This window comes from Cibotium barometz, chromosome 55, assembly GCF_041138505.1.
Source record: "Cibotium barometz isolate CiBa-2024 chromosome 55, ASM4113850v1, whole genome shotgun sequence".
Lineage (NCBI taxonomy): Eukaryota > Viridiplantae > Streptophyta > Polypodiopsida > Cyatheales > Cibotiaceae > Cibotium > Cibotium barometz.
The window spans coordinates 12,497,588-12,569,676 of record NC_141100.1 but is presented as its reverse complement, the minus strand read 5'-3'; the positions used below and the strand labels follow the sequence as shown (position 1 = coordinate 12,569,676).

Below are 72,089 nucleotides of genomic sequence, written 5' to 3'. Positions count from 1 at the left end.
ATACATTATCTATTGCACTTTGGTTTACTATCTATCTTTTTGTTGTGCTATATTTTGATACAATATCAGAGCTTCAATGCTTTTAGCAAAAATAGTGCATAAAGTCTAGTCTCTATTTGCATAGAATAATAGGATCGATGGCTTCTACCTTGGTTGCTCTAGTTCTATGCATTCATCCTCCAGCCTTCACTGAAGGCTTGATGAGACAAACTACACTCTCTAGAAATTTAAAATCAATGATATTCTAGACTCTTACGAGCTTCTAGAAACTATTATGGGAATGGATGTAGAACTAGTGGGAACTCTCGATCCTAACAATAATGTGAACACACTTCTGCCAGATGCTACACTTCTTTCGGGGCATGGAAGATGTGAGATCCCCCCTCTGGGGTTCGGGCGGTTTTGGCGGAAGCGGCGTTGGCCTCCTATGCGCAGGGCGGGGATCCACACTCGGGGCCTCGCCCACAGATGTCTGGACGAGAGACTAGCCCGAGTGGTTCCTCCGAAACCGAGCCTGGAAAAAACTCCCCTCGCCCGGAAGGCACGGGCGATTCCGCCATGGGAAAAAATCTTCTAACGGGGAAATTTCTCTAATGAGTCAAAGTCTTAACTAGTTAAACTGATATGACCGAACGTGAAGTCACATGGTTAGATCAAGAAGAGACTTGCACTTGGTCCATGGAATCATCGCTTTTTTCCTCCTTTAATGAGGCACAGCCGCCGTCACTGATCCCCTCCCACCACAGAACAAGGTCTTCTCAGGACTTAATCTAACTAACGTAACTAATCGCATCTTAATTGTTTCGCACGAATCCTCCGATCCAGCCCAACAACCGGCCCATGGGTTAGCCAACCAATCGACCACTGTATTGGTGGGATTCCTTTATAAAGATTTGGTTGTGTTTTGCTCGGATATCGAGAAAAAGAGTTCCCAGGCCCCCTAGTCGGCGATTCATGCAAAAATTAAGATAGGCATACCACGTACACACCCAATATGAAATTGCCATTTATAACAGATTCGGCTAGCTTTAAAACAATTCTTCAATAAAAATCATAATAAAGTATACTCATCATCATCCTCCAAAATTCTGAGTCCATTGTATTACAAAATGTGTCCTCTGGACTCTCCGTTGAGACCAGCTGGCCAACGACCGAGATCCAGTATCAAAATTTGATTCACAAAAATCTTTCCTTTTAGTCCATCCGAATCTTCCTTGATGCACGCATGGGTGTCCTAGCAACCGCGAGCCCATGCATCGCCTGGTCAGAACCCTCTAGGATTCTCCTTAGGTGTCCTAGCACTTCACTCAGGGACCGCTTTGTCGATCCTCGCCCATCGTACTAGAAGCGCACCATTTTAACTGTACCAAGGTTGGTCAAGACCTTGGCAGGCTTTGCCGTGAGCGACGTCCCTCGATGACTCCCCACCGGCTGTTGCAACGAACCTCCTCTTAGTAAAACACATGCCAAATGCTTCCTCCAACATTCTGGCATAAAACAGTCCTTTAAATGAAAACAGAGGTTCTATGCAAGTAAAATTCCCAGTTTGAGATTGGTTCCACAATTCCCAGTTTCATAATGAGGATCCTTGATCTCTCATCAGGGTAATCTACCCATCATTTGACTGATTGTCCAACTAGATTCTTGGTGATTTCGGTCAAAGGAAAACTAGTTTAGTTCAACAGTAGTCTATTCTTTGTATTTAGGAACTGGAATTGGTCACGAAGTTTTGCTTGATTCAGATCGAGAGATGGACAAGTAGGTTTACTGTCCGTCCCTCTCGTAGTCTAACCAAATTCATTCGGTTTAGTTCTAACAAGCATTCTTTCAGATAAACATCTATTTTTGGGTAAATACCAGTTTAGTGATTTAACCAATTAAAATATCTAAAGATATTCTCTTAAACATTTAATTTCTCAACCAAACTCCAAAAAGATGCTCTTTAGTGAGAGAGAGATTGCTCCTCTTCTCTCCTCTTTCAATCTTCCCTATCCCTCCCTCCCTCCCTCCCTCCCTCTTTCCCTCCAACCTTCCAACCTTCCCCCTCTCCCCACTCTCTCTAACAAGGCATTTTCCCTCCACTCTATCTTCCTCACATCGGTTTCCTCCACTCTCTCTTACTATATTTCTCCCTCTTCTATTCTCTCTCCTCTCCTCTCTGTATCTCCCCTTTCCTTTCTCTCTTTCACTACCCCCCATCCCTCTCTCTCTCTCTTTTCCCCTCTCTCCCTCCCCGCTCCCTTTTTCTCACACCATCTCCCTATCATCTCTCTCTCTCTCTCTCTCTCTCTCTCTCTCTCTCTCTCTCTCTCTCTCTCTCTCTCTCTCTCTCTCTCTCTCTCTATCTATCTATCCCCCTCCCCTATTCTTCGGTATCTCTCTTTATCTATTCCCTCTCTCCCCTCGTTTCCTCCCTCCCTCTCTCTCTCTCTCTCTCTCTCTCTCTCTCTCTCTCCATCTACTCTCACTCTCTCTCCATCTCTCTTTCTACTCCCTTACTCCCCTTACCTATTCCTAGGTGTCCTTTTCTATCTCTTCCCTCTCTCTCTCTCTCTCTCTCTCTCTCTCTCTCTCTCTCTCTCTCTCTCTCCATTTACTCTCCCATCTCTCTTTCTACTCCCTTACTCCCCTTCCCTATTCCTGGGTGTCCTTTTCTATCTCTTCCCTCTCTCTCTCTCTCCTCCATCCCTTCCCCCTCCTCCTATTCCTAGGTATCCTTTTTTTATCTCTCCCTCTCTCTCTCTCTCTCTCTCTATCCCTTCCCCCCTATTCATGGGTATCCTTTCTATCTGTTCTCTCTCTCTCTCTCTCTCTCTCTCTCTCTCTCTCTCTCTCTCTCTCTCTCTCTCTCTCTCTATGTGTGTGTGTGTGTGTGTGTGTGAAGGTGAGAAATGAGAGGTTGATCGATGTTTCTATACAATTCAAAATTACAAAAACATGAAATCTTTAGACAAGTATGATAACGATCAAAAAGTCATTTAATCCTATGGTGCTCTCATAAATGTTCTTTGCTCTCTCTCTCTCTCTCTCTCTCTCTCGCCATCCCTCCCCCCTCTATCTATGTGTGTGTGTGTGTGTGTGTGTGTGTGTGTGTGTGTGTGTGTGTGTGTGTGTGTGTGAAGGTGAGAAATGAGAGGTTGATCGATGTTTCTATACAATTCAAAATTACTAAAAACATGAAGTTTATAGGCAAGTATGATAACGATCAAAAAGTCATTTAATCCTATGGTGATCTCATAAATGTTCTTTGTTCTCTCTCTCTCTCTCTCTCTCTCTCTCTCTCTCTCTCTCTCTCTCTCTCTCTCTCTCTCTCTCTCTCTCGGTGATAAATGAGAGGTTGATAAATGTTTCTACATAATTCAAAATTACTAAAAACATGAAATCTCAATTATGATAATAATCAAAAAGTCATTTAATGAGTGTTTAACTGCACTACGTGATCAATCAAACATTGTTTCATGCCATCATATAACCAAACATTATGTGATGGTGATGAAACTTTGCAAGCATGTGGGGGGTCGTGTGATGGTGATGAAACTTTGCAATACTCGAGGCCTTGAAAAATCTCACTCTTCCCCATGCCATCATACCCAAACGTCATGCGGCAATGATGACGAAACTTTGTAAGCATTGCAAAGTTTCATCACCATTACATGATGGTTGGGTACAATGGCAAGGGGAAGAGCAGGATGATTGGACCCCCCCACATGCTTATAAATTTTCATCACCATCACACGATGCTTGGGCATGCTGGCATGGGGAAGAGCATGATTTTTCAAGGCCTCTCAAGCACTGAGAGAGGAGGGCTATAGGGTTTTAAACCTTATACATAAACATCATCCATTGTGTTGATGAAACTTTGCAAACATGTGGGGCCCACATGCTTGCAAAGTTTCATCAACATTGGGATTGGTCTCTAATGGCATAGTGACCAAACTTTATCTGCTCTTACTTGGAAGTGAAAGTGGATAAGAGCATATGTGATGCATATTCGAGAGGAGTCTTTAGTGGTTATTATATGGATGAGGGAGCTTCAACACGTTCCTCTCTTATAGATGTGGATGTGGATGAGGAATCAGATTTCAATGTCCAAATACCATTAGATTGGTAAGTAAATCCATCCTGGTTAGTATGTGATTGCCTAACAACTTGTCTCATTTGTGTTATAGTGCCTTGCCTTGTTATGCAGAGGAGATGGCATCTTTCATGTGGAGAGTAATATGTGCTTTGATTACCTACTAAAGGAGAAGAGGTGAGGTTGATCGTACTTTATAAATGATTTTATAAAGGAGTTGTAGTGAATTTATGGCTTATCTCACATATTAAATTTTTAGGCCTATTTCATCTTGGCCTACTGACAGTGCATCATTTTGATTATTGGTATTTTATGTTAGAGCACTATGCACCTTGGACTAGATCCAAGCAGTTGGTGTTTGTTATGTCTCTATCCACCTTAATATGAGCTCATTAATTCATTTTCTATGTTAGCACTCATATTAGAGCACTATGCACCTTGGACTAGATCCAGTAGTAGTTGGTGTTTGTTATATGTCTCTATCTAGCTTGATATGAACTCGTTGATTAATTTTCTACGTTAGTGCTCATATTCACACTCTTATGATGTTTATACTTATGCTTTGTATGGATTATTATATCTTGCACAATTGAAAGTTGTGTAAATGCAAAATCTTAAATGACATTTTTGATTGTACAGAAGTTAGATATTATGCACTATTCACTCATGTTTAAACATGAGAGTGAAAATGTTTATACTATATTTTTACTCTCATTTTAAGCTACACAGTACACTATTCTACACTATTCACTCTTATGTATTAATATTACATTTTCACTCTCATGTTTAAATTACATAGCAATTAATGGGAGTTATCACCCTCATCAATTCATTTTATATGTTATTGAACTTGTTCACAAACTTTTGGACTTGTGTATTGTACGGACTATGAACTCTTGCTTACAAAGCTAAAATTTGTGTGAGTGCAAGATTTTAAATGACATGTTTCATACTTATATTCATAGTATATAATGATCATCACCTTGTTTAAATCATATTACGTATTAATGTAGTTATTCAAAATCCTATTATGATTATACTTGTGCTTTGTATGGACCATTATCTCTTAAGAGCCTAGGCATTAGTGCTTCATTGGAAATTGTTAATCCCCTAACAATGTTTGGATGCCATCTACTAACACTATTCCTTGAAGAAATATGTCTACAAAAAAAGAGGACAAAATAAATGTTAGCTCATAAAAATTAGGTCAACAAATGTGATAACCCCCTCCTTCAAATGTTGACTTTCTCTACTACTCATCGACCATTATATTTTTTACTTGCCTTTCCCTAGTGTCCAAGTCATGATGAATTGGCACCTAGGATGACCAAAGATGGAGTCTCAGTTTCTTTGGCTTGAGTTAGTTCAAACATGTTATATGGCTATCTTGCAGCACCAGTGTCGCTAGTTTCTTTGGCTTGAGTTAGTTCAAACATGTTATATGGTTATCTTGCAGCAGAGGCTCAGAGTCCCCAAAGTCAAATCCTAAGTCACTATGTACAAGATGGCAATAGTGTCTACTCTCTGTATTTAGCCGTAGTGTAATCCAAAAGGGGGAGGAACATTAATGCCTTAGGATCTCTATGCCACTACTATAGTGCTACCACTGCAAGGAAACTCATTGGGTAGCAAACACATGTACAAGGCTTATGTATTAAGAGCATCCATTTCAGGTCGAGCCCAAGAGCATGAACCAAGTACAAGACTTAACTCACTAAGCATTATGGATGGGTTGTTACAAACAGTTCCTCTCAATGTCATAACTAGAATGTAAAATAGGAGGAGAGCTATTGCTCACAAAGCCGGATAGGCTTCATATTCTCGTACTCAAAGGGCTCAAAAACCATTTGAGTCCTACCAACCGACAAAGTTTTTGGAACATGCTAAAGTTACCCCTAGGACCCCATTCACTGAGCATGTGCTAGAACAAGTAGGCAAGGAGACCTATAGCTTCCTTAATAGATTGGCATATCTAATGCCCCAAGCACTTTCCAAAGGCTTATGTGCATAGATTGGGAGATCTTAGGATTTTGTGCACTTGCTAAGGCTTTCTTGAGAGTGTCATAGGCTTTTTGATACTCATCTCATCCACTCAAAGATGACAAGTAGTCTGTACAAGGGGCTTACTATGTCGATGTATAGGATTATAAATCTTCTATATTATCCGACATGTCCTATGAAACGATGGACACCCTTGAAGTTAGTGGGTGGTGGAAGCTCAAGAATTAGTTTCACATTACTAGCATTAGTAGAGATGCCATGTTTAGAAACGATGTGGCCTAGTATTACTCCATGGCTCACCCAAAATTGGAACTTAAGTGGGTTAAGGGATATTCTGTACAATCTACATGCACAATATCATTTTTCAAGTACCTTTCTCAAACATCAGATATTATTTTCCTTGTGCACATAGATGCCTCGGCTTTTGCAGTTGGCTATGTTTTGCAACCAAGAGAGCATAACATGGATTTTTCGTGTTAGCTTCACTAGCCACCAACAATTGAATGATGCCAAAAAGTTCTATAAAGAATTATTGTCATTAACTTTTGGCAAACAAACCTTTATTTTTTGTAGACCATCAAATGCTTCTTTACTTGTTCAATAGGCCTTGCACTACTAGAAGGATAACCTGATGGGTCCTAATCTTGCTAGAGTTTGGTTTCACCATGTGACTATATGGAAAGGCTCATAGCATGTGTATGTCGATCACTTGTTGCATATCCCCAATGGAGAACTCCCGGTCAGAGTGGAGGATAAACTACACACTGTCCTACTATTCAAACTTTGTATTGTTCTGGAATGGACCGAAAAGATTGTCCATTTTTTGGCTAACAGTTTTCCCCCACCAAGAGAGACACCTCAATCAAGACAGAGCATGGCACCTTATCAAAAAGGTAGCTCCCTAGTGAATTGTGAGAAATTGTACAAGTTAGGCCAATACGGGATCATGAGGCACTATCCTCAAGAATTCAAATATGTCGATATCCTTAAGTAATCTCACTCGAGTGTATAGCTGCTAGACATTTCTTTATAGACACCACCACAAAAAAAAAGTTTTATTAGCAGACTTGTGGTGGCCTACTTTGTTTGGAGATGTAACTAAATTTGTGAAAGGCAATGATAGATGTCAAAACGATTCGTTGGGGTTCACAACTGTAACAAAATGCTCATGTACTTATAGTCACAATGTCACTACAACCATTTGAGAAATAGGGCATTGACTTTGTTGGACCGATTAGTCCAACGGTTCGAGGAAATCAAGCGCAATTTATCATTGTCGCTCTACACACTATTGTACCAAATGGGTTGAGGATAGTGCTACCACAAAGGCTAATGCTAGGGCAATAGCCAAATTCCTTTACAAAAATATAATTACTAGATTTGGGTGTCCACTCAAACTAGTCAAAAGCGATAGAGAGACTCACTTCATCAGTGTTGTAATCAAGTCCTTACTAAGTGAATTCATGGTAGTACACTATAAATCCTCATCCTACTACCCCTAAGCTAGTGGCCAAGCTGAGAGCACCAATGAGATTATCTATACTATCCTAACAAAGATAGTAGAAGCCTCATACAATCACTAGGAATAGAAGTTACCAACTATTCTCTGGGCTTATAAAACCACCTACAAGGTAGCCATCCATACTACACCTTTTAACTTGACATATGGAACAAATGCCATCATGCGCATAGAATTCTTAGTACCAAGCTTAAGAATTAACCTCAAGGAAAGGTTGATAGGAAATACCATGATTGATTGATTGTTTGAGCTTGAATGCTGGAAGAAGACAGATTGTGCCCCATCTATAGAATGGTAGTCAAAAAAGTTGAGGTGTAAGGAGTGGATCTATAAAAAACTCAAAGACAAAGATATTAAAGTGAGAGATATGGTTCTCATGTATACCACAAAGAACCAAAAGCACAAGCTAAAGTATAAAGGGATGGGACCATTCCTTGTGTGCGAACTTACCCTACAAGAATCCGCACATGCATTGAAACACTTGTTGACGGTGTGGAAATGAAAGGATTCTTCAACGATAAGCAAACTTAGACACTACTATGGCCCTCTAATTGGTGAATGCCTTAAAGGCCACTCATCAAAATAAATAGGAGAAAATAAAAGAAGGAGGATTGGGAGGTGAAGCTCGTGAAGCTCGTGAAGCTCACCAGACTCTAGTTGGGAATAACCATAAAAGTGGTGTAAAACAAAAGCTTATGCTCATTGACATAGGTGCTAACCATAACCTAATGTCCCTGTGCTATAATAATTGTTGTAGCACGAGGTGTTGTTGACACATCTCCACAAAAACGAGGATGGAAGGAGTAAACAAATTCAAAACCTCATGCATAGATTCGTTCACTTCTATGTTTCACATTGGAAATAGTCTATTAGAAGGGAAGATCCATGTTATGCTTGTAGGTACCATGCATGAAGAATAGACTTCTAGGTACATCTCAGGATGGAGGGCCATGGTGGGTGAAAACTTGGTCCATGGTATAGCCCATCGCTGTGATTGCTAGTGATCACAACACCATCAATAAATATACTTCATTAGGAATGACCTAACACCATAACTAAATATACACTGAGGACATAACGTCATGCAAAGTTGCCTATACAAGATTGGCACGCACGTTTCATCTATGCATGCAACATTCACATCTATGTATGTAGGTTCTCTTCTGATGAGCATGCATGTTCTCATCTATGCACGCACATTCACATCTATACATGTAGGTTTTCTTTTGATCATGCACGTTTCATCTCTGCATACACATTTTATATGTGCATACATGCCCACATATGCTCAAACACGTTCTCTTCTAAGCATGCATGCTTCATTGCTTCATTTGCACACGCACATTCACATCTGCACACACATTTCCACGTCTCTTCTACACACACATATTCAAGGCTACAAATGTACATACATCGCCTTACATAAGCACGTTCCCAATAATGGTTTGCAAATGTATATACACACCTGCATGCTTATGTTCCCATGTAAAAGCTATATAAACAAGGTGCCCCCCTCTCATTTTCCATCGTTCACTCTTTAGCTAGCCAAACTTTTATAAATATTTATTCAAAATCCTCCCAACCTCTCAGCTCTTTGTCTTCCCCACCACTTCATCGTGGTAGCTCTACAATAAGGGAATCAAACCTCGAACACAGTGTTGCTCACACCCACCAAGAAGAGGAAGGCCACAAAGGTTGCCAAGCTCTTGTAATACCAAGTAGTAGCCACTAACTTCTCTCCACCAGGAGTGGAGATGCTCTGAGAAGTTGGAGGCTACATGATCCACAACAAAATCTAATTTGAGAAGGTGGAGCACAAGCTCACCTATTACACACAGGAGTGATACCAGGTTGCAAAAGACCAAAAGTCATGGAACATATGGATAGACTCAAACTCGGTGGGCTAGCAAGTCTTCAGACTTGCGGACCAGACCTCAACAGATTCATTTCCTCCAATGACACCACTTCAGTACTGGCACAACTAAAGATTCTACAGGTGCTAACTTAACCTTGGCCTTTATTGTGGATGTAGTCCTCTGTGAAGCCTTGCCCAGAGCTACAGAGACCTCCTAAAAACTGAGTGGAGCAGGTCAAGGACATCATGAGGGGCTGTTGCACCTGGCGGTGCAATGGCAACGGAAGGTTAGTGGCAGTTGGCGTAGCGGTCAACCCCCCACAATGCACGATGTGAGCACCACCTTGGTGTCACACATGTAAAGGCGACGGTTTGTAACCACCATGGAGCAGTTGCCAAGATCAAGAAGGCATAACTTAAAAGAGCAATCAACTACTGCAGAGGAGAGAGATGGATAAGGAGAGAATGCTGGGGTGTATATGTGATAACTCACGGTCTGTGTAGTACTGCTATGTAGTTTTGTAAGCTTACAATGTTAATTGATTGGCATATCATGGAGCTTGTTATTATGTTAGAGTCTGGAAGATGGTAATTGTATGGGGTGTCTCTTCTGTGTCACTTTGTAATGCTTCTAGAATGGAACAAAAGGCACACTTGCTATTACTCTTCCTGTCTGTGTCATCTGTTGCTCTGTAGTGAATGAACATGTTGTGTTCTTGCTCATGTGTATGTTCTAAGTGAGAAGTGAGTGACACGGATTCACTGTGCTTAAGCTTGCCCACAAGAGAGAAATCCCACGACCACTTGAGAGTTGTTTGAACCCAGAACCTCTAGTAGGAGTCATTACTTCTCCCATGGCATTGCCTGACTAGTTTGTCACACTAGACTGTTGGCTTGCCATTCCGCTGATAGGGAAATTAGTGAGAAACACCTGGCGATCCTGTTGGGAAACTACCGGAGAATCTAGGGACTACAACAATCACTCTGGGTGTGGTGGCAATCCACACCAATAGGCAAGGTCAGACACACGGTGAAACTATAGTATGGAAGGAATTTTCTGGGAAAACTCAATAGGAAGAGCTGCTCACCATATAACCCAACCACATTCAAGCATACAACTCTTACATGTAAGAAGCTAGAAGAGATAAAAAGTAATGCCTCTCAAGAGACCCTCTAGGAAGCTCACAGTTGGGAGTACTTCGCATTGTCAAGAAGACAGTATGGAAATATCAGCTAACTCTCATGAGCAAGAGGAAGCTTGAGAACTCAGATACAATCTAGACCAAGAAAAGGAGTGCCAAGATAGAGAAGCAGCGCACAATCTGGGTCTGGAAAATCCAGGAGGTGTGGAGCAACCAAACGAAGAAGGAAAACCACAAGTAAACCCCCGGAAGAAGGTTCAAGGGAGCCATGGCATCACTAGCCAAAAATTTCTCGGTGTTCTCAGGGCGATAAAGGGGAAGATGCATACCTGCATGTAAGGAGGTTTGAGCAATACTGGAAAGTGGCTAGACCTCAGGATTTAGAAGAACCAGAGCTGAGTGATATTCGCCAGAGATGCCTTCATGAATACTTTCAAGGACAAAGCAACGGAGTGGGTATCAAGGTATCAGGACAACCACTTCCAGACCTATGAGGAAGTCACGATTGCCTTTCTGGGAAGATTTTGCAAGATCAAATCTGCAACTTAACTCTGTGATCAAATGAGAGGTGGAAGCTTATACAACAAAGCTATTAAGCTTGAGGCAGAGAGTGGCAGAGCAAACTCGACCCTCGATGCAAATTGTTGCTAATTGGTTTGTCAAGGGCTTAAGCCGGACATCCATGTAGCGGTTAGCACAAAGCAAGCACACTGAAGAAGAGTTTGAGGAATTGGTGGAATTAGCCAAAAGGGCAGAAAAAAGAAGTCGAGAAAGGAGACAAAAGAGGAAGCCCAGGAAGAGTGTCACCACCGAAGAGGACGATTCAAGTGACTCTTTGCAAGACACTCTGGTGTGGTAATAGTAAAAAAGAAATACAAAAAGAAGAAGCCCAGAAAGGTACAAGCAAGTTTCGGAGAATTGATGCAGTTGGTACAAGAAATGAAAAAGGGAAAAGGAGTAGATTTTCATAAAATTGTGTTCTTCTCACAATGCAAACAAGAAGGACACCTCAAAGAGGAATGCACTGTACCTCCAACTTGTTCAATCTATAACATGTATAACCACAATACATGGAACTGTAGGTACAACATGAAAAATAGAGCTCCTATGGTGTACAACATAGAGGGAGTGGAAAGAACACCTAGATTGGCAAGGTTTGGGAATAGAGGTCGTGGAAATTTTTCCACAAGAAGAGGCCAAGGACGTTCCGGAGGAACCACTTACTTCACATGCTATTATTGCCAATAGTCCAGACATACCAAAGCGGAATGTGCCATGAAGAAAAAGCATGATGAAGAGAGGCAAACAGAATTGATGTAGCTCAAGGAGAATTGATGCAGCTCAAGGAGGATTGATGCAGCTCAAGAAGAATTGATGCAGCTCAAGGAGAATCCGCCAAGTGCCAACATGATGCAGGCAAAAGACATGCAAATGGAGGTGCATGACATCCTAGTAGTAACAAGGGATAAGGCAAGCAAATCTAAGGTAGAGATCACCCTGATTGGTGGTCAAGACTCACCCAAAAGCCACAAAAAGGCAGCTATATGGATTAGGAACAGCAGCAGGAAAAGGTGAGAATCCAAACTGCAAAGGAAATAGAAAGAAGGTAAGGCAAGCAAAAGGATGATGACTCAAGAGAAATCCATGTAGATATTCTGGAAGCAAGTGGAAGCAAGCCTACAGAGCACTTCAACAAGGAATGCCTGGAAGAAAACCACAAAGATGTTGACTGGTTGCAAACAAAAGGATGATGACTCAAGAGAAATCCCTGCAGATATTCCGGAAGCAAGTGGAAGCAAGCCTACAGAGCACTTCAACAAGGAATGCCTGGAAGAAAACCACAAAGATGCTGACTGGTTGCAAACAAATGTGATGTCATTGCTATTGGGGATAGACAGGTACGATTGAAACAAGTACTGGATTTATGCCCAAGGTTCAAGGCCAAAATCTTGTTGGCAGGCATTGAAGGACTTAGCAAAGAATTAAAACACATGGTGGAGGAAGAGATCCCAAAATGTAGCAATATGCAAGCAGAAGAACCACCAGCATCCAGAGATGATGAAGTGGCTAAAGTCACGATCCAACTCAACAATGTTCTTATTAATGATGTAGTACTGGATGGAGGATCTGGAGTCAATGTGGTCAGAGAAGAAACCGCATTAGGTTTAGGAATCAAGTAGGAGCCCATTTAATTCGATATAAGAATGGCTGCAGAATAGTGGTGCCAAAGGAAATTATCAAAAATGTGTCAAATGAGAATCAAATAGGTTGAAAGTGGTAATCGCTATAGAAAATCACATCGGGTCCTACCAAGTATTACTAGGAAGACCTTGACTGAGACATGGTAAGGTAAAACAAGACTAGGGTAGAAACATAATTACCATCAGAAAGGGTAAGCGAAAGGTGTACGTGGATCTCACGGATGCTAAAAAACCACTAAAATTTGGTCAGAGGCCAGTCCATGTCGAAACATACAACATGATAGAAGGATTTGATGATGATGAAGAAACCAAAATACTCCGCGAGCATCCATACTTGATACCGTTGTACATGGTAAATGTGAATGAGGCAATAAGGAAACACACAAAAACAAGGGCCAGAAATGCAAAGGTAGTTAATGATCAATCAAATAAATCAGAAGCAAATTTTGGGAAAGCAGAAGGCTCAAAGCTAAGCAAAGCCTTGTAGGAGAAGAAGGCAATTGAAGAAATTAAGTGAGCTCAGAATTTGGAGCAAGAAGAAGAGACCCAAGAGATCTGGGATTGGGTGAAAAAGCAAAAAGAAAACCAGGAAAACAATGCAGCTAAGGTCAGCTGCATGAAGTAGATCTAGGGGATGGAAAAGAAATGTAAAGATCAGCCTAGAATTGGAAGATGAATTCAAACAAGAGTTAGTATCACTGCTAAAAGAATACCAAGATGTCTTCGCTTGGTCATATGAAGACATGGAGGGCATCGACCCTAAGTTCTTCCAACACAGCATCAATTTAAAAGAAGGAGCTATACTTGTCAGGCAACAGAGGTACAGAATGAACCCAAATTATGCCAAACAAGTGAAAGAAGAAATTGACAGATTATTGAGGGAATGTTTCATTGTACCAAAAAAAGCTGCATGGATATCTCCTATTGTAGTATTTCCCAAAAAGAACATGAAGATCAGAATATGTGTGAGTTCTACCAAACTGAATGCAGCAACCAATTCAGATCCTTTTCTGCTCCCTTTCAGATGAGGTAGCCAGAAAAGAGATATATTCTTTCTTAGATGGTTTCAATGGATACAACCAAGTGAAGATGGCTTTGGAAGACCGGGAAAAGACTTCTTGCGTCACCAGATGGGGGGTCTTTGTGGCAAATGTCGTGATGTTTGGCTTGAAGAATGCACCAGCAACTTTCCAGAGAATGGTGGAGGAAATCTTCTATGACTACTTGACAGATTTCATGAGATTTCAGTGTGTCCAGGGATAAGGCTAAACACATCTATAACTCAAGGTTATGTTTGCAGAGATGTAGAGATATAAGGCTAAAGTTGAATCCGACCAAATGTGCATTTGTAGTAAAATCTGGAAAACTGTTAGGGCATATTGTGTCAGACCAAGGATTGGCCGTAGATCCGGCTAAGGCAGAGGCCATATCCAAAATGTCCGCTCCCCATAACATAAAGCAGGTTGAAAGATTTATTGGCAAAGTAAAGTGGCATACAAAGTTTCTGAAATACTTGTCTCATGTAGCATATCCATTATATGTGCTTACAAAAAAGGATGCGAAATATGAATGGAGCCTGGAATGTCAGAAGGCATTCCACTAGCTAAAGTGCATGGTGTCGTCTGCACCGATAATAATCAATCCTGAATGGAATATGATATTTCATGTTTATGTAGATGCTTCAGATAGACCAGTAGGCATTGCACTCATGCAGGAGAAATACAGTCTATACATTACGCCAGCAAGGCTCTCACAAGAATGGAAAGAAACTACAGTACAACATACCGAGAATCCCTCTCCATGATCTTCACCCCGTGAACAAGTTCCAGCACTACCTTTTGGGAAACAATTTCGTTTTGCATGTGGATCATCAAGCTCTCATCTATTTGGTGAACAAAGCCTTCCTGGTAGGGAAAATGGCAAGATGGATGCTTTTATTTCAAGAATTTGAGTTCACCACACACCTGGAAAAGAAAATGCAGTGGCAGACTTTCTCTCTAAACTAGGTTTTTGGAGAACCTACTTTGGAGGGTGTAGAGGATCAGCCTTCCATATATGCCAACTTGTTCACAATTGCATTATTTAGAGTAGAAGAAGACTGGTTTTAGGACATGATGTAGTTTTTGGAAGATGGCTTTTTTTGGAGGGGTATACTGCTAACAAGAAGAAGACAATTGCCATGAGAAGCATAAATTTCACCATGATTGCCAGGCAACTCTACAAAAGAAGCATAGATCAGATTCTTCAAAGGTGTGTTCCGGATCATGAACAGCCAGCGATGCTAAGTGAAGCACATTGCAGCATCACCAGAGGACACATGGGTGGTGAAATAACAGCTCAAATTTTTTTACAAGCAGGCTTATGGTGGCCAACTGTCATGAGAGATGCCAACATGGAGGCAAAAAACTATGATGTCTGTCTCAGCGGGGGGATGGGTCAACCAAAAAATTCTGATAGATTGCCCATCACACCCATACTACCACTAGCACCATTCATGAAGTGGGGATTGGATTTTGTTGGACCTATCAAACTACCCACAAAAGGTAGCAAACGTGAGTACGTTATTATAGCAACATATTACTTCACTAAGTGTCCAGAAGACAAGGCTGTGAAAAGCAACTCCGCAAAAGAGGTGGTGAAGTTCCTTTTCAAAGACATTATTGCAAAGCACGAGTTGCCAGTAGAAATAGCCAGTGATCAAGGGTCACACTTCATGAACAAGGTAATGAAGGGATTAATCGAGAGATCCCTGATCAATCACAAGAAGTCCTCACCTTACTATCCATACTACAACGGCCAGGCGGAGTCTACCCAACAAGGTGCTTACCAAGATTTTGAAGAAAATCATAAATGTAAACAAAAATGTTTGGGACTAGAAGTTAGATGTTGCCCTCTGGGCATTCCAGACATCATTCAAGGTCACGACTGGGTAAACACCATTCAAACTAGTTTATGGTTTGGAAGCAGTCATGCCAATGGAGTATGTGGTACCCAGTCTAAGAATAACCATCCAAGAGAAACTTCCAATGGAAGAATCCCAGGAGCATAGAATATAAGAACTTATAGCCTTAGAAGAAGAAAGATAAATTAGCTTTATGAAAGCAGAAATAGTGCAACAAAGAAGGAAGACTTGGAGATATAGACATCTCAAACACATAATTTTTGAAAAGGTGACCCTGTGTTAGTTTACAATGCCAAATTGGGACCCTATCCAGGGAAATTCAAGATCGGGTGGATAGGACCATTCATAGTGAAAGACATGGTCAGCCAAAATGCTTTTTCCCTAGAGAGTTTGGATGCATGCACACCTAAGGGCAATTGCCCAAGCAGCGAGATCGATAAATTGCCCAAGCAGCGAGAACTTTGGAACCCATACAACGATAAATGGATGGGAGACGTCTCCAACAAGTAGAAGCACAAAGAAGCCGCAAGATCTTCAAAAGCCCCCAAGGTAGCTTTCAGCTCATTCAAGGGCGATGTGGATGATGAGGAGGAGTGGCAAAAGATTAACCAAAAAGTGAGCAAAAAGAGAAAGAACAGAGTTGATGAAGAACTATGACCCGGAAGAGGTCAAGAAACAAAAGGCAGAAGAAGAAGAAAGGAAAAAGGAACAAGAGGAGAAGAAGAAACGGGAAGTTGTTGCTAAAGCCAAAAGAAAGAAAAAAGTTGAAGAAGCAGAGAAAAGAAAGGAGGAAGAAGACAGGAAGGAGGAAGTAAAGAAGAAGAGAAGAGAAGAGGAATAGTAGAAAAAGAGGGAAGAAGCAGCCCAAAAGGAGAAGATGCTTGCCAGGATAGAGCTCATTATACCAACGCAACTGCAACCATGGGTAATAGCACTAGCATAAAAGGTACAAGAAGGGTCGAGTCATCAGGGACAAATTGCCCGAAAATTTGGAGGCAAAACTCCCTAGCCAACAACTTCACATGGACAAAGGGCTACTATCCATGGCCTAGAAGATCCTCTCACACACTCTCTCTACAGTAGAGGAATATGAAACAAAGGCCCGGAGTACAATCCCTTAGCTAAGTGCACTTAATCAGAAGCAACATGGTTGAAGCGTATACTTGTTTAGGTCAACTTCCCAATGCCTAGAGTAGGTCTCATGTGAATCCACGACCTCCATGTAACGAAGCTAATGAAGATCTGTCTCCATGGAGAGAATATACTTCTTCAACTTTTTATGCAATTTTCTCCTTCTTGGCTAGGTAATCATAGGCAATGCAAAAGTTGATCCTTGCAAGATGAATCACTAGCTACTCATGGTTCAAAGGGGCTGTTGGCTCCCAAAATGGATGTTGCACTGAGTATAAATAGGGAGGTTATTTCCATCCCATCCATTCTTACAAACTTGTTCTTTCAAGCTTTGGTGGAAGAGTGTCCATGGTTGCCAAGAGACATGAACCCAATCCTCAGAGTTTCTAGGCTCTAGAAGAGGGTCGTAGTCCTGGTTCCCATCTTCACTATCCAAAAATTATTGTTACAACATTTACACATGTTAACTAAAGGGATTCGACACTTGTATCACACTTAATGGTTAGACTCAAATTTGGCAAGAATTCCTTAACTAATGGGATGAGTCTTCCTTGTCTTTAGGTCTATTTTCAAGGCTTAGTTGCCTTTGCATATATAAATGTGATTGGTCTCCTAATCATGAACCAGCCTTTCTTCCCTCCACCATCATGTATGACTCTCTTTTCTAAAAATCCATCACCATGAATGTGTGGTGGAAACTTAGTCCAAAGGTCTTGATCTTTGCATCTTATAAGATGCCTTAGGGTTTGTCTATGTTCCCATCGGTAAGCTCGATCATGAGCCTTTTCTACCTCTCTCCCTTGTATACATAGTTTCCATGGAAGATCTCACCTACTATTCTCTACGTAGCAATAAGGGGGAGCTTCTCTCTCTCTCTCTCTCTCTCTCTCTCTCTCTCTCTCTCTCTCTTATAACATAACACTTTAACTCAAATTGTACAATAATACAACAGAGACACAATGAGATAGAGAATAATACCCTATTATTGATGTGATACAATATACGGCAAAGCTTCACACTTGTGTGTTGTGAAAAGGGAGGTTTAATGGTTAGGAATGAACTCAAATTGCACAATACTACAAAGATAGCGAGACAGAGAAGAATATCCTATTATTGATGTGATTTATTTTATTAACGTAATATGTTGGAGACAACATATATTCTCCCGCCATTTATTCAACATATATTCTCCCGTAATATGTTGGAGACAACATATATTCTCCCGCCATTTATCGTTGTATGGGTTCCAAAGTTAAAGGGCAAACTTGTAGCCATGACGTAAGAACACTCCTTATGAGTGTAATAGCATATTTGTGTGTGTTTGTGTGTGAAAAACCTTTTAGGATTGGAGTTGATATGTTGCAAGTGTGTAGGAAGTTTCCTTAAGAGACTTAGTCTAGATTTGATTGAGTCAAAAGATAAGGCTAGTTGCCTATAAAAAGTATGGAGGTTCAATATATAATCAATACTCATTGAGTAGTGCATATCTCTTGAGTCTTGAGCATTATCACATCCCTCTCTCTCTCTCTCTCTCTCTCTCTCTCTCTCTCTCGGATTGCTTCCACATAGCACTAATGGCTTTCATCTTTAAGCCTCCATAGGCCTTCAACACAAACCCTAATCACTCGGGCTCTAACCTTCAATTGGTATTAGAGCCTAGAGCCGAATCTGCCTATCAAATCTCAATTCAGCATAGCCCTACCACTAAGCATTTCTCCAACATTTGTGGTGTTAAAGGCGAAAACACACGCTGGTTCCTCTGTTGCTTCAATTCACTCGAGCTCTTGTTTAGCACCCAACGCTGCCTTTGCTCCCGCATATAGCTAAGCCAAGACCTATTGCTATTAAAACATCAAGTTTCCAACACTACGCCTGCTCTCCAATTGCCCAATATAGGCGGTGCCCAACAAAGCCGAGATTGCGCACCATGCTTTCCATAGTAACCAGGCTCATTTGAGTTTCAACTCACGACTCACCGTTCACACAATCGTCGTCTGTCTCTACATCATTGCAGAGTTGCATCATCATAGCCACGAAGACATCAGTGTAATCATCAAGTATATCACTTAGGACTCCATCCTAACTTACTACCACATGCTCTTGAAGTAAAAATCGCCATAAGTATTACATAGGACCATTACGAGCGCCCATCCAAGTTGTAGATTTGGACACCATTGCTTTATATCTTGTATGTATGACCTTTTAGGCACTTATTCACAAGGGCTTGAAAAATTACCTTTGGGGGCTCTTTTATCACATTTGGGAATTCTAGTTTCTATGTCCATCTTTGTGTTGGTTCAAAGGTCGTCATCAACAACCACTACTTCATTGACATACTTATTGGCTCTGCTTAAGGTTGTAATCCCATGGAAATGAGGCCACAAGAGAAGTAGCACGCCAATAGCTTCACCGACCGAGAGTTTCCACCCCTAAAAGTAATCACTTTTGTGTTTGTTTTTTAAGGGGTGTGTGTGTGTGTGTGTGTGTGTGTGTGTGTGTGTGGGGTACTCTACATGTAATAATGTGTGTGTGTGTGTGTGTGTGTGAATCTTTCTTTGTGTGTGCTTTGAATCCCTTTATCTAAGCATAGGGGGGTTCTTATGTTGAGAACCATCATGATTTTTAGGCTACTCTTACTACCAAGGACCTTTTTCAAAGGCAACCTGGGAAAATTTATTTTGATTTCTTGTTTCAGGGAAACATATTTTTGATATTTGTAGAATTTATATATCCAAAAATATCTCAATATTAAATTACCACTCTCTATAAATTTTTATCTCACTAAGAAAAAACAAGGAAAAATAATATTTTCTTGTATTCAGAAATAGGGAATGATTACAGGGGATTGAAGTAAAGGCTTATTCATTATTAAGGCTGAGGAGGAATCTTACATCCTCTTCCACTTGAAAAACGCGAGATGTCCTCATCTCTCAAAGTGAGGGTAATCCTTCGCCAACTCTTCTTCTTTCTCCCAGGTGGCGTCTTCTAGAGGGGGTTGCAGTGCTCCATCATCTTTTTAATACTATTGTCCTTTAAACCATTGAGGAACCATGACCACAAATTATGTTCCATCTTCCTAGCAAATTCTTTGATTTTATTGATATACAATGTCTCCTTATTGCTTCGGTTTATATAGTAAGAAAGTCTACCTAAGAATATCTTAACCAATAGAATATTGTGAAACTCTATATGCATTCTAATCAATAGTACACAATTAATAATACAAGATGGGTAGTTTTCTACTCTTGAGTTTGAATGGTAAGCCACTGTGGGGAATTATCTTCAAGAAACCTTTAGTATGACCGAGGTGAACCTCTACTCAATCTACTTTTACACCCTAGGTGGAGTGTGAAGATTTGAGAGTACATGGTGGTGCAATTGTTAGCGAGGTGAATACTTGCGTAAACATTTTCCCACTTAAGCATTTACATAAAAGACACAAGAAAATGAAGTAAAGAAATTGTATTATATTTCTCAATAAAGTTGTATACAATGTACTCGAGTGATTACAATAAAGAGACTCAATGTATTAAGAAAGTACATCTTCCAATGACTCCTAAGACTTGATGATACATAGATTACAAATGACAAAAAGTCCCAAATGATTTTGGAATGGCTTGTTTATAGGTCCGCTTAGTGACACATGTGCAAAGCGGATTCACATTGTTACTTCCTTCTTAGCCGCCCACTCCCCATCTAGTTTTCGTATGTCTGTAGGATCCTTTGAAGGGTCGATGCAGTGCGTTGAGTATGGCTTTGACTGCTTCCCAACAATATTTGGCCATCTCTATCCACCCTTCCTCCAATCTCTAGTTGGTTCTCCATAGGGGACATGATGCAATAAGAATCTTTGCAAGCTTTCGTTAAAATGCTATAAAGGTGCCATATGAGTTGTTTTCAACCTTAGTAATAAATCCTTATAAGCCTTTTATGCATTAATCAATGCTCACAAGATATTTTTATGGGTGAACATATCTATTACATATTATCCATGGACAACTTTTTGTGACATGGTACAAGGGGAGAGGAGAGAAAAGAGAAATCATGGATTTCTAAAAAATAAGAGAAAAGAGTACCTTTTGGCCTTTCCTGTTCAACTGCTTGATAGCAACGAAATCTGGGCGTTTGACTATTCAACTATTTGAATTTAGATTATATTGTTACTCGTTGGGGCAATATTGTTCTGTCTCCTTGCGGTGGGGGTTTAAAGCCCAGATGCTCAGTGGGGTCGGAGCTCTTCTCTTCTGTTGTTGGGTGCTCTTTCTCTATTGTTAGCGCAACAAACTACTCACACTGACACCAACACCATTGTTTCACTATTCACATGTTAGCTTTCCTTATGCTTGCACCCACCGTATGCAGTGTGGGCCTTGGCTTCTTGCAAGCCTGCAGTTGTATCGCTACTTCTCAGCCATTCTCTGTGTCGAACCCTGTGTGTTGGCTGTGCTTGCCCTAACATTTTTTCCTCCTTTGTCTTGGCCCACTAGCACTGACTAATGGCAAACAAAGTTGGTAGCTTAACTGATAAATAGTCTTGCACAATCTCTTTTTTGCAGACATTATTGTTTTTGTTGCTTGCAAACTAGTGTTCGAAAAAGAGAGAGAGAGATGGCTATAGAGAGAGGGAGCCAGTTCTTTTCTGGAACCTTGGTCGCCGCAGCAACGTGCGGGTCCAATACTAGTATTATATATGCATACAATCTACCAATAAATAAATAAATAAATTTACTCAAACCTATTAATTACTTTTTTTTGGAGGTGTATATTCATGCGAACCTATTAATTAAATTTTTTTTGGAGGTGTATATTCGCTCGAACCTTAGACTTCATAAGGTTACAAACCTTACGAATTCTAAGGTTAGAAACCTTATAAAGGGTTTGTTTACAAACCTTATAAAGTGTAAGATTAAAAACTTGATATTTTTTAACATACTTCCCAAGGATAGAAAAGCAACGTAGACAAAATTTAATGTCACAACTTATACTTGCCAAGGATAGAAAAACGACAGACAAATTATGACAAGATAAATGTATATGCACAAAAGCAACGAACGTGTTGTTTATATAAAGGTTACAACCAGTAGCGAAGTAATTACATATGTGGAAATCCAAATGTAGAAATCAAGACTACACAAAACAAGCTTCTTCCTCAGTGAGGCCAACAAAGCTAAAAACTTCTAGGGAGAGTGGCACAAATTCATCTCCATCCAGGATGGTTTTTTTGAATTTATATGCCCTCTCCCATACAGAAATAGATGTGCTATAGTCATGTGATGATTGTGCTTCTTGATCATCATCAATCACTATGGGATTCCCTTGAGTGCCCGGTTCTGCATTTTCGTTGCCATGCATATTTTGTAGTCCATCACCATCCTCACTTTCATCATCTTCGTCTTCTTTGTTTGGTCTTGCATGCATGGGATTGAAATATCTGGTAGGAAGAGAATCTGCAAAGAAAATCTCTTCTATGTCTATGCAGTGGGTGAGGTGAGGAAGCTTCATAACTTTCCAAACTATTGGAGATCTTTTCTTGCTTATACCCGAACCAGTCTTTGGAATTATCCATGAGGTTGTTGGGGGTAGTATTCTAGTGCGGACCATTTTGAGGAGAGTGTTTTGTAAAGAAGCCCCCCAGCTTATTTGCTATGTAATTATCCATGTATACATATGCTCTCTCAAAAAGATTGACTGGCGACGACAAGTAGAGTTTATTCTTTAAGTCAGCCTAGCCATATAAAGCGTATAGCTGACGTCCTCTTGTTATCTCATCGCAGTAGATATATTGTGTGAGAATAACTTAAAGTGTGATTTGTGCAAGTCTTTCATACAGTAACCTACCATGTCTTCGAAGGTGTGCATTTTAATCTATCTAAGACCTTTACACATAACCAAGCCACCCTCTAGCTTGAAAAAATCCCATCCTAAATATCTTTTTATAGTTTTGCCTATACTTATGAGAGATGGGGCCATCAAACTGACAACCATTTGAAAATGCAAGTGGTTCAAGGTGCCACCTTAAATAGACCTTTTAAACACTCCATTCTGACAAATTCTTCTAGGGGTTCCCAACATGATAATTTTATATCTCCATTCCCGATAGCAACTGTCCTCACCAATACTTCGAAAAGCTTTATTTCCTTCTTTGCTGGGAATGACAGAATTTTGTGCAACTGCATTAAACTTCTGATGTAACAATAGCAGTACATTAATAGGGTTGAAGCAAAATCTGTCAAGCCAGTTGAAAGCTGTATGTGTGCCGACTACGAGATTCTAACTGCCAAGTAATGAAATATGCACCAATAACATTTCTCAAATATGCACCCACGACATTTACTACATTTTGGCATTATTAATTTATTAGAAGCAATACACATAAATGAAAAGAGTAATTTTCTTATTTAAAAAAAACTACAAAAACAGAAGTAATTTGCATGATCTTAATGTCTTCTGCAAACAACGCAAGAAGATTTTCAGCCATTATTTTCTGTATTGGCAATAAACAAAGCCAAATTAGAGGGAAAAAAGAGATTAACTTTGACACATATTTTCAACGAAAAGAAAAAGACTTTAGCGTGTAGCACTAACGAATGTTGTGGGTACATATTACATTTTTTTAAAAATAAGAAAAGGGTTTGGGCGCACATTTACTGTACCAATAAAGCATATTTTCTTCATATTAATTCTTAATATGAAGGAAACACGTAACCTTTTGAACAACGCAAAAATGCGTATACATAAATATGCTCAGACATTATACATAATACGAAAATGTATATTCAAAAATATGCTCACACATTATACACAAAATATCGTCGCTGCATACAGAGAGAAGAAAAAACATTTTAATATTATCAAGAACATACATTTATATATTATCAGAAATGGAGCTGATACAGACGAGAAGTTCAAGCTCTCTGCTTGATAGCATGCAAGTTATGAATAGTGGAAGGGCCTTTAGGAGGAGCGACAACACAATTGTGCACACAAGGAGCTTGTTGCATGGGCACGGTAGATGTCGAGGGAGACTGTGAAACTATTGCAGGTCATTGTAGATTGCAGGCAGATGGAAGACCTTTAGCATAAGGGAAAGATGAAGGGCGCCGGTCAACTTGCATGATATTGCTGATATCATGCATGGGTTTTCTTTTGGGAGGCATCACGATGAACAAGAAGGCAGCGATAAACTCACAAGAGATGAACAAGACAACACGGACTCTGATTAAATACCAGAGGAGACCATAACTTGCCATCAAATAGAAACACTCCAGAACACATGACTGTTCGAATTCCCAACCGAAGATTCAGGCTGAAAGAAGGTGGAAGCATCGTACTGAAAGAAGGTGGAAGCATCGTATTGAAACAAAGCGGAGCCAACCAACAACAAATGAAGAAGCCACCAGCACGCGAGAACCCATCCTACACCAGAAGCGAGCGAACCACAAGCAAGCCATGGCATGGAACCCACCAGCACACGAGAGCCCATCCTGCACCAGAAGCCCACCGGACCACCAACAAGCCATGGCACCATGGCCATGGCCATGGCCAAAGCGCGCATCATGCGCTTCCAGAAGCAGACCAAAGCAGCAGCAACGGTGTAAAAGATAACCCCACCAACCCCAGCATGCAATGACACGTATTAAAAAATCCTTAATGCATGTGCCCATGATTCTAGTGAAAAATAAATTAATATCCACCTCCAAAATGTTGTGACACTTCCAAACCTTCTTCATTCGTTTCCTTTTTGCTTGCCATAACCTTAATAAACATAACAAGATTTTTGCTACCAACTAATTAATTAATCACAAAAAAAAAACGTTTTGGGTGCATATTTTTCATGGGTTTTTCTTTAAAAAAAAGTAAAAGTAACCTACAACTCACGCTAGAGTCGGGTCCCGCGGTCTGACATGCTGCCCCTCTTGTGAGTTTTCCATTTCATAGGCAGCGACCTTGAGGACGCAGAAAATCCGCTGCAAATTGGCCATGGTAAGCTCGTTTCCACTCTAACCCTCGTCTCTCTCTCTCTCTCTCTCTCTCTCTCTCTCACACACACACACACACACACACACACACACATCATCATCATCATCATCAACTTCCTTTGTATCGTCTTCTTTCAGTTTAACCTGATGAAATGTTTCTGGATAGATTCTTTTTTTGGTGCCCGAGTGTTCAGTTGGGTCTGGTTTTGTCTCATATAATGTTTTCGTGCAAAGGATTTCCTTCATTTCTAGGGGCTTTGCAAAATCGGGTCCTGCCTTTCACTGAAGGTTTTCTAACCTCCGGGAATGGGGTAGACATTTGTTGTCCGTTTTAAAAACCCTTTTGCAATGGGGCAAAATTCTATTTTCATGGGAGATCGTTTTTCTTTCTGGGGCTTCTAAACCCACCCAAATTCGGATTTTTTCGGGTAGGGCAGTACTTACCAAGGGTCTGGAATATTTATTTTGAAAGATTTTCTGGGGGATTCTTTATTTCTGAGTGGTCGCAATGACACTGTTTTGCTTTTGGTTAGGACGATCCGGAGCTAGAGGCCATCAGGCAGCGTCGGATGCGTGAGCTTATGGCTCAACGTGGTGGCAGCGGTGGCGGAGGAGGAGGAGTTTCAGGGGTATGCTTAATGCTGTTAAAAAAACCTGACGCTGTCTTATTTGATTCTGCAGCTGTAAGGAGGATCATTTTTTTATATGTCTGCAGGGAAATGGGCAAAGCCGGGAACAGCAGCAGGCTCAAGAAGAGCAGAAAAGGTGACTTCCATAGAATCTAGAGGCTTCACATTGCATTTTCGTGTGTGCACATGTAGTGCATTTGGATGTGCATGCACCCTTGCCTTGCACATGTGTCCTGTAGTTGTTCACATTTTTCATTTGCGTGTGTGTACATTGCCATGCATCACACACGTGCATGTGTGCTTGTGCTTTGCTGTGCACATGTGTGTGTGGTTGTGTTGGAAGTGGTTCCCATCTTGCATATGCCCTGCCATGCATCACATGCGTGTGTGTGTGGCCATTCATATGTGTGGGCTCTACATACATGTGCACAAGTTTACTCACATCCATGTGCATGTGCTTTCACATCCACGTGCTTGTGTGCTCTTGTGTGCTATGCAAATATGTGAATGTATCACATGGATTCAACATAAGGTTTTTAAACTCCAAATTTCTGCATTTTTTAAAAATCAGAAAGGTATTTTTAAAAAATGATTCAGAACAAAAACTGAGTTTAAAGAAGCAATATTTTTTTAATATTGTCAAACGCACCAGATGTACATGTTTTAAAAAAAGTGCTTTGTATTTTGTAATTGCATGAGTGGGTGCATGTGTATGTGTTGTGGTGTGTAAAACATTATATGAGACAAAACATTCTGAAAGGTGGTAAGTTGAAATGACACAATCAACAAAGGCTGATTCAGATGTTAAGGATGGCTGATTCTTAAGTCCTTTGTTTGTAGGGAAGCTGAGGAGCGCAGACAAATGATGCTTGCACGCATTTTGTCTGCCGAGGCCAGAGAACGATGTAAGATCGCCGTGCCTTTTGTTAACTGATTATTAATCCATCTTTTGGGTCACTCCTTTTCATTTTTTGTAGCTCGTTAACAAGTGAAAAAATCACACCAGACATGCCTTAAATTTTTATCAAGGATTTTTAAAATAATACAAACAAGTTGAAGTCCTTCAATATTCAAAGACTATTACAGTAGATATGAAACATTCAAAATGTAAAGGCTTCTAAAATTTAAAGCAAGATTTGAGAGGGAAGATGAGCCTTCTAATGTATAGCGAAGCCAACAGACTACATATGATTTATATGACAGCACTGACTACAGTGAATGGGACTTGAATAGGAGACCAATGTGCGCGCGCGAGAGAGAGAGAGAGAGAGAGAGAGAGAGAGAGAGAGAGAGATTGATTTTGGGTGTTGTGCGTGATAGTATCTAGAATTGCTTTGGTGAAACCTGAGAAGGCCAGAGGGGTTGAGGATCTTCTATTAAGGAGTGCTCAGATGGGCCAGATCATGGAGAAGGTGTGAGACTTCTTTCTGTCTGACAAGAAGCTTTATGTTTAAGTTGGTTTTATCATACAATGATTCTTGAGTCTGCTTGTACGCAGGTTTCTGAAGAAAGATTGATTGCTCTTCTAGAGCAGATTAATGAACAAACACACAAGGCACCGAAAGTCACAGTAAGTTCTTGTGGGGATGTCATAGTATCCAGTCCATACTATGCATGATGTCGTAGTATCCAGTCCATACTATGCATGATGGAGTTGATGGTTTATTGTCTTGTGGATGACTACCATGAGGTTATAAGTTGCACATTCTTATAAGGTGAATTTGGGCATGTTCGTGGAATGTGTGTGTGTGTGGGGGGGGGGGGGTGTGTGTGTGTGGGAGCATATATTGATACCAAGTTCTACACCCACTATTGGGCACTGATGACGTTAGCGGGGATGTCGTAGTATCCAGTCCATACTATGCATGATGGAGTTGATGGTTTATTATCTTGTGGATATCTACCATGAGGTTATAAATTGCACATTCTTATAAGGTGAATTTGGGATTCATCTAGGTATATATATATATATATATAAGTTCTACCTAAAGATTGATTGGTCTTATCTTTGCTTTAGAGACAACATTTGGTTGCACTTTGTTGGAGGGTGACCTCTATCAACTCCTTTAGAGTCAACAATAGATCACCTCTTTAGAGACAACACTTGATTGCACTTTCTTGGAAGGTGATCTCTTTCTTGATCACTTCTTTAGAGACAACACTTGATTGCAATCTCTTGGAGGGTGACCTCTAGCTTCTATCAACTAGGATATATTTTCGAGTCCATCACCCTTTTGGGTGGCAGGCCAGCACCTGGAAGCAATATGCAGGCCAACTTTACTCTAGAGCAGGGACACATCACAAACATTTTGCCTCTCATGACATTGTTTTCAATGCAAATATGCAAATACAAATCTTTGAAGTAGATTGGTGGGTCCCCCCGAGAGAGAGAGAGAGAGAGAGAGAGAGAGAGAGAGAGAGAGGTTCTATTACCACAATGGAGGACTTCCTTTAGTTGTGTATTTGAAAAAGGGCACAAAGAAATAAACACCTTGGTGACATGACTTTTTGCTCAATTTGGTTGAGCATCCTTTGATGAAGACAAGCTTCCTTTTTGTTTTCAAAGAGTTTTTAAGCAGTATCATGAGCTTCTGTCGAAGTTTGCTGCTTGCAAGGTATTGGAAGTCCCAAGGACTGCATCTAATAATGCTCGTGCCATGAGTATCCCTTCCTTTGCCTCGTTGCTTTCAAAATAGAGCTTCTGCTACTGCAGCCAGATGGTTGCTCCTTGCTATGCATGTTGAGTTCTTTGGCCTTGGAGGGCCATTTTGCAAATATAATGCCTGAAAGATGGTGGCAACAACCTCCACGCATGACTTCTCTATTCCTCTCCCCACCTTCCATCCACACACATAGGTTTAGAGGCTGAGATGATAGTATAGGGCACGGGCTGAGAGAGGAGGATGAACGATCTCAGGCAATTAATGGATGGAAGATGGTGCAACAATGGTACTGCTATGTGCAATAGGCATGAAAGCTCCTCATTGTAACCATTCAACTCTTTAGGAGTTGGGTCCAGCATTAGGACAGATATTGGTGATGTTCACCTTTTGTATGAAGGCAGCCTAGGGTTGTAGAAAAGTACCTTTTTGTACTATATAAAATATACTGAATTTCCAGCCATATCTCTCTCTCTCTCTCTCTCTCTCTCTCTCTCTCTCTCTCTCTCTCCTATGTTTGCGTTTTGCATCAGCATGTTCTCAGTAGTGTTTAGGGCTGAAAGAAGACCCCTAGAGCTTCCACGTGTTACATTGGTATCAGAGCATCAGGCTCAGCAAAGCTAAACACTGATTCAGTCCCATATGATGGTGTACAGGTCCAAGGTACAGGAAAGTACATGGATACGAAGCCCAAGGCAAGGAACACAGAATCGGGAAGAGCTCCTAGGAGGTTTGTTGGTGGTGTTCCACAAAGCCAGAGGGGATGGCAATCCTGTGAGCCAGATAGGTTCTCGGGCAATGGTCCCAAGGGAGGATTATCCTCCAAGGGGTGATGTGAGAGTGCTAGACTCATTTCTCAAGAATGAAGACCAAGACAGTGTTTAGAGTCAGGGCAGGAATGGATTGGGGACTGGAGGGAACCAATGCATAGATTTTATTTAGTCAGAGTGGTTTTGGAGACCGGGCTGGGTTTTCAGAGAAAAGGGCTTGCCAGAGATGGAAGGATGACAGAGGGACTTCGGGAAGAGATTGGGATGATGATAGTCATCCAAGGAACAAGTTGGAAGCCCGTCATCAAGTTTAGCAGAGGGGGATGTCATGTGCAAGCATTGCCATGAACATTTTCAGAGCTAATCCAGAAGGGGCGGCCTAGAAAAACAGATTAGAGCTAGGATTTTGAGCACAAGGTGCAGATGAGAACCAGTTTGGACTTGGAGCAAGGGCATGGAAGGCACAGGATGCTGTCGGCTGCTGGAAGGGATCTGTCAGCTGAAGAGTCGGCTGTACCAAGACAAGGCGGCTGTTGGTGTTACAATTTATGTGGATGTGTGCCCAGTCGGACAGCATTTAAAAGCATTAAATGCACTGTAGACTGGCCGACCAGCAGTTGGCCAGTATGCCAAGTATTCAAGAGATTATAAATAGGTCCTCATTGTAACCATTCAACGCTGTAGGAGTTGGGTCCAGCATTAGGACAGATACTGGTGATGTTCACCTTTTGTATGAAGGCAGCCTAGGGCTGTAGAAAAGTACCTTTTTGTACTATATGAAATATACTGAATTTCCAGCCATATCTCTCTCTCTCTCTCTCTCTCTCTCTCTCTCTCTCTCTCTCTCCACTCTCCTTTATGTCTGCGTTTTGCATCAGCATGTTCTCAGTAGTGTTTAGGGCTGAAAGAAGACCCCCAGAGCTTCCGCGTGTTACAATTTACCTCCTTTCCCACCTCAATATGAGCCATGACTTAGTGCAGGGTCTTTGGGATCTGACTAGTTCTCTCAACCACTTTGAGGATGATAACATGTGAAACTGCCACTTGATCTCTCGAGAATTCCGTGCGAACAAACACACGAGAACATGATACATGGGTTGGTTGTTGGTGGCTCACCACGCAACCATTGCTCTTATGGAGCACCCTCGAGCCATGAGGTTAGGCCAACACTGTGACCATGTACTGCACCAATGCTATGGCGTCCCATACCACTGCTTTGAGGTGTCGGCTAGAACCAAGGTCAAAGCCTCGCTTAGGTCATGATTGTTGCCCTCTGAGGGATAGACACTTATGAGCCCTCAACTCACTTATATAGGCTGGGGATCCAATAGCTCACTTATTAATATTTTTCAGCTTTACACCATCGGTGTGTCCATAAATGCCCATATGTCACCTATAGCCTGCATCCTTACACTAGGGCTGCCCTAGCCATAAACACAACCTTATACATGCGAGCCATTATAACCCACGGAGCCATAACATAATGGAAAATGTACTAGACATAAAAGTTAGAGAATTGGTGTTAAGAGAGCCGGCAATCTCCCAAGGGACTGTCATCATTAGTACAATCCTTCCACTTGATCAACATCTCAAGAATACTCTTATTCAGTGAAGGATTGACTTCGACTCATGTGGAACTTACAAAGACAAATTTTCCAACCGATTAAGTTCATTGTGTGAAACCTGACTAGCTTTCGTCCCCGACGTCTTTCTCACCCTTGGTAATAATTCCAATTTATAGGCCACATTATTAATTAACTTGATGACTTTATAAGGTCCACTAAAGTGAGGAGAAAGTTTCTAAACTTTTTTGGTTTTTGTTATCTCTAAATCCTTTAGGATTCTAAGGTGCACCATTTGATCATCTTGGAATTTCTTGAGTGAATGCTTTTTATCTGCATAAAACTTTGCTCTATCCTAGGCTGAGCGAAGACTTTCCTTGTAGAGTGTGAGACCCCTACCCCCTCTATCTATACAATAATTTGGCAGCGGGGATCACACTAAGGTTAGAGTGCCTAACTTGGGGCCTCATATCACAATGTCCCAACGCTTGGCTATCCTAGCACCTCTCCTTGGTCTGATTATAACAATCTTTATGTGAGGAAATGTGTACGATTCTACCAAGTGTTTTTCCTTCATAATTCTCACAAGTAAGTCACATCGAGCGGTTGCCTGAGGCTCAACAAGATGTGTCCTGTTTCCTCGATTATGAAGGCAATTTCTCCATCCTTTTCCATATCTTCTAATCTAATCTACTCTCCCCAAGCTAACTCGTTTTAAATTACAATTTGCTTTTGTTTTGGAAAGTACCTAGAAGCTCGGGTCCACCCTGTCATCCACTCTCCAGTGTTTGATCCGTTTCTACTTAGACCAGTTGGATGAGATTGCTTGACAGCTGTTGGAATATCTCAAGATGGGACAGTTTCGACATAGTAAATCCCCTTGGGGAGCTTCAGTGCTTTTGAAGCATAAAAATGACGGAACGTGGAAGATGTCAAATGTGTGTCAACTTCCTAGATTAGACTTTTGATAGACAGGCTCTAGGGAGCCAAGTATTTTATGAAGATTGATCTTCGTACAGGTTATCATCAAATCAAGATAGCCAAGGAAGATGTCTTTAAGAGAGGTTTTCGAACTAGATATGGTCATTAGGAGTTTCTCGTATTACCTTTTGGGCTCACAAGCTCTAAGTGTGAATCCTTTTGTAAAGAAATCGCATACCTAGGTCATCGGATTTTCAGAGATGGGATGAGCATAGACCTTGACTGGATCCAGAAGGTTCAGATTGGCCGGTATCTCAGACTATCAGACAGGTTTGTTCGTTTTTGGGATTCATTGTCTTTTGTAAGAAGTCAATGAGAATATTCTGACGCGATCTTTCCCCTTTCTAACCCCCTCAAAGGATGTGGAGGAAATTCCAACGCTCCTATTACCTCGAACGAGAGGCTTGATGAGGCTTTTAATAGGATCAAGTTTATGGTGAGAGATGCACCAGTTTTAGCCATACTGGAGCTTGGTAAACCATTCGTGGTTTGAGACTGATGCCCATGATTTTGTGATAGGGGCTGCCTTATTCTAGGAGGGCCAACCTATGGCTTTTAAAAACAAGAAGCTTGATGATACCCAAATCAGATGGCATACTTAGGCGAAAGAGTTATATGCAGTTGAAAATTTGGAGACATTACTTGTATGGATCCAAATTTGTTGTTTTGACCAACCATGAGTCTGATCAAGTATTTTTGTGAGAGACCTGAGTAGAGGGAGAAGAAGGTGCGGTGGGCAAAGTTGATGTAGGATTTTGACATGGAGATTCTGCATCAGAAGGATAGCTTAAATAGGTTGAGATGCATTGAGTTGAATTGGGGAGGTGAATCTTTTGAGTTTCACGGAGATTCATGGTGACCTTTATGATTCCCTGAGAGGGCTATGTGAGCACTAAGACCAATACATACTTTGGTCGGTTTTGGCAACAGGTCCAGAGAGGGAGCTCCATTATTACCTCTATGCAGCACCTAGTAGCCGCCTTATAGCTGCGTTTCTCTCTGCTATGACCAGTCCATATCAGCTGCCCACATGTGCTGTGGTTCCAGCCCTGTTATCAGCTATTTGATCAGCGTTTTTCTTCCATGAAGTGTCCCATGCTGTAACCAGCACATTCAGCGTTTTTCATCACGAGGGATCACTATCATGCTACACAACGATGACATGAACCTGCAGCATAACAGTCGATTCAGAGGGGTCTTCTACAAGAGATCTGAAGCCTAGAGGCACACAAGAGCAGGATACCCATGAAGAAGAGGTGCAAAGAGCTTCATCTCCTTCATCAACATGCGCAGTGCCTTTCAGATGGTTCTCTGGTAAGAGATTCAATGGATCAATCTTTCTTTCAGTATTTTGCTTCCTTCAAGGAGGCGGCAAGGGATGCACCAATAGGTGCTTCAATATATGATGCTGAGACCACCACGCCATCCACCTTTGCTATGCTCTCTCTCTTTCCCCGCCCCCTCCCCCCTCCCCCCTCTCCCCCCCTCCCCCCAGCACTCAGACAGTCGCCTGCTGTGCCGCATGGAACCTGCACATGATCGTCTTTCTACCATGCCTGGCTGCAAGCACTACGGCCCTTGATAGCTACCACATACACCATCTGAAAAAGCACAGACACAACCTGCAGCGCTGACATAACAGAGAGAACACTAGGGTTTCCTTCGTTCAAACAGGGGTTCTCGGGACAATTTCACCCGCACGCATGCGCACAAATCTCCCCTTTCTCCCCCTTCTCTCAGAATCCACAAAGAATCCTATTCTTCTAGCAAAACCTTAAAAAGCCCTTACCTCTTGCAGATTCAAAATGCAAATATGGTGACTGAAAGATACACAAAGGACACGCAAACCTTGCTTTTTTCCGCCTCTGTGATTAGGTTAGCTCTGGTACCCCAACTGTGAGTGACTCCTCCCAAGGATCACCTAATACACATGCATAAACAAGATTAGAGAAGCCAAGTAAAAGGGGTGCAGGCAAGCTCACCACCCAACTGTAGGTTCACGTACACAAACCTCCCCCGAGCTAGGGGCTAAGAAGGTTCCACTCCCATGGGTCCATGCGAGTCAGCCCTAGCGTCCCATACCACTAGTGCCTGTCCACAGGGACCCTTGGCAAGAGTCAAGACTACCTGTGATCTGAGTAAGCCTCTTCTCCATGTCCAGACCATGATAAATCAATTATAACCCAAGACTCACTTATATAGTGCTTATTGCTGTTATAAATAATAGTCCTGCCATAAATAGGCAATAACCTTGGATTTATTAAATTTAAACCTTAGCCACTTCAATCCACCTGCTTTTCCTAACCCAAGGCTCCCCTAACTCTATTGGATTAATTCCTAATCCCAAGGCTTAGTCTTAGGTACGTAACGGTTTGTGGGGCAATGAAAGCTCTCACACACACAAAAAGCAAAACAATTGAGAGGGAGAAGTACTTGCACGTATATTTACACAATAATGATAAGTGACAAGTACAAGTGATAATAATAAAACCTAGTCTAGGTGTCCTTTCACACCAAATGTCTCAGGGGAAAAACTCGTAGGACAAAAGTGTCCCTGGAGTTAGTGCGTGTTCACATGCAGCACTACATATAAGCATATGCCTTTAAATCCCCCTTTGTAGTGGTAAGGTAAAAGCAGAAAGCTTCAAACTTCTCTCGAGGCAATGCCTTGGTAAACAGATCTGCAGTATTGTCATGTGTAGAGCAATAGGTTAATGCGGTCTCTCCTGCATGAAGCCTCTCCTTGACATAGTGATAATGAATCTCTGTGCGCTTGGTACGTGCATGGAAAATTGGATTTCGTTCCACGGCTATAACACTTTGGCTGGTTGTGAGTATGGTAGTGGGTGTATGTTGATACTCATGAAGATATGCAAGTAGCCTTCTCAGCCATACACAATCTACCGTAGTAGTGAAGGCTACCCTGTACTTAGCCTCACAGGTAGATGTGGCAACATTGGGTTGTTTTGCCAAGAAAAAAACAGTTCTCGGTGGTTGATTGCTAGGTGTCATAGTCTCCAGCCCGGTTTGAATCACTATAAGTATTGGAGATAACAAAAAATAATCCATGTCTACAACCATTTGGAAATAAAGGGCTAAGGTCGAATGGTCTAAGGCTATAAAAGCCTTCCAGTAAAAGTATGCCAGTAACAGTGAAATATGCTAGGAGCCAGGAGCATTCAATGCAGCCACCTTTGTTGACTTTCAGGCCTAGAATCAAGGGCTAGATTGTAGGAGAAGAATATGGAGGTTAGAACCATGGAGAGATTTGTGGAGAGCATCATTGACTTTGTTAAGCTACTAAGCATGATTAGCATTCTCTAATCCATCTTGTACTTAGTCTATTTAAGAGGTACACATCTAATGGAAACACAACTTTCACTCTCCCATCATGGTGTTGTTGGGGTAAAGGCATTATGCCCACCCTTATAGTGTGTACAAGCCCATAAGTTATAGTACATAGTACACTTAGTACTTTTAATGTACTAAGTGCACTATGTGTACTAGTGCAATATACATGTGTGATAGGGGAGTCACACACTCATCTTGATGAGTTGACTTATCCCCACAACTCTCTCTCTCTCTCTCTCTCTCTCCCTTGTTTCTCTGTGTATGTCTCCCACATGAACTCTAACCCTAATTAACTCTCCCATTCAACTGGTATCAGAGCAGATTTGAGTCCTACGAGGCGAAGCGCAAATACACGAGCGTTGGGCGTAGGTTGGCTGCTGGGCGTGAGCGAGTACTCGTAGCGAACCACTAGGCGAAGGCGTAAAACCACGCCTACAAGCGAGCCGTCGAAGCGCAGGCATGTTATATTCGACAAGGTTGGCAGCGTCTACCGCGAGCATTTCCATGGAAGCGGCTACTACGATGGGCGCTACTGGACCATGTGGAAGCTGCCCATGTTCGGCTGCACCGACGCTGCTGCCGTGCTGAGAGAGATCAACGAGTGCAAGAAGGCGTACCCCTCCGCCTTCATCCGCGTTCTTGGCTTCGACGCCAAGAGGCATGTGCAGGTCAGCGGCTTCCTTGTCCAGAAGCCATCTTAAGCACTCCTGAAGAGCCCTCCATCTGCACAGTTTTTTCTGCAGCAGCACCTCATCAAAGCAAATTCGACCTCCCCTTTTCCTGTAATCAGAAAATTATCTGAGGTACTTGTTTTAATTTTTTGGAATTTGCATGTCCAATTTGCAATTGAGCAGGTACAATCCCGCTTCTCTTACTGCTGAAGAGTGGGAAGATATGGATGAGCTGGCAAGATCTACTATCATGTTGTCTGTGTCGGACTCTTTACTTTTCAGCATTCGTGAAGAGAAGACAGCTTGGGGAATGTGGCAGAGATTGCAGGACTTGTATGCCCAGCAAAGTGCCTCAAGCAAAGTGTATTGGTTGAAGAAACTCATAGGTCTTCAGATGAAGGAAGGGGCGTCTATGACAGCCCATTTAAACGAGTTTAATGGTATTGTCAGCCAAGTTATAAATCAAAAGTTGGCAATGGACGATGAGTTCAAAGCCACCTTTCTCTTATGCACTTTGCCAGAGAGTTGGGACACATTCAGGACAGCCACTAGCAATTTGAATGCTATGCTGTCATATGCAGATGTTGAGGGTGCTCTGCTTCAAGAAGAGATGAACAGGAAGAACAATTCTGTTGGAAAGTCCAATGCAATGAATGCATGTGGGAGATCCCAGCAAAGGGAAAAAAGCCAAGAACGGGGAAGGAGCAAGCCCCGCTCCAAAAAGGACTTGGAATGCCATTATTGTGGCAAGAAGGAACACATCAAAAAGCAATGCTACAAATGAAAAAATGATCAAAAGGAAAAGGGAAAAGGCAAAGACAAAGACAAAGCTGAAGCCAAAGATGTAAAGCCAAAGGGCAAAAGTGGAGTCAAGATTGAAGAAATCAATGTGTCACATGCAGGTGACAGTGAGGATGAGGTCCTATTTACGTCTTCACTTGATGCCCATTCACTTCTTACAGGTGGTCATGGTATGCACTCATGGATCATTGATTCAGGTGCCTCCTTTCATGTCACAGGTTGCAGAGACTTGTTTGTCAGGTATACTGCTGGCAATGAAGGAGTAGTTTATTTGGGTGATAACCATGCATGCAAGATTCTTGGCAGAGGTGATGTGAGGCTTGTGTTTTCAGATGGCTCACAGCTTATGCTCCATGATGTCAGGCATGTGCCTGAGATCAAGAAGAACCTGCTTTCTACTGGACAGCTTGATGATGCTGATTATGTTACCACATTTGGTCGTGGAAAGTGGAAGATTAGTAAGGGCTCACTGGTTGTTGCCAGAGGCTCTAAGGTGGACACTCTTTACTTCATGCATGCAGGTGTTTGTCACCATGCTAATGTAAATGCAACCGAGCTGCCGGAAATTTCTATGTGGCATAGCCGGTTGGGACACATGAGTGTCAAGGGAATGGAGCAATTGTCTCGTTTGGGTTACTTGCCTTCTCTAAAGTTTTCAAGTTTTCAGTTTTGTGAGCATTGTATATATGGTAGGCAACTACAGTGCCCCCACAAGAAAGCTCTTGGACAGAAAGATGCTCAGTTAGAGCTTGTGCATACAGATGTATGTGAGATGCCTCAGCTTTCTTTGGGAGGGGCAAAATATTTTGTGTCTTTTATTGATGATGCCACACGTAAGGTGTGGGTCTATCCTCTTCGTTTGAAGAGTGATACATTCTCAGTGTTTCAGAAGTTTGTTGCTCTTGTTGAGAATCAAACTGGCAAAACACTGAAGGCTTTGCGTTCCGACAATGGTGGAGAGTATATGTCCAAACAGTTTCAGGACTTTTGTGATGCTAAAGGCATCAAGAGGGAGCTCTCTACTCCTTATGATCCTCCACAAAACGGGACAGCAGAGAGGATGAACAGGACCATTCAGGAGAAGGTCCGTTCTATGTTGTCACATGCTGTGTTACCTCATGGTTTTTGGGCTGAAGCTGTTATGACAGCCCTACATCTTATAAACAGGTCACCTAACACGAGGCTTGGTGGGAAAGTGCCAGAGGAAGTATGGACAGGGAAGCCTCCGTCATACAAGCACTTGAGAGTGTTTGGTTGCGTTGCGTACGTGTACATACGCAGGGAAATGCGCACCAAACTTGATCCTAAGTCTCACAAATGCATATTCCTAGGATATGGTGACAGAGGTGAAATGGGGTATAGACTTTGGGATCCCGTGAATAGAAAGATTATACGCAGCAATGATGTCATTTTTGATGAAACATGCATGTATAAGGAGCTTGCAAGGCAACAGGAGCCTAGCAGAGTCATCTTTGATGATGATGGACATCATGGACAACAACCAAGGGCTGTAAATCAGCCATTACAGCAGCAAAACCAGCCCTTAAATGGTGCTGAAAATGGTCCAAATGGACAGCCAGAGATGGCAGAAGATATCCCTATGGATATCCCACAGTTAGAGGAGATACCGGGCATGATTTTTCAGCCTTATGGCATGGAACAGGAGCCACCAATAGGTGATATGCAGGCTGGACAGCAACTTGCAAATGATGGTCATTGGATACGGAGGTCCACAAGACCCTCCAGAGCCCCTGACAGGTTTGTTCCAGGGGTTGACTACTTGATGCTCACTGACTGTGGGGAGCCCTCATGTTATAAGGAGGCTTAACAGAGGGCAGACAAGGCTCTTTGGGAGCGTGCCATGAAGTCAGAGATGGATTCTCTGCACAAAAATGGAACATGGAAGTTGGTGCATTTGCCTACAGGCAAGAAGGTTTTGCCATGCAAATGGGTTTAGAGGCTCAAAGTTGCACCTGATGCAAAGCCAAGATACAAAGCCAGGTTAGTGGCTAAGGGCTTCAAGCAGGAATATGGTGTGGACTTTGATGAGATCTTCTCTCCAGTGGTCAAAATGACCACACTTAGAGCTGTATTAGCTTTGGTTGCTCATGATGATCTGGACTTGATTCAGATGGATGTGAAGACTGCTTTTCTTCATGGTGATCTCCATGAGGAGATATATATGCAACAGCCAGAGGTTATGCAGTAAGTGGAAAGGAGAAGCTTGTATGCAAGCTGAAAAAGAGTCTTTATGGGCTCAAACAGGCACCAAGAGAATGGTATCATAAATTTGATACATTCATGAAATCCCAGAACTTCAGGAGAAGTGACATAGATCACTGCTTATACACCAAGAAAGCTTTGGATGGCAGTCTATTGATCCTCATCTTGTATGTTGATGATATGTTGATTGCCGGGAAATCTCGTAAGGAGATGGATGCCTTGAAGCAGAGGTTGCATCAAACCTTTGATATGAAGGATTTAGGTGATGCAAATCACATTTTGGGTATGCGGATACTTCGGGACAGAAATCAGCATGTGTTGTATTTGTCTCAGAAGGAATACATTGGCAAAGTTTTGCAGAGGTTCAATATGGACGGGGGGAAGAAGACTAGTACTCCTTTGCCTCCATATGTGAAACTCAGTGCTATGGACAGCCCACAGTCAGATAGTGGCAGGGCTGATATGGCCAAGATTCCGTATGCCAAGACTAGTACTCCTTTGCCTCCATATGTGAAACTCAGTGCTATGGACAGTCCACAGTCAGATAGTGGCAGGGCTGATATGGCCAAGATTCCGTATGCTTCAGCTTGTGGCAGTCTCATGTATGCCATGGTTGCTACTAGGCCGGACATTGCATTTGCAGTGGGAGTGGTTTCTAGATACATGGCCAACCCTGGCAAGAAGCATTGGGAAGCAGTGAAAGGTGTCATGAGATACCTGAAGGGCACACAGGATATGTGGATATGTTTTGGCAAACAGGATGCATTAGTGCATGGTTACACGGATTCGGATTATGCCGGTCATCCAGATAACCGGAAGTCTACTACCGGTTATGTGTTTACATTCACAGGAGGTGCTGTGTCATGGATATCAAGGATGCAGAAGTGCACTGCCTTATCTACTACAGAGGCCGAGTATATTGCAGCCACAGAGGCTTGCAAGGAGGCATTATGGCTATCTCGGTTAGTGGTTGATTTGGGTTATACAGGGGATATTCCATTGTTGCATTGTGACAGTCAGAGTGCCATCCAGTTGGCAAAGAACCCTGTCTTTCATGCAAAGACGAAGCATGTGGATGTGAAGTATCACTTCATCAGAGGTGTGATAGAGAACAAGCAAATTCAGCTTGTTAAGATTCATACGGATGACAACCCAGCTGATCTGTTGACAAAGAGTTTGCCTCCGGAGCGGTTTGCTCATTGCAGACACTTGATGGGCATTGGATGAGGCCAGTTTCAGCCTTGATATGGCCTTGTATATTATCATGTACATGCTGATTTTTCTTTTCCTCTACTTAAGGGCACTTTGCCTTTAAGTGGGAGGTTGTTGGGGTAAAGGCATTATGCCCACCCTTATAGTGTGTACAAGCCCATAAGTTATAGTACATAGTACACTTAGTACTTTTAATGTACTAAGTGCACACTGTGTACTAGTGCAATATACATGTGTGATAGGGGAGTCATGATGGGAGAAGGAACAGAATTAGGGTTAGGTTAAATCATGTGTGGGAGACATACACAGAGAAGCAAGGGAGAGAGAGAGAGAGAGAGTTGTGGGGATAAGTCAACTCATGAGGCATGAGTGTGTGACTCCCCTATCACACATGTATATTGCACTAGTACACATAGTGCACTTAGTACATTAAAAGTACTAAGTGTACTATGTACTATAACTTATGGGCTTGTACACACTATAAGGGTGGGCATAACGCCTTTACCCCAACAACCTCCCACTTAAAGGCAAAGTGCCCTTAAGTAAAGGAAAAGAAAAAAAATCAGCATGTACATGATAATATACAAGGCCATATCAAGGCTGAAAATGGCCTCATCCAATGCCCATCAAGTGTCTGCAATGAGCAAACCGCTCCGTAGGCAAACTCTTCGTCAACAGATCAGCCGGGTTGTCATCCGTATGAATCTTAACAAGCTGAATTTGCTTGTTCTCTATCACCTCTCTGATGAAGTGATACTTCACATCCACATGCTTCGTCTTTGCATGAAAGACAGGGTTCTTTGCCAACTGGATGGCACTCTGACTGTCACAATGCAACAATGGAATATCCCCTGTATAGCCCAAATCAACCACTAACCGAGATAGCCATAATGCCTCCTTGCAAGCCTCTGTGGCTGCAATATACTCGGCCTCTGTAGTAGATAAGGCAGTGCACTTCTGCATCCTGGATATCCATGACACAGCACCTCCTGTGAATGTAAACACATAACCGGTAGTAGACTTCCGGTTATCTGGATGACCGGCATAATCCGAATCCGTGTAACCATGCACTAATGCATCCTGTTTGCCAAAGCAAATGCACATATCCTGTGTGCCCTTCAGGTATCTCATGACACCTTTCACTGCTTCCCAATGCTTCTTGCCAGGGTTGGCCATGTATCTAGAAACCACTCCCACTGCAAATGCAATGTCCGGCCTAGTAGCAACCATGGCATACATGAGACTGCCACAAGCTGAAGCATACGAAATCTTGGCCATATCAGCCCTGTCTCTATCCGACTGTGGGCTGTCCATAGCACTGAGTTTCACATATGGAGGCAAAGGAGTACTAGTGTTCTTCCCCCCGTCCATATTGAACCTCTGCAAGACTTTGCCAATGTATTCCTTCTGAGACAAATACAACACATGCTGATTTCTGTCCCGAAGTATCCGCATACCCAAGATGTGATTTGCATCACCCAAATCCTTCATATCAAAGGTTTGATGCAGCCTCTGCTTCAAGGCATTCATCTCTTTACGAGATTTCCCGGCAATCAACATATCATCAACATACAAAATGAGAATCAAGAGACTGCCATCCAAAGCTTTCTTGGTGTACAAGCAGTGATCTATGTCACTTCTCCTGAATTTCTGAGATTTCATGAATGTATCAAATTTATGATACCATTCTCTTGGTGCCTGTTTGAGCCCATAAAGACTCTTTTTCAGCTTGCATACAAGCTTCTCCTTTCCACTCACTGCATAACCCTCTGGCTGCTGCATATATATCTCCTCATGGAGATCACCGTGAAGAAAAGCAGTCTTCACATCCATCTGAATCAAGTCCAGATCATCATGCGCAACCAAAGCCAACACAGCTCTAAGTGTGGTCATTTTGACCACTGGAGAGAAGATCTCCTCAAAGTCCACACCATATTCCTGCTTAAAGCCCTTAGCCACTAACCTGGCTTTGTATCTTGGCTTTGCATCTGGTGCAACTTTGAGCCTGTATACCCACTTGCATGGCAAAACCTTCTTGCCTGCAGGCAAAGGCACCAACATCCAAGTTCCATTTTTATGCAGAGAATCCATCTCTGACTTCATGGCACGCTCCCATAGAGCTTTGTCTGCCCTCTGTAAAGCCTCCTTATAACATGAGGGCTCCCCACAGTCAGTGAGCATCAAGTAGTCAACCCCTGGAACAAACCTGTCAGGGGCTCTGGAGGGTCTAGTGGACCTCCGTACCCAATGACCATCATTTGCAGGTTGCTGTCCAGCCTGCATATCACCCATTGGTGGCTCCTGTTCCATGCCATAAGGCTGAAAAATCATGCCCGGTATTTCCTCCAACTGTGGTATATCCATAGGGATATCTTCTGCCATATCTGGCTGTCCATTTGGACCATTTTCAGCACCATTTAAGGGCTGGTTTTCCTGCTGTAATGGCTGATTTACAGCCCTTTGTTGTTGTCCATGATGTCCATCATCATCAAAGATGACTCTGCCAGGCTCATGTTGCCTTGCAGGCTCCTTATACATGCATGTTTCATCAAAAATGACATCATTGCTGCGTATGATCTTTTTATTTACGGGATCCCAAAGTCTATACCCCATTTCACCTCTGTCACCATATCCTAGGAATATGCATTTATGAGACTTAGGATCAAGTTTGGTGCGCATTTCCCTGCGTATGTGCACGTACGCAACGCAACCAAACACTCTCAAGTGCTTGTATGACGGAGGCTTCCCTGTCCATACTTCCTCTGGCACTTTTCCACCAAGCCTCGTGTTAGGTGACCTGTTTATAAGGTGAACGGCTGTCATAACAGCTTCAGCCCAAAAACCATGAGGTAATGCAGCATGTGACAACATAGAACGGACCTTCTCCTGTATGGTCCTGTTCATCCTCTCTGCTGTCCCGTTTTGTGGAGGATCATAAGGAGTAGAGAGCTCCCTCTTGATGCCTTTAGCATCACAAAAGTCCTGAAATTGTTTGGACATGTACTCTCCACCATTGTCGGAACGCAAAGCTTTCAGTGTTTTGCCAGTTTGATTCTCAACAAGAGCAACATTCTTCTCAAACACTGAGAATGTATCACTCTTCAAACGAAGAGGATAAACCCACACCTTGCGTGTGGCATCATCTATAAAAGACACAAAATATTTTTCCCCTCCCAAAGAAAGCTGAGGCATCTCACATACATCTGTATGCACAAGCTCTAACTGAGCATCTTTCTGTCCAAGAGCTTTCTTGTGGGGGCACTGTAGTTGCCTACCATATATACAATGCTCACAAAACTGAAAACTTGAAAACTTTAGAGAAGGCAAGTAACCCAAACGAGACAATTGCTCCATTCCCTTGACACTCATGTGTCCCAACCGGCTATGCCACATAGAAATTTCCGGCAGCTCGGTTGCATTTACATTAGCATGGTGACAAACACCTGCATGCATAAAGTAAAGAGTGTCCACCTTAGAGCCTCTGGCAACAACCAGTCAGCCCTTACTAATTTTCCACTTTCCACTACCAAATGTGGTAACATAATCAGCATCATCAAGCTGTCCAGTAGAAAGCAAATTCTTCTTGATCTCAGGCACATGCCTGACATCATGGAGCATAAGCTGTGAGGCATCTGAAAATACAAGCCTCACATCACCTCTGCCAAGAATCTTGCATGCATGGTTATCACCCAAATAAACCACTCCTTCATTGCCAGCAGTATACCTGACAAACAAGTCTCTGCAACCTGTGACATGAAAGGAGGCACCTGAATCAATGATCCATGAGTGCATACCATGACCACCTGTAAGAAGTGAATGGGCATCAAGTGAAGACGTAAAGAGGACCTCATCCTCACTGCCACCTGCATGTGACACATTGATTTCTTCGATCTTGACTCCACTTTTGCCCTTTGGCTTTACATCTTTGGCTTCATCCTTCTCTTTGTCTTTGCCTTTTCCCTTTTCCTTTTGATCATTTTTCCATTTGTAGCATTGCTTTTTGATGTGTCCCTTCTTGCCACAATAATGGCATTCCAAATCCTTTTTGGAGCGAGACTTGCTCCTTCCCCTTTCTTGGCTTTTCCCCCTTTGCTGGGATCTCCCACGTGCATTCATTGCATTGGACTTTCCAACAGAGTTGTTCTTCCTGTTCATCTCTTCTTGAAGAAGAGCACCCTCAACATCTGCATATGACAGCATAGCATTCGAATTGCTAGTGGCTGTCCTAAATGTGTCCCAACTCTCTGGCAAAGTGCATAACAAAAAAGTGGCTTTGAACTCATCGTCCATTGCCAACTTTTGATTGATGACCTGGCTGACAATACCATTAAACTCATTTAGATGGGCTGTCATAGACGCCCCTTCCTTCATCTGAAGACCTATGAGTTTCTTCAACCAATACACTTTGCTTGAGGCACTTTGCTGGGCATACAAGTCCTGCAATCTCTGCCACATTCCCCAAGCTGTCTTCTCTTCACGAATGCTGAAAAGTAATGAGTCTGACACAGACAACATGATAGTAGATCTTGCCAGCTCATCCATATCTTCCCACTCTTCAGCAGTAAGAGAAGCGGGCATCACACCCCTTTCTTTGATAGGCTTGTGCTGCTTTTTTTGGAGCAACACATTGTAGCACTGGGTTTGCCAAATATCATAATTATGCGAGCCTTCAAGCTTCTTGATGTGAAGCAATGAAGAGCTCTCACCTGTGGTTGCCATAGCAAAATGCAACCTGCAATGCCTGACTCCCTGCAAATGTGCAAACACTGCACCAAAAGCACACAAAGTGCTCACAAATGTTCTCCCAAGCTTTATCTCCCACTGCGGAAGCAAGAATGCAACTTTTCTCCCTCTTTATGTGATGAAATCATCAAAATCTGGTTGCTACAGATTTTGGACAGCACCTTAAATGTGCTCTTTTGCCCTTCCAAAGTACTGTACAGCAGTACCAAGTGCTCAACAATGATGTACCAAACCTGTCCAGGCAAATTCAGCAGCTGAAATTGAACCTTTTGGTCACTCAAAACAGTGTACAGCCATGCCAAAACTTGTACAAAACTGTACCAAATCTGTACCAGCAGGTACAGTAGCAATAAATGCTCTCCTGGCTGTCCAAATGAGTGAAAATCAGACTTTTACAGTCCTGTGCACTGCATACAACAGTCCCGAACAGAAATTGGGCAAAAGCCCCTTGACTGCAAGCTGATTTTTGAGGATTCAAGGCATAAATGTCTTGCCTGCTGCTTTGCCAAGCTCAACAAGCATACGAACTTGAAAAGCCCTTTGATTTAAGATCAATTGCTGATCATACATGGTACATTGACACACATGAAGGCATCCAGAGTGTTCACGATGCTTCCCCCTGGCGACATATACATCAAATACATGAAAGCCCCTTGATTTACAGGCACATTGAGTGCTTGTAAGGCATCGGCACATTATCCACAGCATCAAATGCGATCGCCTGCATGCAAATCAACTCAATCGGCACAAAAGCCCCTTGATTTGCACTGCAATTTGCTGCAATTTTGCCCAAATGTGCGATTTCTCACATCATACAGCATGTATGAGTGCTTAATTGCACAATTACATCAAAAGCCCCAAATTTTGACATTCAATTTCCTGCAAATTGATCCTGATTTGACCAATTTCCTGCAAATTTATTCTGATTGTGACCAATGTCACCCAATTTTGCCAATTTTGCTCAAAAAATTGAGCAATTGGGCACCTGTACCTGCTCAATTGTTGATTGTACTTGCTCAATTGCAAATCCCAAAAAAAAATTGAGGCAAATACCTTGTAATTTCTGATTTTCCTTCAATTTGCAGGCTGTTGCAGGAAGAGGGGGCGTCGATTTTTGCTGTTGATGAGGTGCTGCACACACTGACTGTGTGGATGTTGAAGGTACTGCTGATGCGAGGACGACGTGCTGCTGGTGACTAACTCCTGGTTTCCCCTCTTCTGAAGAGCCTCAAGAGATTCCAAAACCCCAGCTTCGCTACTTCTTCTCCTTGCGATCAGCCATCCATTCGAAAACACGGTCTAGCGAGGAAACGGCGAAGTAAGCAACCCCGACCATGGCAGCAAAAGTGTAGGTTCGCACCATCCTTGGAGCGCAGTGGAGAAACGTTGCCTCCTGATTTACGCCTTCGCTGTCTCCTTCGCCTAGCGCACACGTTCACACGCTGCTTTCGCCTAGCGCTGTGCGCTGGAACTCCACGTTCGCCAGCTTCACGCTGTTCGCCTGGGTTCGCTACGATGCGCCTTCGCACGTTGCCTCAGCCACGCTACACGCTGCCTTCGCCTAGCTTCGCCTAATTATGTTGACGCCCAGCCTACGGCTGCTGCCTTCGCTCGCTTTACGATTGCCACACTCGCCTGGCTGCTGCCGACTCATCCAGCTTCGCCCGTGCGTGCTCTTGCGCTTCTTCACTTGATTGGCTGCGCGTGACTACTTGTCCGCCTGGCTACTGTGACCTTGATACAAGCTGCTCACACTGAAGGGCTTTGCTGCGAGTGTTGATGCCCTGCAGGCCTTGCTGCGAGTGTTGATGCCACAGAGTATGACAGCAGCAAAGCAAGCAGCTCGTTCAGCTATCAAGGAGAAGAGATGAATAGCACCGCCTTCTAGGCTCTGATACCAGTTGATGGGAGAAGGAACAGAATTAGGGTTAGGTTAAATCATGTGTGGGAGACATACACAGAGAAGCAAGGGAGAGAGAGAGAGAGAGAGTTGTGGGGATAAGTCAACTCATGAGGCATGAGTGTGTGACTCCCCTATCACACATGTATATTGCACTAGTACACATAGTGCACTTAGTACATTAAAAGTACTAAGTGTACTATGTACTATAACTTATGGGCTTGTACACACTATAAGGGTGGGCATAACGCCTTTACCCCAACAAGTCACACACTCATCTTGATGAGTTGACTTATCCCCACAACTCTCTCTCTCTCTCTCCCTTGTTTCTCTGTGTATGTCTCCCACATGAACTCTAACCCTAATTAACTCTCCCATTCAGGTGTCATTATGCTCATCATTATCTTAATCATATTGTGATTAGGCTAATCATCTATCTTAGCATGTTCATTATGTCTAAACCATGAGATTTCTCATCAAGTATGAGCCCAATAATTGGTATCAAAGCCAATGATTCTTTTTTCAACCCTTCATAATCCACTTAGTATCTTGCTTAATCCTAATTCGTGTTTTTTAACACTTTCAACTTCTGCAGTACCCATCTCCAATGGTGAGCTGATTTCCCTCTCTCTAGACATCCATTACACAAAAATCAAAGTGGAGCCTCTTCAGCATTCAAAGGCGCATCAACCTAGTACAAAAAGTGATTAGATCCGAACAACATTTCGCCGCCTTCATGCTGTTATCAAGCGCCTATCTTTTTGGCAAAAATCTAGAAATTGGGGTATTTCTTGCAAATTTGAGCCATTCCTTTGACTCCCCCACGGTTTTTGAGGATGGCGAGCATGTTTATGCAGTCAGAAATCAAAGAAAACGCCGCGACATGCTGTTTTGAAGCTGTTGAACAGATTTGGACCTACTGTGGTAATGTTGTGATTAGCACTAGTTAAACATGCGTAATTCATGTTTATGGTGATCAAATCAAAGCTTATCTATTGCTATTGAAGGTTTTGAAGGCTTCTTATCTCATTTCAAATCCATAACTACTCAAATGCATTTCATCAAGCTGCTCCTGAGTCCTTATTAACAAAGAACCACCTCTGCTAATTAGTGATTAATTAATACTAATCTCAGTCATTGGGAACCATTAGGGGTTCAAACATCACATTGGGGTGTTGCTATAGTCTTGCAAAGCATCACATCACATTTGCTCCTTGATTTGGTGCCTCGATCTCACACTCCAATTTAGTCTATTCACTGATTTTTTTTTCCCTTTTGGGAGTGTGTATGTTAATCAAAGTTTTAATCTATTAATCAAGGCAGTGTTTAGACACTACTATCCTTGAGTTTGAAAGCCAAGAGGTAAGACCTACCCTCTCTCATGGCCATATCAATGAAATTAGATAAATTTGAAGGACATAGTTTCCACGCGTGGCAAACAAAGATCAAATTCACATTAATGAAGAAGGGTTTGTGGAACATTGCTAACGGGAAGGAAAAGAAACCTGTCACAAGGGAAGTTGAGGCTATATGGGTATCAAAGGATGAGAAGGCACTTGCAATAATAGCTTCAGGTTCAAGTGATAACTTTATACATCACATTGATAGGTAGGACACTTCAAATGAAGCTTGGGATACTCTGGATATCTTATTTGGGCACAAGCTAAGAACTCTAAAATTTCTCTTCTCATAAAGTTCTTTGAGCTGAAAATGAATGTCGGAGACCCTCGTCCCACTCACTTAAATTACATGAAGAGTATCTTAACCCAACTAGGAGGAGTTAAAAAGAATATTGAAGAAGATGAAGCTATTGTAGTGCTTCTAAAAATCCTATCTCAAGAGGAGTATGGTAACATTGTTACCACAATATTGAAGAAGATGAAGCTATTGCAGTGCTTCTAAAAAGCCTACCTCAAGAGGAGTATGGTAACATTGTTACCACACTCACCAACGTACCAGCCCCAAAATTAGTAGATGTGGAGGCTTCTCTTCTTGAAGAAGAGAAGAAGATCAAGCAGAGAAACGGCAACTACTTTAGAGAAGAGGCCTACTTCACCAACAAAGCAATCTACAAAAAGAAAGGAGTTTTCAAAGGACCACAAAAAGCTAATCAACAAGGAAGAAAGAGCTGTGACTTTTGTGGAAAATCTAACCATATGAAAAGGATTGCTTTTACAAGAACGAAGTCCAAAAGGCTTACATTGCAGGAGAAGCGGATTTCAGTGAAGAAGAAGGAGCCAAACAAGAGGATATCTCTTGTGAGGCTAACTATGTTGAAGATGACTGGGCATTCTAGACTAACAAAGGTCATGCCCTCTTGTGGGCCACCTCTCTATCCTAAGCATAAATGTATGCGTTGTAAGCTTAACTAGTATCCACATGGCAAAGCAACATTTGTCGTCATAACTAGGCCAAATGAGCACCAACATTATAAATAGTAATTGGAGACCATATCTGTCATTGTAACTGGGCCAAATGAGCACCAGCATCATAAACAATAAAAGGAACCTAAGGGAGCTAGCATAGCTGTGCATGTTCTCAAGAGACGGCCCTCCTCAGGCTGCGCCCCCTCCACCTCTACATCTGACGGCTGCACAGCAGGCGGCTGTGTTTTCCTCAATAGGCTGCTCCACTCCAAAGGCGGCTGCTTCCTCTATTCCCCAGCAGGCGGCTGAGCCACCCCATAGGCGGCTGCAGCCAGGCGGCTACTTCACCCCTCAGGCGGCTGTACTCTGCAGCCAGGCGGCTCCTCCACAGCAGGCGGCTGTGCCTTCTGCAGGTGGCTGCGTTTGCTCTCCAGCAGGCTGCCCTCTAACCCTGCAGGTAGCTGCGCCACCCCACAGGCGGCGCTAGGTTTTCTTCTGCACTGTCCAGGCTGCAGCGTCTCCCACAGCAGGCTGCGCCTCCTCATCCTCCCCTTGCAGGCGGCTACGCCTCCTCCTCCTCCACAGCAGGCAGCTGTGCTCCTTTTCAAGCGGTTGCGCCTCCCTTCCATAGGCGGTTTCCTCGCCACTCTTCAAGTGGCTACACCTTCTACACAGGCAGCTTCTCCTCATCCTTCTCGACAGGCTGCTGTGCCCAGGTGTCCCTGCACACAAACACCTCGGGTATTTGTCTTCCATTTGCGAGCTACAAGTAAGTGAATTCAGATTTAAGTAAAGAACTTTGTTGTAAATCTGATAAAGGATTCTCTCTACCGCTAACACCCGTTCGGTGCCGGGTAGTCCAAGCTTTTGGAGAACCACGGTCCATGGGTGCCGAGATCGGGAGAGCCAGGCGTTAGTACAAGAGCAAGAGCTGAAATTTTTGCATGAAGATCCCCATGTGAAAAGTGCCATTGAAGCAAGGAAAGTAGATGCAATGGTAGATGTGACTTTTGAGTCCATGGCATGAGAAGTGGGCAAGAAGCCAAGGGAGTTAGCACTTTCTTACCTCCTCCGCAAAGGTGACATCAAAGAGGGGGAAGATGGAGAGCTGAAATTCAGAAATCCACCTCGTTTGAAGCATGGAGATCCTGCATCTCAAAGGTTGAGGTCACTTATGAAAAGGGAAGAGGTGACAGTCAGCCAGGCGGCTCCTCCACAGCAGGCGGCTGTGCCTTCTGCAGGTGGCTGCGTTTGCTCTCCAGCAGGCTGCCCTCTAACCCTGCAGGTAGCTGCGCCACCCCACAGGCGGCGCTAGGTTTTCTTCTGCACTGTCCAGGCTGCAGCGTCTCCCACAGCAGGCTGCGCCTCCTGATCCTCCCCTTGCAGGCGGCTACGCCTCCTCCTCCTCCACAGCAAGCAGCTGTGCTCCTTTTCAAGCGGTTGCGCCTCCCTTCCATAGGCGGTTTCCTCGCCACTCTTCAAGTGGCTACACCTTCTACACAGGCAGCTTCTCCTCATCCTTCTCGACAGGCTGCTGTGCCCAGGTGTCCCTGCACACAAACACCTCGGGTATTTGTCTTCCATTTGCGAGCTACAAGTAAGTGAATTCAGATTTAAGTAAAGAACTTTGTTGTAAATCTGATAAAGGATTCTCTCTACCGCTAACACCCGTTCGGTGCCGGGTAGTCCAAGCTTTTGGAGAACCACGGTCCATGGGTGCCGAGATCGGGAGAGCCAGGCGTTAGTACAAGAGCAAGAGCTGAAATTTTTGCATGAAGATCCCCATGTGAAAAGTGCCATTGAAGCAAGGAAAGTAGATGCAATGGTAGATGTGACTTTTGAGTCCATGGCATGAGAAGTGGGCAAGAAGCCAAGGGAGTTAGCACTTTCTTACCTCCTCCGCAAAGGTGACATCAAAGAGGGGGAAGATGGAGAGCTGAAATTCAGAAATCCACCTCGTTTGAAGCATGGAGATCCTGCATCTCAAAGGTTGAGGTCACTTATGAAAAGGGAAGAGGTGACAGTCACTTCTCGTCATGCATCTTCTCCACAAGGCACAAAGCGTGACAGGTATATGTATGCTAGTGCTCATGGAGGGCATGATGGTCACATGCATCTGATTCTCAGGTTCATGGAGCACATGCCACCGTGCTTCATGAAACTTCCATGATGGCCCATGGAGCCCATGCAGATAGGGCTGCCTTGTTGGATAAGGGGAAAAGAAAAAGAGAGGACCATGAGCCTCATGCCAGAAAGCTCAAGGAATTTAAAGCAGGTGACAAGTCCGTTAAGTTTGATGTTTTTCATGGAGAGCATGATGCTTCCAAAGTGTTAGCATTTGTGGCATTGCTTTTAGCGAGGAGGACTTCACTGAGAAGTCTAAAGTACGCCATGCTAGCATGTTTTTGAAGGGGACCGTTGCTCATTGGTGGATCACTGAAAAGATCACCAAAGATCCCATTTGCACCTGGAAAGAGTTTAAGGACAGATTTTATGCTCAGTTCTTGCCACCAAATGCGGAGCAAACTCTCACCCAAAAGTGGGATAGACTTGAGCAAAGAGATAATGAAAGTGTGCAACAATATGTCAACAAGTTTTGGAAAGTGTTGCTTGAGGTAACTCCTTTTATGCAAATCATTGAGGATGAAAGAAAGAGGAAGTTTCGCTCCGGATTGCAACCAGCTTATCGTTTGGGCATTGAATTGCACCCGAAACATACTTTGCAACAGCTTACAGCCTCTGCTCTTGCTACGGAGCAATTGGTGCTCAAAATTAAGCAAGATCAAGGCGGTTCAAAGGGGAAAGACAAGGCTGTCCCAAATCTGCAAAAAGGTGGACAGCCACCTAAAAAGAACTTTCGGGAGACCCACAAGGGAGGTAAAGCTGAAAATATCTCATCTAAAGATCAAGGCCCAAAGAAAAACAAATTTGGCTTGGCCCCGGCGCAAAGAGAGCAATATGCCAAGGAGGGAAAATGTTTTTCTTGTGGTAGCAAAGAGCACATGTTTCGACAATGCCCTGACCGCAAACCAAAGCACGAGGACAAGCAGACCAAGGCTAACGTACATGCAGTTCTCGATGTGCAGGGAAACACAAAACATTCCGTGTACTTTCCTGTACCTTGGACCTGTACACCATCATATGGGACTGAATCAGTGTATGCAAGGCTTGGGGTCAAATCAAGGATCAGCCTGCCTTATTCATGTTTGATGACTGTGCAACCGATAACTTCATCTCTATACAAACGGCAGCTGCCTTGGGTATTGAGGTTGAGAACATGGAACCTCAGATTGAAGCCGAAGCTGCCTTTGTTGGTAAAGAGGTGCAGGTTACTCCACTGATAGGGAAGTTGCGCATACATATCCAGGGCTACCTTGATAATGAACATTTCTTAGTTGCACCACTAAATGGATGTGATGTATTGTTGGGCAAGCCATGGCATCATAGGCTTGAGCCCCGCAAAGAGTACACGAGGGGAGGCATCAACTTTGACTAAACCTCTAGTAGTCAATCTAGTACAAATTGAGCCGTATTATTTGGTTAAGAGTGAGCCACCAGAGGTAGTTATGGTGGTCACAAGGGCGTAAGGCTCGATAGTAGATCCAGAGAATCAAGGATGAAGAATAAACCCTAGAATTGGGAGGAGAAATGGCATGTTCATGACCAAGTAGTAGCTAAGATTGTGCAGGAAACGCAAGGGGAGGTCTGAATTTCTTAAGGAGTTCCTCTCCCAAGGAAGGTGGTATGTGCATGTAGAAAGTCTCTTTTTAAAATTCAATAACAAAAACAGATAAAAATCGTCTATGTCAAAGATATATATTTTTGTTGAGGTTTTTGCTACTATAAGTCGATCTCAACCAATCACCACAAATTGGACAAGCTTTATAACCCTTGGTACATATCCCTGCATGGAAAACATAACAAAGATGATTAGCGTAATGAACATCGTACAAACGTATGAAAGAATATATATAGTTAAACCATTTACCTGAGCAAAAACCATATCCTAGAAAGTCATGGATAGTCCATGCTAAAATTCCATAAACAATGAACTGTCTTTGACTGATGCTTCTGGACATATCCATGACATTAATCCCTCTCCACAAATCTTGAAGATCGTCGATGAGAGGGACTAAATAAACATTCCGATCTTTAACTTGTCGTTTTTCCGGAATTAAGATTTGATGTTGGCAAAGAAGGGGATTCCATCCCACTTGTATCTCACATCCAAATTAATGACTTATGATAGGATGAATTTTCTTCTTTCATTCAACGACTGTTTTGCTGATGCATTGCCAGGTGAATTACCTCCCCAAAGGCTCGAGGATCATCGCATAGATCTTGTGCTAGGTAGTTCTCCACCTAACAAACCCGCATACCGTGTGAGTGCCGCACAACAAGAAGAGATCATGAAGCAGGTAAATGAGCTTTTAGAGAAAGGTTTGGTTCAGCCTAGTTCCTCACCTTATTGCTCTTCTGTACTTCTTGTTCAAAAGAAAGACGGATCCTTCCGTATGTGTGTGGACTATAGAGCTTCAAACAAGCTTACCATCAAGAATAGATTCCCAATTCCGCGTATTGATGACATTTTGGATAAGCTTGATGGTTCGGCTTGTTTCAGCCGTCTTGATTTGAAGAGTGGATATCACCAAATACGAGTGGTCCCACAAGATGTCCATAAAACTGCATTCAGGACAGCCTTTGGATTATATGAATTTTTGGTGATGCCTTTTGGTCTCACCAATGCTCCTACCACGTTTAATCGTATGATGGATAGGATATTTGGACCCCATCGCAAATTCACTGGTGTATTCTTTGATGATATCTTGGTTTTCTCTAAGAATGAGCAGGAACATAGAACTCATTTGGTCACAGTGTTCAAAGAGTTGCGGAAGCATAAACTTTTCATTAATGCCAAGAAAAGTGAGTTCTTCCTTTCAGAGATACATTATTTGGGTCACATTGTATCCAAAGATGAGTAACAATGGATCCTGCAAAGATAGAGACCATTTGGAATTGACCAGAATTGCAAAACGTACATCAAGTACGTAGTTTTCTAGGACTATGTTCATATTATAGGCGTTTCATAAGGCATTTTGCTATGATAGCCACCCCTCTACATGATCTCACGAAGAAGAAAACCACTTTCAAATGGACTTCAAAAGAACAGGATGCTTTCTTGCAGCTCAAACATGCTATCATATGTGGACCCGTATTGATTGTTCCTGACTTGCAAATATCATTCGTAGTAGAATGTGACGCTTGTGGCGATTGTATAGGAGCTGTCCTAAATCAAGAAGGGCATGCAGTTGCATACGAGAGCCGTCGTTTGCATGATGCTGAGCTTCATATGGATATCTATGAGAAAGAGCTCTTGGCTGTAATTCATGCCTTAAAGATATGGAAACATTATCTTCTTGGGGCTGAATTTGTAGTCAAGACAGATCATCAAAGCTTGAGATACTTTCTATCTCAATCAAAGCTTTTAGAGAAGCAGATGAGAATGGCAAACTTTCTTTTCATGTTTCATTTTCAGATTGTGCATACTCCGGGAAAGAAAAATGTGGTGGCCGATGCATTATCCAGGAGGCCTTATGTGGCTGCAGTCTCAGTGGCCTCTCATGGAGACTTATCTGCTATGCGAGATTTGTATCATTTGGATGCTGATTTTTGCCATATATGGATTGATTTGATGGCTGCTCACTCACATGCCTCTTATGTTATCAACGAGGGTTATCTTATGAAGGATAATTGCCTATGTGTGGTGAAGGATTTGCGTCCAAAGGTTATGGAGGAATGTCACGCTCCACCTTATGCTGGTCATAGAGGTATCATGCCCACTACACGCATGATTGAGAGAGATTTCTTTTGGCCAAGCATGCGTAAAGACATTGACGTCTATGTACGTGCATGTATTACTTGCCAAAAGGTGAAATTTGACAGGCAAAAACCTCCAGGTTTGCTTCAGCCATTGCCTATTCCCTCGTAGCCTTGGGAAAGTATTACTATGGATTTTATTATGGACTTGCCTAGATCCCAGCATGGGAATGATGCTATTTGGACCATTGTGGACAGGTTTAGCAAGCAAGCTCATTTCTTGCCCGTCAAGAAAACCATTAAAGTTGATCATATGGTGAAGCTTTTTCTTGCTAACATTTTCAAACATCATGATATGCCTAAATCCATTGTTGGGGATAGAGATCCCAGGACTACGAGCCTCTTTTGGAGGGCTAAACTTGAGTTTTCATCAGCTTATCATCCCCAAACGGATGGCCAAAGTGAAGCTGCAAATTCAGCCGTGTTGGATTTGTTGAAGTGTTATGTGGCAGATCAAAAGACTGCATGGGAGAAGTATCTTCCACTTGTTGAGTTTGCCTACAACAATACGATCCATGCCTCCACAGGAAAGGCCCCGTTTGAGATTATTTATGGCAGAGTGGTTTTGCCACTCATCCTTCGTACAAAGGATGAGATTTTTGCAGCTGATGAATATGTTCGTGACTTGGATGTAGCCTTTGCTCAGGTACGGACAGCCATTGCAAGGTCTCAAGATAAGCATAAAATGGCTGCTGACAAGCATACAAGGGACATGCAAGTCAAAGAAGGTGATTGGGTTTTGCTGAAATTTGAGAAGGCTAGGCTTCGGAAGAGGCCAGGACGAGAAGGATCATATCCTAAGCTTTCTCCTCGCTATTATGGACCCTTCAAGGTGATTCAAAAGATCAATGAAGTGTCATACAGGCTTGCTTTACCTAGTCATTGGAAGATTCACAACGCATTTCATGTGAGTCTTCTTCGGAAATATGTGGGGCCAGATCCTGATGAGCCTGTCACAGAAGATCCGCCAGAGATTGATGAGCTTGAGGAGATCCTCCAGCCAGAACATATTGTCTTTCACAAGGAGCGAAAGCTACCTGCAGGAAAGCTTTCCAGGAGATACCTTGTGAAGTTCAAGAATTATTTGTCCATTAATGCAAAGTGGGTAAACGAGGATTATTTTATTGACTACCCACAGTTGTTGCAGGCATATCTTGAGGCTTTTCAGTTGAGGACAACTCTTTAGAAGCCCGGGGAGATGTCACCAATTGGCCGACCATTTGGTCCATCTCCAAATTTGTGTCTCGTTCACTTGAGGCCAGGCTGGTGTCTCATGTGAAGGGGCCAGTATTTTTGCTTAACATGGATGAGAGCCAGACTGGTGCCACCCGTGTGTTAGCAGATGGTGTCGTATGGACGGCAGCCAGACTGGTGCCACCCGTGTATGACCTGGACTGTGTTCTATCCATGGGATTGTCACGCCATGGAAGAGCCAGTATTTGTGCCGTGTCTTGCCTATGGGACTGTCACTCCATAGGGAGGCTCGTGCCTGGAACTGTGTTTTACCTATGGGACTGTCACTCCATAGGAAGATCGGGATTTATGTTTTCTGTCGTGCCATTTTTGTGCCCGACAGATGTTTTGTACTTGTTCCATGAACGGGAGATATGTCCATGATACTATTTGCACATGCATTCATGTTTTGCATGTTTGAAACTGTTTTCGCATGATTTGTATTCTTGTGTTTGCCTGTTTGACGTGCCACTTACTGAGCGGGGACGCCTGCCAGTGAGTCGTGAAGTTTGCTCTGTCTTCCGACGAGTTTTGTTGCGTGTGAACAGGTGGTAAGTGTATTGCACTTGTTGGTTTAATAGTTTTTTTTAAAACCTTTAAATTTATAAGGTTGTAAGTTCACATTCACTTAAAAGTGGGCACCCATTATGGGCACCCACGTGTGGGCCAAGGTGGGGAGGGAAACCCCACACTTAACCCCTTATGTGTGTGGGGGTGGGTGCATGGCCACCTACCCACACCACACCATGAAACTAGTCGTCCCCATGCAAGCGTGGGGAGCCGGCCAGCTGTGATCGGGTACCTTCTCTCCAACACCTACAAAGAGGCGACCACCCTTTGGCTCACGCTCAGACGATTGTGCGCCTCCTCCTCTTCGGGCTGCGCTACCTCCACCTCCACAAGCAGACGGCTGCGCATGTTCTCAAGAGACGGCTGTGCGTTTCCTCCTCCTCAGGCTGCGCCCCCTCCACCTCTACAGCTGACGGTTGTGTTTTCCTCAGCAGGCTGCTCCTCTCCAAAGGCGGCTGCTCCCTCTATTCCCCAGCAGGCGGCTGAGCCACCCCATTGGCGGCTGCAGGCAGGCGGCTACTTCACCCCCTAGGCGGCTGTACTCTGCAGCCAGGCAGCTGGCGGCTGTGCCTTCTGCTGCGTTTGCTCTCCAGCAGGCTGCCCTCTAACCCTGCAGGCAGCTGTGCCACCCCACAGGCGGCTGCAGCTAGGTTTTCTTCTGCACTCTCCAGGTTGCAGCGTCTCCCACAGCAGGTTGTGCCTCCTCATCCTCCCCTTGCAGGCGGCTACGCCTCCTCCTCCTCCACAGCAGGTGGCTGTGCTCCTTTGCAAGCGGTTGCGCCTCCCTTCCATAGGCGGTTTCCTCGCCACTCTTCAAGTGGCTACACCTTCTACACAGGCAGAGCTCCTCCTCATCCTCCTCAACAGGCTGCTGCGCCCAGGTGTCCCTCTCAAGTAGCTGCACACAAACACCTCGGGTATTTGTCTTCCATTTGCGAGCTACAAGTAAGTGAATTCAGATTTAAGTAAAGAACTTTGTTGTAAATCTGATAAGGATTCTCTCTACCGCTAACACCCGTTCGGTGCCGGCGGGTAGTCCAAGCTTTTGGAGAACCACGGTCCATGGGTGCCGAGATCGGGAGAGCCAGGCGTTAGTATGGGAGCGCCTGTCTTTGCGTGGTCCTGGAACACCAGTGGGGTGCTCTCCGTGGATTCCAGTGAAGGCACAGGACCGTAGAGACTTGACCACTCAAGTGGTCGCTCTCCTTCGAACGTCTACTTCGAGTTACTTGTTTGGTACTGTATTCATCTCAGTTGTACATGGACATCATCTGGTTCATTGAACCCATGGAGCATTGTATTTGTTAAATACTCCCAATAATATATCATATATTGAGGGGGGGGTCGGCCCGTTCCGGCCCCAGTGCTAGTGTCCATCTATCAACATTTCATTTCATTTCAATTTTCAGTTGTTATTAAATTGTCCATTTAAATTGTGATATTTAAGTTGTGCTATTTCGCGTGTGGGTGTCCAATGGAGTCTATTCCCACTTGACGGGATCGATTTCATCAGGAGCAGCAGCCTGTAGGTGTGAGGACGGGTACAGGGGCAGCAACAAACTTGCCTGGTCCTGGTTGGTGCAAACAGCAGCCGGCGGCGGGTATTGGGGTAGCAGCAGCATCAGCCGGCAAGTTTGATGGCCGGTACAGGGGCAGCAGTAGGTGAGTACAGGGGCAGCAGCCGGGGGGGTACAAGGGCAGCAGCCGACGGGCACAGGGGCGGCAGAACCATGAGAGCAAGCCAACACTAGCCAAGTGTGTAAAAGGCACTCCCAGTAAACATCACATGTGAGAAAGTGACAATGTCAACACTATAGAAACAATCCCGTTGCAAGGGAAAACAGCATAAAAGGCATCTCCAGTAGACATCACATAAGAGAAAGCGTCTAGCATAGACCAGCATAAGGATCAACAAGCATAAGTGACCATGAGGCATCACCAACTGCATGTGGGCCAGTAGAATCCCCCCCTGAAGTGCATCTGCCAGACAATGCATAACATGGAGTACAGACTATAAAGCATAGTCATCAAAAGCAATGGCATCAGAAGACATCTCTGCAGGCAATGAAGATGTAAGTGTCAAGGCTGACACATGTGTAGCCAAATTGGCCTGATCTGCACCTGTGGAAGATGATGCCAGCTTCTTCTTTTTTTCACTCTCAATACGCTTCCTGCATTCCTCTATGGTGTGCCATGTTTTCCTGCATTCCTCTATGGTGTACTGCACGATGATGCAAATCTGTCAAAGTGTCCACAATGGCATACATATACTGCAGCAAACCACAAATGTATACATGTGTCGTGAAAAACACAATCAGTTGGACACCTATAAGAGCTGCAAGTGCTCAAATCATGGCAGATCAAATGTAAATTGGTCGAATGCTCCAAAAATGGGCTCAATGTAGAAAAACCCTAATTTTTAGGCAACCAATTAGACCACATCTGAACCAGATGTGCACCCGTAAATCTGCTAATGCGATTGTCACCTGTACCAAGTGCTGCAATACCCAAAAATTTGGGGGAAATACTGCAATGCCAACCAAATGTGCCTGTAATACCCAAAAATTTGGGGGAAATGCTCCAATGCCAACCAAATGTGCCTGTAATAGTGCCAATTTTTGCAAAATCGAGTCAATTTCTGCAAAATAGTGCCAATTTCTGCAAAATCGAGTCAATTGCTGCAAAATAGTGCCAATTTCTGCAAAATCCCCAAATCTCTAGTGCAATTATGCACCAAATCTGCTGAAATCAATGCCAATGTGTGCCAATGTTGCAATTGCAGGCTTAATGGTGAAAAGCCCCACATTTCAATAGGTAAAATGTGCAATTTCAGGTCAAAAATTTGTAAATCCCTCAAACCTTGCAGATCTGTAAACCTGTGGTGGGCTGAAATTTTCGAAAAACTTCAAATGCCCCAAATTTTGTACCGTGCTGGTGGGTGGAGAAGTTGGGTAGGTACAGATGGGGCAGGTACAGCCAATGTTGGGTAGGTACAGGTCGGGCAGGTACAGTCAGGCGGCTACACTCGAGCAGCAGTTACAAAAGGCGAAGGCAGGGCAGCGCAGTACAACGGCGGCAACGCTTGTACGATCGCGGCGCAGGTCAGTGGTCAGCACTGGTACAATCGACGGGCGGCGCTCGTATAGTCGACGGCGACGGCTCTGGTACAGGGCGGCACAGGGCAGCGAGTGCGACGGGCAGCGCTCGTACCGTCAACGGCGACAATGCACATAGGGCGGTGCAGAGCGGCGCTCGTACAGCCGACGACGACGGCGCAGATCTGAGCGGCGGCGGTGGCAGCGCACACAAAGGGCGCGCGGTCGTGGGCACACCTGTACGGAGCAAAGAGTACACGCATATCTAGAGAGAGAGTGTGTGGTGTCTAAAGTGTGCAATAGGCTGCAGCAAGGGGCAAACCCTAACCCTAATGTTTGGGAGCAATAGGGTGTAACCCTAACCCTAACTAGGCTCTGATACCAATGTTGGGTAGGAGGGAAGCTAGCCTGCACACACACACACACACACACAACCTCAAGCACAGAGAAACGTGAGTGCTGGTGGAAAAGATGTACTCAATAATGATATGAAATGAAAGTACAAGTGAGTACTAAAAGGCCTAGGGCAAAGTGCCCAAGACACATAAGTGTGTTCACACGGGGAAAAAACTTGTGTCTAGTCACAGGGAAAAAGTGCTCGTGAGTAAGCTAGGTTCACACCTGAACTAGCCGGGAGTGGACATGACCAACACAGCAGCAGTCGGGTGCTGGAGGCGGGTACACCTCCAGCACCCGGCTGTTGCTGCCCTGTACTCGCCTCCAGCACCCGACTATGGCTGCCTTGTACCCACCCTGTAGGGTGCAGGGCAGCAGCAACAGCGGGTACTGGTGGCGGGTATAGGGGCAGCAACAGTCGGGTACTGGTGGCGGGTACCCCAACAGATAGTAGCCGATGGGTGTGAGAAAACCATTCCCCCAATCCAGGCGGTGCCCCTTTCCATCAACCACCCCATATCACCATCCACGTGTTGGAGGGGATTTTTTCCCATGCAATCCTTAGTCTAACATAATATTAGGTCTTAATCAATGGTTAATTCTTGGACACCCACATTGAAAGGTGTCCAGCCATAAATTTAAATATGTGTGAACACCCAACCTTATAAATATTAAGGTTTACACTACTTTATAGATTTTACATTTGAAAAAAGGCCAAAAAGGCAATACTTACCACCTGTTCACACGACGCGCCGACTCGTCAGCAAACAGCACACCTGTTATGACCCTGTGTTTTTCTCTGGATAGAAAGCAGGTGGGCACGGGCACGGGATGGACAGTGTGAATGGCATTGTTCTGAACTTGAGAAGGGAACTCATGTGTGGATAGCCCAAGTGTGAAGAGGACAAAAGGATTTTGAGTTTATAAGGTTTTAAAACCTTTGATGATAAAATAATATTATTATATTTGAAGGCATGCGTTTTTGTTATTGCTTTTAGTTTTTGGAGAAAAGCAGGTTGAGGCTTATAAAGCGAAGGGTGGCGGAGATTCGTGGGCGTGTGGTGGAGTGGCGCATCACCTTGACGATCACGATCTGAATCTCTCTCCTTCTCAGGCGACTTGTAGGTCTGCAAGACAAGAAGTGCACATGGGCTGTTGTTGTGGCGCCTCTGTGCCATGGGTGTTCGAGCTTTTGTGTGGCGCCTCTGTTGGGCTGCGTGTGTGGAAGCAGCCAGGCGGGCCACCATACAGCAGCGAATAGGCGCAGAATCTGAGAGCAGCCACGAGCGCACAGCAAGCCCATACAGCCATCACGCAACACTCAGCCACGCCATAGCTCGAAGCTTGAGGGTGACTCTCTCTCTCTCTCTCTCTCTCTCTTTCAAAAGGAGACAAAGTATGGGGTTGCCAGTGAGCGAGGAGTGAGGGAAGCGGCGTCTTCTAACGGCGAGGGTGCCCACACCAAGCGCGCCTGACTTCTTGGCAGCCGGCTGTACTCTTGCAACACAGGTGGAGTGCAGCGTGCGGTGGTTGGACTTGAGGAAGCAGGCCATGCCGTACTGGGCTACACGGTGTCTCTTGGTAGTCTCAATGGTGTTGGGAGGCTGCTAGATACTTTTGAAGGAGAATAGAGATAGGCTTTTCTCTTTCTCTCTCTCTGGGTTATGGAAAAAGCACAGGTTATTGTTATGGAAAACAACCCTGGCTTTGGCACCGTGCTTGGATGGTAGATCTTTCATGGAAACAGGACATTGGTTTTTCGAGAGGAAACAGGACTTTGGTTTCGAGGAAACAGGCCTATGGTTTATGGAATACAGGTCTTTAGTTTATGGGATACAGGTCTTTGGTTTCATATGGAAACATGTCTTTGGATTCATGTGAACAGGTTGTAGTTTTCTCGAGGTTACATGCAAGCTGTGGCCATAGGGAAGGACATATGGTTTGGTACAGCCCTACTGCTGTTTGGGAAAGGGTTTGAGGGATCCATGGTAGAGATGGAGAAGACCTTTTCAAGCAGGGAGGTGTTGTACAGGTGTGCCTTCTTTGTGGTATACTGTTCTGTAATAACGAGAGTTCTCTTTTGGAAGTCCTGGGTGAAACTATAAGGGATCCTATTGGTGGAGGATTCGACAAGTTGTTCTTTGTACTCAAATTTGATTAAGTAAAGAAATACCGCAAGGGACGCCACTGCGTATTGGGGCCAATTGGTGTCCTTATACTATTTGCAGGAGCACTCTAGCTCCCCCTGTTTGTTTTTCCTTTTCCAGGTCCTCAAAGGTGTTGAAGTGTATTGTGTGCGAGTGTTTGTTTCACCGCCCGTCAAGTTTTTGAAGGCTGGTTTCATGGTTCCGTTGCCGGGACATCGTCTACTTTCTCAAGGAGGCGAGCGCGTGGTTGTCACATCAAAAGCTTCAACATGAGAAAAGTGAAAAGGAAGTGCAAGAGATAGTGCAGGATCGTATGTCTTTGCCTATATGAGGTGAAGAGTAAAAACTAAAGATGAAGCTTAGGAGAAAAGACGCCAAGGACAAGAAGTAGTCAGCCAGGAAGAACAAGAAGCAGTTGAAGTGTTATGGTGCAAGAGATGGGTAGAAGGCTATGGCTTTCGACACTTTGTCACCAGTGTTATCTTCATAGAAGGCTTCATGGGTTCGGAAGGCAGCTTCCTTCTATGTTTAGCAGTGGTGATCTACTATGCTTCATTGGGGACTTGTTCTTACCACTTGGGTGGAGTGCAAGCAGGTTTTGGGTGCCTGTGGATGTATCAGATGAGGCTCAGATAGAAGCGGAGGAACTTGATGAGGTTCTTATTCCTGAGCAGATAGTGGCACACAAGGAAAGGTACAAGGTAAAGTTTCCCGTCGCTATCTTGTGAAGTTCAAAAACTATTCACTGATGGATGCGAAGTGGATGGAGGAGGGTGGCTTAGTAGATTCACCTTAGGAATTGCAGCTTTATCTTGATGCCTTTGAGTTGGAGCCGACTTTTGCTACGGCTCATTCAGGTTCAGCAGAACTGGGGTCTGGAGCATTGCCTGATGCTCAAGAGGGGGGGTAGCACCTCCACTCCCTTGTTACAAACAGGCTTAGTTGTCATCTAGGAGTCGCTTGGTGACATCTTTGTATTCATCCGAAGGTACTGATAGCTGACAGTACATCTGCTTATGGGACTTCTATGATATTGTGTACTAGTCACATGAGATGGTAAAGTTGGGTAGTCACATGAGATGGTAAAGTTGGGTATGGTTCACAGTCGGCCACACCATGAACTATAATTGCAACTATGGATAACTTTGTCTACACTTATGGTTAACAGAGATGGTTTTTGCCTTTGGAACTAAGATACGACTAAGGAAGATTGGGACATTGATCTTCGTCATATGGTTATGGCTGTTCTTGACCACAGAATCGATCAATTGGATATTGAGATGATGCTATTTGTGGAGTTGGTCTCCTTTGGAATGGCATGGTTTGATTGAGCTCAAAGTCTGCGGCAACCTGAGCTAACACTTTGAGACTCTATGGAGGGCGTAAGTCTTGCGAGTAGTCCTAGAGTTGGTTTGGTTCATGGATATATGGATCGAACTCTATGCATACACTTTTTGAGGTATTATTATATTCTGGTGCCATTGGATCTTGGTACCCTTGAGAATACATTGGGTAATACTCTGGATTGTGTCGTGTGATGCATGTATATTGGTATGATACATCAAGTACTTTATTATGTTCATGGATGCACCACTGGGTGTGACTCTTGCGGGATGGCTATGAGACATACGTGGGAAGTACTTCGTGGATGTATAGTTTAGATGCATTGAGTTCATGTTTTTACCTTCAGTCGTGGGTCTTGCAGGATGCCCATGGGTGTAAGGCTTGCGAGCAGCCCTTAGACTGTTACTTTAGAGTAGGTAGAACATCTTCAGGAGCATATTGTTTGCGAATGCATATATGTGTCATGCATATGTGTGTCATATGTAGAATGATGCATGGTTTTGTTTTTGGCTAACACAGGTTGTGTGTTTCCACTTGGTTTTAGCCTTTTGCTGCAGGTTTTGAAGGAACAAGCAAGAGTTGTTTGTCACTTTCACGTGACGGTGTGGCCATATTGTGCAGGATGATTGTTTCATCACCCAAATGCACTTGAGGGCCATTGCTTTTGTCATATGGGGAATCTTTGCTCATACGATGCCTTACTGTGTTAGTGAGTGCAATCGAGGACGCTTGCTATTTTTCAAGAGGGGGGTATGTACGACCATGTGTTTTTCTTTGGATAGAAAGCAAGTGGGCACGGGCACTGGATGGACAATGTGAATGGCATTGGTCTGAATTTGAGAAGGGAACTCATGTGTGGACAGCCCAAGTGTGAAGAGGACAAAAGGATTTTGAGTTTATAAGGTTTTAAAACCTTTGATGATAAAATAATATTATTATATTTGAAGGCATGTGTTTTTGCTATTGCTTTTAGTTTTTGGAGAAAAGCAGGTTGAGGCGCCTCCTTATAAAGCGAAGGGTGGCGGAGATTCGTGGGCGTGTGGTGGAGTGGCGCATCACCTTGACGATCACGATCTGAATCTCTCTCTCGTTCTTAGGCGACTCGCAGGTCAACAAGACAAGAAGCGCACATGGGCTGCTGTTGTGGCGCCTCTGTGCCGTGGGCGTTCGAGCTTTTGTATGGCGCCTCTGTTGGGCTGCGTGTGTGGAAGCAGCCAGGCAGGTGACCATACAGCAGCGAACAGGTGTAGAATGTGACAGCAGCCACGAGCGCACAGCAAGCCCATACAGCCATCACACAACACTCAGGGAAGCGGCATCTTCTAACGACGAGGGTGCCCACACCAAGCGCGCCTGACTTCTTGGCAGCCGGCTGTACTCTTGCAACACAGGTGGAGTGCAGCGTGCGGTGGTTGGACTTGAGGAAGCAGGCCATGCCGTACTGGGCTACATGGTGTCTCTTGGTAGTCTCAATGGTGTTGGGAGGCTGCTAGATACTTTTGAAGGAGAATAGAGATAGGCTTTTCTCTTTCTCTCTCTCTCTGGGTTATGGAAAAAGCACAGGTTATTGTTATGGAAAACAACCCTGGCTTTGGCACCGTGCTTGGATGGTATATCTGTCATGGAAATAGGACATTGGTTTTTCGAGAGGAAATATGCCTATGGTTTATGGAATACAGGTCTTTAGTTTATGGGATACATGTCTTTGGTTTCATGTGGAAACATGTCTTTGGATTCATGTGAACAGGTTGTAGTTTTATGGAGGTTACATGCAAGCTGTGGCTATAGGGAAGGACATATGGTTTGGTACAGCCCTACTTCTATTTGGAAAAGGGTTTGAGGGATCCATGGTAGAGATGGAGAAGACCTTTTCAAGCAGGGAGGTGTTGTACAGGTGTGCCTTCTCTATGGTATACTGTGCTGTAATAACGAGAGTTCTTTTTTGGAAGTCCTAGGTGAAACTATAAGGGATCCTATTGGTGGAGGATTCGACAAGTTGTACTTTGTACTCAAATTTGATTAAGTAAAGAAATACCGCAAGGGGCGCCACTGCGTATTGGGGCTAATCGATGTCCTTGTACTATTTGCAGGAGCACTCTAGCTCCCCTTGTTTGTTTTTACTTTTCCAGGTCCTCAAAGGTGTCGAAGTGTTTTGTGTGCGAGTGTTTGTTTCACCGCCTGTCAAATTTCTGAAGGCCCGTTTCAACACCCACGGTACACTGGGGGAGTCCCCGTCCGGTGGCCTGGCACGTCATAGCAGGCAAACACGAAAACAAGTCATGCGAAAAAAAGTTTATGCGTGCAAACATGAATGCGTGTGCACATGTAATGGACGAAATCTCCCTATGGACCAAATGGTGACAGTAACCAAACAAGCATCTTGTGCTCTCTTCTCATAAGAATCCAAGTGATCCTGGTACAAAGTCCCATAAGTTACAATGACATAGTCTTTCTCTCTATCCTTGACTGTGCATTTGTCATCCTCAAAATGAACTACGTATCATCTTTTGGCAAAGGAGGAAATTGACAATATATTCATCTTAGTAGGAAAAGCACACATCTATGTCATACTAGTATAATATCTAGATATTTGTTCTAACCACTGTAAGAGTGGATTCATACACACTTACTCACCTACACACATAAGTGAGTGTTCACACACACACACACACACACACACACACAAGTGGATACACAAACATGGGTACATGTACATGATGGGTACACATGGAGAGACGGATACGCACATACCAGACTTCGAATCCCAACAAACCCCCCTTTAGAGTCAAGGTGGTGTTATTGGGATTGACCTTCTGTTACATGCAGAGAAGCTCGAAGTCTTCTTTCAGTCCTAAGCGCCTTTTCTAGGAACACATAGATGTAATTTGGTAGAAGCAATGGAGAGAAGAGAAAGACAAACACAGTTTTCACCTAATATACTGTATATTTATATTACCAAAATAGTTTATATGTCTATATAAATTCTTGGTGGCCTGAGCACACCCAAAAGGTGATCTTTGACTATCAAAGTCCTAGTTCTAGACCTATCTCCAAGAGGGAGATGAGAGAAATGATACAAAACCATGCCTTGCCTTACATAGGACCTCAAAGAGCTGGTCGGTCAGTTTTCATGTTGTCGGCCAGTGGAATTTGTGCTTCAAATAAGAATTCCCTAGCAATAAATGCCAAAAAAATCACATAAAGTACTATAAATGCTGTCGATTGGGAAATTGTTAAACAATTGTAGTCGTTGTTCTGAGTCCTCAACATGCTGTTTATTAGCTACCAAATTTGTTGTTAGCTTTGGATTAGCCATGTCCATGTGACATGCACATGACATCCCCTCTTGCTAAACTTGATGACGGCTTCCAACTTTTGTCCATGGATGACTGTCATTATCCCTTTGGCTCTTTTGTCCTGAATGGCAGTGCAAGTACTGCAGCTTGTTGGGCACCACCTTGCTCACCCCTTTGAGGTGTGGCAAGTTCAATGTCTGCGGGACGGGCATCATTTTCATTTACATAACCCCACAAGCCCTTGGCCACTAGCAAGTTTTTTGACCATAAAACTCCATAAGGAGTGATTGCTCCCATCTAGTTTGATCTCTCGGGACCAAACACCAAATACGTTTGCTGCATTCTATGCCAGTTTGCAAAATGCAAACTGGCAAGAACTGACAAGAGGCAAAGATATCCTGTATGCAACCCAAATATGCACTGCCAAGCACAATGAGTACAAATTGCCACTGACTGCAGTCAACTGTGCCAGTGCTGCACAAACTTGTTGGAAGAAACTGAAGGAAAAGGCCTTGATTCGGACTTACAGATGTGATAAATCGACTTCCAGAGTGTACTTCTGTGCTGTAGGACCCTTAAATTTGGAAAGGCCCAAATTTGCAGGTCACAAAGGGCAAGATTTGAGTGCCAATTAGTGCCCGTGAGTGAAAGCATACTCAGCGTACTGGGGATGGCGACACGGGTGTACAGGCGGCAAAAAATTGGGCAGCTACGTGTGGCGCTAATGCTCGAGGAAGAATCAACGTGGAGCTCTAACGGCACATAGGAACCTAGTGTTAGGGTTTGTGGAGCAATGGGAGCGAGGGAGAAGTACTTGCATGTAATGATAAGTGACAAGTGCAAGTGATAATAATAAAACCTAGTCTAGGTGTTCTTTCACACCAAATGTCCAGGGGGAAAAGCCTGTAGGACAAAAGTGTCCATGGAGTTAGTGCTTGTTCACATGCAGCACTACATATAAGCATATGCCTTCAGCTATAACTTGCTTAAACTTTCTAAAGCATTGCGTTTGTGTGAAGGCTGTGTTCCCCTTGAAAGCTTAACGATAACCTTGTACTAATCTGCAGTGCCGCCACTTCAAAATGGTGTGTGTCTTCTCATGATCCTAGTAAATTCTTTCTTGGAATATAGCTTGTCCCAAATACTCTGCTTTTTTCAGTAAAAAGGTGCACTGACTCCTTTGTACACGGGGAGTTTTTATGAGCTCAATACATGATGTTGAGGAGGAGAGATTGATATTCTCATGATACATGAGCAGCACCTCACTGCCAGATTAATCACACTTAATTATTTCTCAGCATTAAGAGTTTTTTTGACCGATAAATTTGAAGAAAAACCTTTTTGTGGGTCTTCAGATAATCATTATGTGCCACATGTATCAATGGGATCTCATCTTTTTAAAAAACGTCGTTTCGCTGTCCAAGCAGTAATTTATCTTACTTACCTGACGTGAGCTGTGTATGGCATGTCCAGATTCAAAGACGGAGGAGTGTTCTTGATGATGATGATTAATATGGTGGGATACAATGGAGCTACACAGAATCTGAGGCAGTTTTTTGGTTTTTAAATGTAAGGTCCTACTGGTAATATATAAACGTCTTCTATAGAACTTGAAGCTTTTGGGGCTACTTATTAAGTGGATTCAAAAGGTTTTATGCTAGTGGAGCGTTTCATGTTATTTGGTTTATTGGAGGTAAGTAACCAGGTTCATATAATTGAACTCTTTACTTTATAAGCTTAGTTCTAGATGCTCGGAAAGGTTTGGAGGAGTTGGTTTTGGGCTGCTTCAAACCTTTTGGAAATCATTTTGGTGGGGTAGTCATTTGTGATTCCAGTTCTACTGCAATTTCTAATATTTTTCTATGAGACAAAGCAGAAACTTAGCTAGTATTGATAGGGTTAGTGTATTTGCGTACGCCATTAGTGCCGACTCAGCTTGCTTGAAAGCGCTAGTATTGATAGGGTGAGTGTATTTGCGTACACCATTAGTGCCAACTCAGCTTGCTTGAAAGCTTGGTGTCCCTAAATTACCTCTTGAAGACTCGAGGGAACGAGGAAAGTAGTTTCTTGGTGGAGCCACTTGAAGCATGTCACTGATGCGAACAGGTCTTGCTTTTTTTTTTTTTTTTGAAACACAGGTCTTCTAGACTCTAGTAAAAGTTCGTTTCAAGAATATTAGTGAAAGACCTTAGTTGAAGAGGATCCAACTTGGCCAGTCTACAAAATTTGAAATTCTTTGGTGTATGGTATGTAATGAACGTCTTTGATGCGGTTTTCCACTATAGCATGATATTTAAAAGAGGCTTTTAAGCTCCTCCACTCGTCCCCATTGGTGAATGGTCTGATAAATCTCATGGCTACAAAACGACATTTTTGCAGTGCATCAATCATTCCACTGTCTAATCACTTGTTTGTGAAAGAACATTAACCCTTGTAGAAGATACAATCAAAAGTTGCCACAAGGCAGTGCTACCTTATCAAGGAAGTGGGCTCTACATTAGTGGTCATCACACCCTTGGAGAGTGGCTTCCATTCAATATCTAAAATAGACCCAAATTGTTTAACAAGCTAGTAACATAATGGAAAATGTAAATATAATAAAGTTCAACAAATGTGTAAATAACTAAATCTCCAAAGAATCAATTTTCTATTTCATTAATCAATTTGAAAAATGATTTGAACTCAAAGAAGCTTTGCCTTTCAACTTCCATTAATCCTTCCAAAATCTAACTTAATGGAAATTGAAATTAATCACATCATTTTGACCCTCAGATTTAGATTATGAGAGGGAACCTGCCCGGGGGGGGGGGGGGGGGGGGGTGTGGGGGGTGGGGTAGTGATGACGAAGAATTTGGAACCATGCAAACCATTGGAAGAAAAAACTCAAAAAAGGGTGGATGGTATCCTTTCTCAACAATGAGCTTATGGAGGGATATATGTGAGAACAATGGTAATCATAGGATCCAAAGGCCTTAATTTCATGGTTTATCACCGTAGACTTGAGTGCTTCCTAGTAGTCAAAGAAACTCAAGTAAAAGCTACTCTACCAAGGTTGGTGGGCTTTGGCCACATGAGAAAAAAGATGTCATAGGAGACCAACCTCACATTATGTGTTGAGTATGTCACCACATAAAACCACACTACCATGATTGGCTAGTTTACAAATGAAAATCAAACAAGAGAACATTATGCTAAACTTAAGGTCTGACACCTTGCCTTCAAGTAGCTTTGAGAGGATATGAACAACAAGTGACTAGTACTTTAAAGGACAAGATCAAACTTATCTTGTAGAAATCATCAAGTTTGAACCTTTCTTCCACGTTCTTTCTAATGGATAAACTTGTGCCTACAAGAATCCCACTATGGACCCTTTTTCTCACATTGAATTGCTCTGGTCTTATCCCTCAACTCACAAAAAAAACACAAATAGCTAGGTCCATCTTGACCCAATAACTCTTGCCTTACAGAAGCGATAAACATGAGGCACTTTGCACTCATCAATTGGTATGTAGACTTAAACTAAACAAGATTCAATAGACCTTAACAAAGAGAAAACTCTTCTTATTGTATTGATTACACAGACCGTGTATCTTCGACAAACCACATAATGAAAAAAACAAGAGACTCCTTCAACATACATATTTAAATGTCTTTACAAATAGAGCTTATAGCTTCTCTCTCTTACTCTTTGGCCTTAACAAAGAGAAAACTCTTCTTATTGATTACACAGACCGTGTATCTTCGACAAACCACATAATGGAAAAAACAAGAGACTCCTTCAACATACATATTTAAAGGTCTTTACAAATAGAGCTTATAGCTTCTCTCTCTTACTCTTTGGCTTCACTCCTCCTTGTGTTTTTTTTCTCTAATGCTTGTATCCTCCTTTTTCCCTTCTCTCCTTGACTCCCAATTGAAAGATCTTCTTCGAAAAAAACATGCGATGCTTTCCTACCTTCTTTTTCAAAAGAAACTGTCCACAATGCCTTCGATCTCTCCATTCTCTTTCTTTTTTTGTCGCCTTCATTCTTTTGGATCTTCCATGTGCATCGTCACGAATAGCTTCCCTTTTAAGTACGCACATGGCCTTTTTATTTATCCTTTTATCCTAGTCGATTGGATTGATTTTGTATTATGCTCACTTCTTTGGTTGACAAAAAGGTGTAAAGCTACATTTTTGGCACATGTATGTTGCAACTCCGAAACTAACATGCTTGTGCTAGTCCCTAGACATTTAGACTAGCACAACATGTATGTTGCAACTCTCAAACTAACACGCTTGTGCTAGTTCCTAGACATTTCTTAAAGAGAAAAAATGTAAATTGCATCATGGACACCCATCCCCCAAAAGATGGTACATTGATGTACCATCCCAAATGCAGCTGCATATGTTCTTTTTCCATACTTAGCCATCCCCCCCGCCCCCCACGTAAACTATTGCTTTCATGATCTTCTTGGCTAGCTCTTGATGTTCCCACTTAGGACATCTTTTTTGCTTTGTTGATTCTGACCAGTCGTGATCATCCAGGATCAAATGGTATTATGACAACTGGCAAAAGTGCCATCAATAAGCATGCATACTCTCCACGATCAAATGGAAAATTAGAAATCTTAACAATCTGCAATATATAGGCTCTAATATCAAATGATATATCTATAAATAAGTCTCTATCTTTCAACATCATGTTTTCCAAAACACGTGGCATTATATTATGCTCATTAAACATATTCTGCCGCCCATGAGAATCAACATCTACCCTCATAAAGTTCTAGTGTGCATCATTCAAAATGGTTTTCATTCCCACACTCTTTTGAAATTCACTTTCATCATGGTCCAACTTAACCTAGATTATTTCTAAAACATCTTCCTCAAAAACATCTTCATCTTGCATAGGAAGAGAAGGAGTTACCCTGTTCTTGCTCTCATAAATCACCAAATCATGTAATGCGTCATCTTCATCCAATTATGGATTATCTGTATCCAACCCATCACTTGTATTCAATCTGGTCAAAGATTCCATGACCAGTAGATCTTCGAAAGCATCATCCAAAAGTATGTCAAGTTCCCCATCTATGTCTTGGTTGCTTAGCTTATCAACACACTCAGAGCATATGGACAAATCCATGCTCATAGCCTCATGATGTATCCCTTCTCCATCTTTCTTACCTAACTCATGGCTATCACTCTTTGATGAGCAATCTGACAACATTACCTGTCTTTCCATTACCATGGGCATCTCTTCTTGCAAACACACACATGGCTCCATTGGCCCTACCTCTGACCTAGATCCCATCTTCAACATGGACTCACCATCACAATTGTTGCCACCATTCTCATCAAACAAGCTATAAACTTCACACAAATCCTTGAAAACCATGCATCCATGAACCAATTGACCATTACACATAGAACTCGCACAGTCATGCTCATTTGACATACCTTTACTCTTAGTTCTT

General features: G+C 43.1%; 1 protein-coding gene across 2 annotated transcripts; it reads left to right on the top strand.

The window, feature by feature from the left end:
• Positions 1-24,674: 24,674 nt before the first annotated feature.
• Positions 24,675-68,367, top strand: LOC147607380 (double-stranded DNA-binding family protein). 2 transcript variants are annotated; one of them, XM_086790695.1, is made up of 7 exons: positions 24,675-24,809; positions 25,339-25,434; positions 25,521-25,570; positions 26,275-26,339; positions 26,755-26,846; positions 26,933-27,004; positions 68,106-68,367. In XM_086790695.1, exons 1-7 carry the CDS (start codon positions 24,807-24,809, stop codon positions 68,142-68,144), a joined length of 417 nt encoding a protein of 138 aa, XP_086646821.1. In that variant the 5' UTR covers positions 24,675-24,806; the 3' UTR covers positions 68,145-68,367. The 2 variants fall into 2 exon arrangements, with proteins under 2 accessions (XP_086646821.1, XP_086646820.1); XM_086790694.1 differs by lacking the exon at positions 68,106-68,367 and adding an exon at positions 63,881-64,286.
• Positions 68,368-72,089: the final 3,722 nt, after the last annotated feature.

Excerpts from the sequence above, each read along its gene's own strand:
- LOC147607380 (XM_086790694.1), top strand. Across the intron at positions 25,571-26,274 it reads GCTCAAGAAGAGCAGAAAAG|GGAAGCTGAGGAGCGCAGAC; the intron begins GTGACTTCCATA and ends CTTTGTTTGTAG. Across the intron at positions 27,005-63,880 it reads ACAAGGCACCGAAAGTCACA|CCTTTTGCTGCAGGTTTTGA; the intron begins GTAAGTTCTTGT and ends ACTTGGTTTTAG.